The sequence below is a fragment of the Ptychodera flava genome, chromosome 17 (assembly GCF_041260155.1).
Source record: "Ptychodera flava strain L36383 chromosome 17, AS_Pfla_20210202, whole genome shotgun sequence".
NCBI lineage: Eukaryota > Metazoa > Hemichordata > Enteropneusta > Ptychoderidae > Ptychodera > Ptychodera flava.
Window position 1 is genome coordinate 33305901 of NC_091944.1, and position 72089 is coordinate 33377989.

General features: G+C 38.0%; 1 protein-coding gene and 1 long non-coding RNA gene across 2 annotated transcripts; one reads left to right on the forward strand and one right to left on the reverse strand.

Annotated features, from left to right (window-relative positions):
* The first annotated feature begins 32613 nt into the window (after positions 1-32613).
* LOC139116548 (uncharacterized) lies at positions 32614-41574 on the forward strand. Its single transcript, XR_011548340.1, has 3 exons — positions 32614-32720; positions 39319-39829; positions 41308-41574. It is a non-coding gene; the product is annotated as an uncharacterized lncRNA (long non-coding RNA).
* Positions 41575-49104: 7530 nt separating this feature from the next.
* Positions 49105-51488, reverse strand: LOC139116549 (uncharacterized). Its single transcript, XM_070679150.1, has 2 exons — positions 51015-51488; positions 49105-49448 (listed from the first exon to the last, which is right to left on the reverse strand). Exons 1-2 carry the CDS (start codon positions 51384-51386, stop codon positions 49227-49229), a joined length of 594 nt encoding a protein of 197 aa, XP_070535251.1. The 5' UTR covers positions 51387-51488; the 3' UTR covers positions 49105-49226.
* Positions 51489-72089: the final 20601 nt, after the last annotated feature.

The window sequence follows — 72089 nt, forward strand, 5'->3', positions numbered from 1 at the left end:
TGGTCAAGTCAATTCAGATATATATCCCTAATTAGGAAAGTTCATTAAATATGCAAATTAGGAATTGGCTGAAGAGACAATGCTTAATGACTTTCAATAATATTGTATTATAGTGTCTTTAATGTAAATAACAAGTTTCATATATATATCCCTAATTATGAAAATTCATTTAATATGCAAATTAGGAATTGGCCGAAGTAAAATGTCTTTTGACTTTCAATAATGTTATATCACAGTATCTTTGATGTATACAGCAAGTTTCAACCACTACAATCAAGTTAATTCAGATATATATCCCTAATTAGGAAAGTTCATTAAATATGCAAATTCGGAATTGGCTGAAGTAAAACTGCTAAATGACTTTCAATAATGTTGTATCATAGTATCTTCAATACATGTAGCAAGTTTGGTCAATTTTGATCGTGTCAAATCAGATATATATCCCTAATTAGGAAAGTTCATTAAATATGCAAATTAGCAACTATCTTTCATTACACTCTTTAATGGTTCCCACTGCTGATATATCTTGGTGTGATCAACATTTGTAGCAAATCTCATCAAATTGTGTGCAGTTGTTTTTACTGTACATCCGTTTTTTCTAAAATCATTAATTATGCAAATGAGCAAAAGTATGCAAGCCACACCCACCAAAAACTAATCAGTTCTTGCCATTTGCTAACTGAATCTATGTACCAGATTTGATTCTGATCTGATCAGCCGTTTTTGAGATATCGGACCAACAGACAGACAGACAGACAGACAGACAGACAGACAGACATCGCTGTGCTCACATGTGTGAACACGTGAGCAAACCAGATATGAACTGTAAATGCTCACGTGTTTCAGTATATATTGAAGTTATGTGTAAATTTGAACCTTTGCCACATGTTTGCAACTTCATTGAAATTATTATGATCAACATAATGAACAATAATCACCGCCGATTAATTCTAAAAGGTCATGAAGTATACAAATATGTAATTAGCTGAAATAAAATATTAAAGTTATTTGACTGCTCTTATTGTATCACCACTTTATCTAGAAAGTGTAATTACCGTTGGCCAAGTCCTTCAAGCCATATACGCCGAGCTGTGAAAGCTCATCAGATATGCAAATTATAAATTAGCTGACATGAAAATGTGAAATGACTTTCGATATTGTTTTGACCTAGTACCTGGTATAATCATCAATGTACATAGCATGTTTTGCCAACTTTGATCAAGTAAATCCCGGTATATATCCCTAATAAGCAAAGGTCATTAAATATGTAAATTAGGAAGTGGCTTTGGTAAAATGCTTAGTGATTGTCAGTAATGTTGTATCATGGTATCTGCAATATGTGTAGCAAATTTTGTCAACATTGGTCACGTCAATTCAGACATATATCTCTAATTAGGAAAGTTCATTAAATATGCAAATGAGGAATTGGCTGAAGAGAAAATGCTTGATGACTTTCAATAATATTGTATTATAGTGTCTTTAAGTACATAGCAAGTTTCATCAATTTTGATCAAGTCCAATCAGATAAATATCCCTAATTATGAAAATTCATTTAATATTAAAATTAGGTTTTGGCTGAAATAAAAATGTCTTTTGACTTTCAATAATGTTATATCACAGTATCTTTGATGTATATAGTAAGTTTCAATAACTGCAATCAAGTTAATTCAGATATATATCCCTAATTGGGAAAGTTCATTAATATGCAAATTCAGAATTGGCTGAAGTAAAAATGTTTAATGACTTTTAAAAATTGTTGTATCATAGTGGCTTCAATACATGTAGCAAGTTTCATCAACTTTGGTCCAGTCATTTCAAATATATATTCCTAATTAAACAAAGTTCATGAAATATGCAAATTAGGAATTGGCTGAAATTAAAACGCTTAATGACTTTCAAAATGTTAAATAATAGTATCTGTAATATACATACCAAGTTTGGTTAATTTTGATCGAGTCAAATCAGACATATATCCCTAGTTAGGAAAGTTCATTAAATATGCAAATTAGCATTTATCTTTCATGTCACCCCTTAATGGTTCCCACTGCTGATATATCTTGGTGTGATCAACATTGTAGCAAATCTCATCAAATGTGTGTAGTTGTTTTTAATATATATCCATTTTTTCTAAAATCATTAATTATGCAAATGAGCAAAAACTATGCAAGCCACACCCACCAAAAACTAATCAGTTCTTGCCATTTGCTAACTGAATATATGTACCAGATTTAATTCTGATCTGATAAGCCGTTTTTGAGATATCGGACCAACAGACAGACAGACAGACAGACAGACAGACAGACAGACAGACAGACAGACAGACAGACATCGCTGCGACATATGCCCACGTGTGTAAACACGTGAGCAAAAAATGGTTGTAATAACACATGACAGCTAGGGCAAGATCACGATTTTTTGCCTGCCCTCGGGCTGGTGGTCATGATCGAAATACTGATGATGCCCGAGCCGTAGGCGAGGGCATCATCAATATTTCGATCATGACCACCATCCCTTGGGCAGGCAATAAATCGTGATATTGCCCTCGCTCTCATGTGTTATTATTTAATTATCCCATGGAACTGTTCTCTGTTTGACGTCATCGTATACTCGTGTTGTTTGCGAAGCCGTACAACTTCTCGCCTTCGGCTTGAAGTTGTACGGCTCCGTGAAAAAAACACTCGTATACGATGACGTCAAACAGAGAAAAATACCATGATGGGATTATATATTTATCACATGAACAGTCTTCTTATTTTTCTTTTGACGTAGATAGATCAAAATTATTGTAACAAATTGCATGAATTTCGTCGAGATTTGTATTTCACTTACGCGGATTATTTTCATTTAACGGGTAAAGCGGCCCGTCACCCAGGAGAGACTTTCATTCATATATCCCATTAAGTCGAAATTTTGATACATCGAACGGTATCTGTACCATTCAGAAATACTGATTCGGTCACGTGAACGTGTCAATCACTGTCTCAAGCTGTCGATGCTAAGGCAAGTCGGCCAACGGCAGACATAGCTTTCACCGTGCTAGCGACGGATAGCCATAGTTATTTAGAATATTTACGAATAGATTTATGAAGTAAAATGCAACGACATGATCGAAACAGTAATTTTCGTTCTTAGGGATGCCGTGGCTTTTGAAAATATCACACAAGTTTTCGACCTTGGCGAGCGCGAAAGATTCAGTTCGATGACACACATAGTAAGCTTAGGCCACATTGCATGTTCCATTTAGTCAGACATTTTTTTTCTCATTTATATTCTTTTATGTTATGTTTGAAAATATTGTCTGTCTGCAATATCTCTTTTGCTGGTAAAAAGACATTGATATATTTTTTGTACAGTTTTCATTTTCACTCGCTCGTGGTGAGACTAAAAGTACTGCCTACGTTCCTTGTATTGTCAAAAGGTACGCACACTGTCTAAGAAAACTCACACACTGAACCAATATTATATCGATTTTTGTGGATGTAAACTGTATATGTTTAAACACAAACCGCAAAACAAAACACCCTTTTTGGGACCACTAAATTTCCCAAACAGGAGATATATTGCATACAGTATGTCGCTATCTACCCTCTCAATTTTATTGGATAGTGGCTCTTCGTTCCATGTACACGCGATATTACGTAATCACGAAGGTCTAGATTGACTGATACAACATTATTTTACCAATATTCATTTCATTCGATCACAAAAATACTGCTGTGACACACTGATTGAATGAGGTGATAAGTTCATCAAGCAACCGTTTACTGATCTCTTGCAAGTCACGGGACTCATCATCGAAAGTAGCATTAATTGGTAGAGTGTCTTGTTTTAATGGACAATCGGCTAAGCATTCTTAATTTGTCATAATCTTCCAAATTGGTGCAAAACATTAATATTTAACGCTTACCATACATTAGCGTCCTTGGAGGCGAATAATCAAGCTGCAATTACTCTCGATAAAGACTCTAACAATACTGGCGCCACAAATACCAGCACAGTATCGGCAGTATGGTCTAACTCGTTTACACATTTAAAAATTCAAACAACATAGCCAAGATACTTTATAAATGGACAAACCACACACACACACACACACACACACACACACACACACACACACACACACACACACTCTATCTCTCTCTTACAGTTGTAAAACATGCAATTTGGATGCTATCCAGTTGTACAATTCCATAATCATCTTCTTTCAAGGAGTTGTGGTACAATAACTCCGAAAAATGTAAGATATTACAGTCATGATGTTTCTTCGTACATTTCTTCCTTATTTTTACGTGAGATAAGTTTTTGTATGAGCTCTCTCCAAATTAATAGACTGAGGTTGAAAAAAATCATCAGGTTTGAATAATCTTGTAAAATTTACGCTTTCATTCAGGAAAAAATATCTAACTATAGACTCGAAGAAAAGGAACATCTGTTTTGTACAGAAATTTATTCTGATAAAATCACAGCGTCACTATCAAGGATAACTGACCTAACAGTCGTTTACGTTTGTTGGTAACTTGATTGTTGTATGTGTCGAGAAATATAATGTAATCTACATGACTGCCTTTCCATAACAGTCCAGACATAAAATGACAGCGTGACTGCCACGGTGCCGTAACAGGTGAAATCGTTCCTGTTATTTTTAAATTTAATAATTTCAAAACGTGCTCTTTACATGAAGTAGCGTAAGATTTAAACGACGATTTTAATGTTCACAGATAATGATTTGAGTAAAGGAAATACTTCAGAATTACATCGTCTCCCTTGGTTTGATATACAGATGAATGCCGTTTATGGATTTCAACACCAACAGAGACGTACGGCTGGGAGGTTTACTGTCGTCGACGGATAATTCAAATCTATGTATTGTCATGGCAATAGCCACCTTCATCTCATTCATTGCAAAATTCTGGCCAATGCAGTTCCTGCGGACGTAAAAGAAATACTATTGTCAGCATAAAGAAACATCGTAAACAGAGAATGAAATGTAGGCCTATTAATTTATTTGGAAGATGAGTGTCTAAAGTTTATGACAAAATATTTTTATATTTGCAATTTCATCATAATTACATCATTGATAATATATTAATGGCGCAAATACAGAGTTCTGTCGAAGGTCTGGTAAACGATAACCTATTGGTCAACCAGCCTATTACATGTTTTTATACTGGACGGCTGTGACGTTTCATTATTACGGTTGATTAAAAATTAAGATTGTACTAAACATTTTATAAATTCATAAATATGACGGGAAAGACATGGATTATAAATGACATAGATACGATAAAGTTTCTCACCTTGGTCCAGCCGCAAACGGTACAAATGCATGAGGCGGTCTGTCCTTTATGTTTTTAGGGGAGAATCTTTCCGGATCGTAAACCTCTGGATCAGGCCAGATATTAGCATTGTGATGACAAGCAAAGATGTTGACACCGGCTACATGGCCTATTGTAAAAAAAATTATGTTAGGCCAAAGAAAAAAAAACTTGTTTGTTCACCGGATTTTTCAGACCAAGGTTCAGGAGCGGCGAGCGAATTTTTTAAAATTGTTTTTTATATCAAAGGTAACCGCGGTCCCCCGCGAAAACCCGACGAAATGTGGGGCGCCGCTAGCGGGGGTACTAATGTATTTGCAATGCAGAAATATGAATTTGCCGAAGTCAAAATAAATTTCCAAATAGGGCAAAGTAGAAGCATCGATTCCGATGAACAATTTATTTTTCTTTCTGACCTTATTATTAGATTAGTGTGTTAAGCTTTTTTGTCCGAGTGGCGCTGGTATCCGTCTTGGGTGACGAACTGGATTTTGAACATCTTAACAACTTTACAATATAACTGTGCCGCCGTTTTAATTTTTAGGTAAACAATGTACGGTAGTTGCTCCGAAAGTGAAAGACTTTCAAATCAGAATAAAAATTGGGTGTCACCGTGCAAATTTGGTACTAGAGAAACAAATTACCCAGATTTACTGATATTTGAAATTCAAATGGCCGCCATCCCTGTGTTAACTCTAATGGGGGGGGGGGTGGGGGAAATTAAATTTTGGATTTTCGATAAACTAAGACTTGTGAAAGTTTTTCTTGCTGCAACCTTTAAAGTGAGCCCCCACAAATGGTAGATAAAAAAAAATATAGAAATCTGAGAGTCCGAATATCTGTCCCCGAGGCGCGTTCTACCTTAAAGTGGTACTTAAAACAATTCACGAAGATTGCTTCACCCTCCCACCACCACACTGCAGTACATATCTCATTGACGTATGGTCAAATTAAATACCCTCCACCGTTCTGATGGGTCATACCTCTAGTTATCCCAATGATATCTTGACTGAGATCAAAACTTGTATTCATCCCAGATTAATGTAAACGAGCCAACCATAATGCGAAAAAGCCCATGTATGGACAATCGTGACATTCCAAAACTGTCTGATGACATGACAAGTTGCTGTGAGGGCGCCAAAAGCGCTTGTAGCAGTCAGTCTTCCCCTAACAACAATACCCCAGGGAACGATGGAATCCCAGTTGACTTTTACAAAACCTTTTTGCCTTTAATTTCCACGTATGTTTTAAATCCCTACAACACAGCTTTTGAGAAAGGCCATTTCAACCTCACAGCGTCAAGGGGTTTGCTAGCATGCTTGAAAAGGGGGCAGAGACAGAAAGTTGACTAAAACTGGAGGCCTATATTCCTTTTAAATTCAGACACAAAATTGGCACAAAATGCCTTGCCAAAAGACTGGAAAGGGTCTTCCCTCATATTATTCACGAATCTCAGACAGCTTTCGTCAAAACTCACTTCATTGGTGATGTTGTCAGACTTGCTGAAAAATCCTCTATTATACAAAAGATTTCAATCTACCGGTAATATGTTAATCATCGATTTTGAGAAAGCTTTTGACTCAGTTGAATGGCAATTTCTCTTTAAAACATTTTCTGCATTTATTTTGGCCGCTCTTTCCAACAGTGGATAAAAATCTTACACACTGACATCTCAAGTTGTGTGATGAACAAGGGTTTCAGTACAGGCTACTTTTCACTGGGTCATGGAGTGAGACAGGGTGACCCTATCTACCCATGCTGTTTAGTTTAGAGCCTGAAGTTTTTTCTATGCGGTCAGACCAAAGTATTAATGGGATAGAAGTAACAGGTTTTGGTTCATTAAATCATCATCATATGCTGATGATCTGATATGATTCCTCAATGACATTGCCTCCTGTAAAACCATTTTTGAAAAGCTGAATGCATTCAGTGAGATTTCTGGAATCGAAATCATCGCGAAAATGAATTAATGGTCATGACCATTTACTCATTTTCGCGATGGTTTCATTGATCGTGTCTAAAACTGAGGTCGGATATATGCATTGTCACCCATTCATTCAGTATCTACATGTCAAACAATATAAGTAATATCTCGTATCAGACAAAATCATGAAAATGGCCGACTTTGTCCCTTTAACTTTGGAGGTAGGATCCAGATACACAGAATACAGCAACCTCTTACAGAAGAGCTCTATTTCGAAAAACCAAAATACCGCTGCGAGAGGGAGATTTTTAATTTATGAAACAAATATCCTGGATCTCTTGAGAAACCCTTCAAAGTTTCAAACGATAATGCCAAGTAGCCTTGGAATAGAAAGGAATAAATAAACGAGGTCCTCTTCTGCTGGGACAATTGTTATTTGTGGAGGAATCTTGATATCTGTTTTAAGAAAGTATAAAACTTATCTCTAGCATTGTAAACAAGGGGACAGAATGAAAAGTATTTTGGACTTTGTTTTCTTTGTCAGTTAGTATTAATATTGTCCATGATAAGATAAGTTTTAAACACCTATTATTTGAATGACAGTTTCATATCAACAGTATATTAATCGAACTTCACAAAATCATTTTAAGCACACGTCAGAACTTCATTCACCAGCTTTCCCCAGTGTCTTCCCTTACATCCCATACAAATTGTGTCATCTACACAAGAGTACTAAGAGTACCGTGACCCCGCCCCCTCTCCACTATAAAGGAGCTTGACATGAGTGCAATAGTCTTTGGTCAAGGGATTTGATTGCTCTTTGGCTACACCTTTCACCATTTTCATGACCTCATAATCACACCGAACACTTACTGAGTAGCGACCGGGGAAGGTCAATCAGGGATCCAATGAAACTTCTTAGAAATCACCACTCAAAGAGTCCAACCACAAGCTGTAGAAGTTTTAAAAGACACTGACGCATAAAGAAAACTTTTTGAATTTATTTCACAGTCAGCATTGTGCAGATGGCAAGACCATCAGGGATATTGACAATTTTGATTAGTAAGCCAAAAGATGGTGTCCGACTTTCAAGGTGATTCCTCGCGGCCCTCTTTCTTCCACTACCTAACTTAATTCACTTCCCCTTTCTTTGAAAAGTGAACTGGAGATACACCCTAGCTGTTTACTGACTTCATTCATTTTCCCCACAGTCAGTCATTTGATTTGCAACATGTCTTAGACTTCTATTTAGATGAAGAACATGCGTTTCCAGTCGAGTGCAATTGCACTCTTTTAGGTAACCTATATTAATTATTATTGTCTAGTCAAACATTTAATATTAGTAAAAACAGAGATAATGTACATTGATGACATGGGACTATAGTATGGAGGTTACTGTAAAGACAGTAGAAGGACTGAGAGAGTTGATTAATCACAGTCTCGACGTGTTATCTTATTCATTTGGCTAGTTCCGTACAGCGTACTGAAAATTGTCAACTGATTCTTCATCGCCACCTTTCGTTGTTCAGCAGCTAAGCGTCAACAGGATCTAAATTTATACAGCCGACAACTGTGGTGTAACACACCTGGCCATTCACCCATACATACCAATTTTCTGACAATTAAAGAAGATCAATGATCAACCAATGTCATAATGCCATTGCTCTGGTGGCTCTGCTTTTGCGATGGTGATATCGCCCAAGGAATAGTTCATAACATTTTAAATAAATTGGTCAGTATGTGGACATGCCATGTTTTTGGCTTTCATATTCTCAGGCAGTTCTTCCTCACAGTTTACATAAGACTAAAAGATTCCTTCGATCGAGGGCGCTTCTCTACGGCCCCCCAAAGGTGGGAGCGTGGGGGCGCCCTCGAACGACCAATCTTTCAATCTGAATTTCCATTGCGGTATATTTAGTATACTAGTTATACAGTGTATTGCGTCTGAGAGGATTCAAAAAGTTATTCATTATACTTGTTCTGCAGTCGAATTATTGATACGGTATCACCATCACATCAGTCATCATCATCATCATCATCATCATCATCCATCATCATGTAACGATGAACTCGGGCTCTGCTTTGTTACTGCCAGTGTTCTGTATAGTTTCCAGATGATTAAATTTTTCCCTCTGTTTCTCTCCTGTTTTGCTTTTTCTTGAGTACGATTTATTTTATTTTGTTAGTTTCTTCCGTTTGGTCGGCAAATTCCAAATATAACTGCTTCTTTTTGTAATGAACGGCCACTGTGGCCCACTTTTATTGCAAACTTAGCATTTTTCATTAAGACTTGGTTGGGCAGTGCTGCAGTGTCAACACAATTAACATATTTGACGTCATATTAATTAGCTCTGCCCACCAAGTCATAGGCCAATCATGAGAGGGTCATTTTCAGTGATTGACTTTGAAAGGGACGCCAGTGACGTCACGGTCTCAGTTGGTGACCATTGACATTCAAATGAGCAGTTTTTACAACTCCAGCTCGAATACTGCTCACGAGACTAGACGGGAGTGGGTCGGAGGTACGGAGGCAAGCGGACGAATAGAATCTAGGCTAACTCAGTCAGTCTCCACTTAGCATCACTCTATGTACGTAGTTTGAAAACTATAGAAGATGTTGTATATTACAGTATGTCATTTTAAAGCCAATTAAATTGTCTTTCCAATGGCTGCCGCTATATTAAAAGTAAGCTCAGCGGATGACTTACAAGGCGATACATTTAACAAAAGCATATGCGAGTCGGTAATACTCTGACTTCACGGTACTCTTCAAAACATGCAAGTAACAGTCATTCAATCCAAATATTTTGTCTGTTTAAAGTCTAACTCATATTTTTGACATGTCCCTGTACCACATAAAATATATTTTATACAAAGCATTGCCTTTTGTAAAGTGTCTTGGAAAATAATTGGTAGAATTTGAGAGTAGTTTTGACTGTAATTTGCGACATAAAACTTTGGGGTAAGGGTAAATTTTGGTATTATTTCATAAAACTTGTAGCGCATATTGCATATTGCCAACATATTATTTTAAAGAAGAGTAAATTAACTTTTAATACTACCGCATATGCCTCGTTATGTTCAAAATAAGCTCAGCAGAAGAATTACAAGAAGACAGGTTTAAAAAAAAACGAATGTGATTCAGTAATAATGTGATTTTGCGGTACCCTTCAAATATGACTGTTACAGCTACAGGATCCCAATATTTTTTCCGTCAAAGTTTATTTCAAGTTTTTAACATGTACCTGTAGCAAATAACACAAAGTTAATACACAGCATTGCCCTTTGTATTATGTCTAGATAAATAATTGGTAGAATTTAGATTAGTTTTTTACAGTAATTTGCGACATAAACTTTTGGCCCTATTTCATGAAAGCTATAGAAATATTGCATATTGCATATATGGGTGAGAACACCGCCAAAATTATCTTGAAATCTTTATTTAAACTTATCTAATCATTATTATTCCTTTTTTTGGTTATTTGGTGATAATTATGTCAGTATTTTGCCATTATTTGATCATTGTTTGGATTTTATTTTGACATGATTATGAACTTATTATGTTTATTCGGTTCTTGTGCCTTATTTGGCATTGATGTCTTGATTTGGAACTTATTTCATCATTATTATGCCATTATTTGGTCATTTGGTCATTTTTATGTCATTATTTGGTCTTTATTATGCGATTATCTGGTCATGATTACGACATTATCTTGACATTATTATGAAATTATTTGATTCATTCGGTTGTTTTGCTATTATTTAGTATTGATGTCTTGATTTGAAACTTATCTCATCGTTATTATTCCATTATTGGTGATTTGGTCATTTTTATTTCACTATTCGGCCATTATTATGTGATTATTTGATCATGATTGTCACATGATTACGACATTGTGTTGACATTATTATAAACTTATTTGATTAATTCAGTTGTTTTGCCATTATTCAGCATTGATTTCTTGATTCATAACTTATCTCATCATTATTTGGTCATTTGGTCATTTTTATGTCATTATTTGGTCTTTATTATGCGATTATTTGGTCATGATTACGACATTATCTTGATATTATTATGAAATTATTTTGTTTATTCGGTTGTTTTGCTATTATTTAGTATTCATGTCTTGATTTGAAACTTATCTCATCATTATTATTCCATTATTTGGTGATTTGGTCATTTTATTTCACTATTCGGCCATTATTAAGCGATTATTTGATCATGATTGTCACATGATTACGACATTGTGTTGACATTATTATAAACTTATTTGATTAATTCAGTTGTTTTGCCATTATTCAGCATTGATTTCTTGATTCATAACTTATCTCATCATTATTTGGTCATTTGGTCATTTTTATGTCATTATTTGGTCTTTATTATGCGATTATTTGGTCATGATTACGACATTATCTTGATATTATCTTGATATTATTATGAATTTATTATGTTAATTCGGTTCTTGTGCCATTATTTGGCATTGATGTCTTGATTTGGAACTTATTTCATCATTATTATGCATTTATTTGGTCATTTGGTCATTTTTATGTCATTATTTGGTCTTTATTATGCGATTATTTGGTCATGATTACGACATTATCTTGATATTATTATGAAATTATTTTGTTTATTCGGTTGTTTTGCTATTATTTAGTATTCTTGTCTTGATTTGAAACTTATCTCATCATTATTATGCCATTATTTGGTCATTTGGTCATTTTTATGTCATTATTTGGTCTTTATTCTGCGATTATTGGTCATGATTACGACATTATCTTGATATTATCTTGACATTATTATGAATTTATTATGTTAATTCGGTTCTTGTGCCATTATTTGGCATTGATGTCTTGATTTGGAACTTATTTCATCATTATTATGCCATTATTTGGTCATTTGGTCATTTTTATGTCATTATTTGGTCTTTATTATGCGATTATTTGGTCATGATTACGACATTATCTTGATATTATCTTGACATTATTATTATTATGATTTATTATGTTAATTCGGTTCTTGTGCCATTATTTGGCATTGATGTCTTGATTTGAAACTTATCTCATCATTATTAAGCCATTATTATGTGATTTGGTCTTGTTTATGTCACAGTCATGATTACTACATTTCCTCGACATTATTTGACTATATCAATGAACTCAGTTTTTTACCCTGCTTCATGATTTGAACCGTACCCATAAATCATTGCACAATATGGCGACTGCATGCGAAAGAGCAAAGAGCGAGGCGGTAAATCATGTCTGGCAATCGTGCAGCAATTCTGTTGAAGACAGTGATACTGATAGACTCACAGAAACAGTGCGAGCATGCAGAGATGCTATTAACAATGCTGCGTCGCTTCTCCAGAATGTGCACGCCGCTGATCGACCCTCACAATCCAGGGGCCGGGACACGGCAGAATGTCAAGTAGTACAGACATAGTCCGTGAATTTAGGGACAACTTTGCTAGGGGTGCTACCACGTGCACTGGTCGTCGACGAAGCCAGAGCGTGAGACGGGCGAGGTCCCGAGAGCAGCGGGCAGACAATGTTACTGGTCGAAGCACAGCGATGACACCAACTTGGACACATGCATTTGTCTGCCTCGATAGCATAGACTTTGAGCGGTGTCCCATCCCAACGCAACGCACAGACCTGGTCAAACTTGGTCTCGGTGAGAGAAGAGTTAAAGTTCCAGTAGGTAGTACAGCTAGCGAGGTTCATGAGCAGCTGTTAGACGAATATCCAAAACTCAGCGAGGGAGGTGGGTATGAAATATACCGCGCATACCATGGAAGCAGGCGTTTGCATGCAATTAGCTGCCCAAACGAGGGATATTCTCAGAGATATTGATGCGGACAGGCTAAGCTGTATATCAGGCCATTACAAAATAACCTGGAACGTTCACCAGATGTAACAGTTACAGCCCCTCAGATATGGCTGGCACAATCACGGTGAGTATTTTGTGTATCGACCTTGAAATTGTCTGATGCAGATGCCGACCAAGATGCCCACACTGTGTTATCTCCATGTGGTGGTTACAAGCTGCAGTGCTGTAGGTCGGGGTTTTGCCTGGGTACGGGGGTTTAAATGCAAAACCAGAGCCGTCCGACCATGGAGATACCAGAAGATGTCCGACCCACATACTCGGGCAAAACTTTGAGCAACAGTAGTGTAGCTTGGTGATGAGCTAGGTGGTTTTCATTCAGTACCCAAGAAACATACCACCATGGTTGTTTGTTGAAAAGTGTTTTCTCTGCATGTTCATTGAAAGGAGCACTTTGTGCCCCATTAATCAAAATTAGGGAGGAGTCTTGACATTTTAGGGGGTAGCCACTTTTGATGTTGATTTTGCCTTCCTAGGAAGCGCTTCCGATATCATTACGATTGTCACCCAATGCCAGTTCAGTGTCGTCCATGCCGCATGTAGACCCGTACTAACATCGACATCTGAGCCGAGCACCTCAAAGCGTAATTGTGATATGTGCTCGGCTGCTCTCCATGCATCTTCTATCGATTTTGTCACCCACAAAGTTCCCTGACTCAGATTTGACGTATTTGTTCCCTTGGACACGATTGGTCTGAATTAGGGGGTTTAAACCCATGAAAATATACGCCTTTCCCTGAGCGCCGATCTAACGGTTGTGTTGATTGCGATCCGAGATTGATCATCACTGCAGAGCACAGGTGCCTGGAGTTGCCAGTGTAGTATACATAGAGAGAAGGTATACTACACTGGCAACTCAGTCCAGGCACCTGTGCTGCAGAGTACACGTGCCTACACAATTAAAGCTGGGATTTATACCAGTGCAGTGTTTCAAGTTCCGCTTCCAAACTTTACCGCTATCAAAACATCAACATAAAAATTCCACTTGTACCCATGGAGACTGAACTGCAACTACATGTATGTCGTTTGCTGTTCTTTTGGAAGGGTACACCACGTGATGAACGTCACCAAAGCTGAATGACAGGCGATATTTTGTCTTTTCCGAGGGAGTATTATGACTAGAAACAACAGCAAATTCACAGTTATCTACACTATGCGCCCTGGGTCACCCTCATATATCAGTATATGTGGACATCTTTGCCTGATGTGCGCAATTTCCGCGCAGTCAGTAACTTTTTCAGGGCAGAGAGAGGCTGGAATGCGCAATTTGCGTAATTGTGCAGTTGAGAGAAAACCCTGGTTGAGTGGCACTACTGTTTGCAAACTTTAATTTCACCACATTGTGATAACCATAACAATGTCACATTGTTGGCGTTGATAATTTCCTTCTGCTTCACAACTCCTTGTTACTGAGAAGTAAGTACATGTACCACCGTAACTGCTATTGCCATATTTTTGTAACTGATGCTGAACACTTAACCCTTTTCCTGCCAGACAGTAATAACTGTATCACTTCCCCATCAGCCAAGTCAGTAAAAAGCGGTATTGAGCCAAACATGATGTATTTTCACCCACTTGGCTTGGTATGTTATAGCATCTTTTGTCAAAAAAAAATCAACTTTACAGTATTATGTTTTCAACAGCCTTCAAATGTACAGTATTATGTTAAAATACATCATATGGAATATGTTGTGTTTCATTAATTTTAACCATCTTGACCTGGTGGTGAAATATGGACTTGGCAGGAAAAGGGTTACATTTCAGAACTGAATACCTCTTCTTGAAAACCAAATTCTAGACTGCTTCATGTTTTTTATTATTGCTAAAATATGTGCCTTTATTTCATGTAATTTGTCATTCTCACTCATTGAATAATGAAGCCAAACTGCAGAAATTATCTACATTGTCAGTTAACACTTTCTGTTCACTTTGCTTTCGCCATGGAGTGACAGTCTTTTTTGAAAATATGTATATTTGTGGCAATACAATTTTGTCAGTTTTTTCAAAAACATTTATTCTAAACCAAAAGAAAAGTCCTGAAAATTCAGTCTGCATGCTTCTGCCGTTTTTTTACTATGAATTTCATGTATAAAAATATTGGTGAAAATATCAGTATTGGATATAGGAAGTAATTTTTAACATATTTGGCAAACCAGTTTTATTCTCAGAAATGAATTATCCAACTTCATTGACACTGTTTTCAGGGTCTCCCTAGTATTCTCAACTTGACCATTATGACCTGTTAAACTGTGATGAAAATATAAATATTATAGACTAGTTAGGGCAAGTTTTCTCATCTTGCTTCAACAGTATATTTTCTGAAACAGATCAATATTATTTGTTCGTTAAAGTTTTTGACAATTTTAATGAAATAAACTATTTTGCATATTGAATTGCATTGAAGTGTCTGTGCATGTTGTAAGAAATGTCTGTCAGGAGATTTTGTTTATATTTGCATAATGATTGAATCTGTCAATAGAGACTTAGCCTACTGCCAATAGATAACAATTATACATAGGTTTCAAAGTGTTTGAAAGGGATTGTCCTAAAAGCAGGATTCATTTGAACATTTTAAAACATGATTCTGTGTAATATGGTTAACCATAGCTTTGCTAATATGCTACATGTATTTTACTACAAATCTTTGACATGTTATAATGGACTTTTTTGCTGTAATTTTTACTGCTTCATGTGAAAGTTTGCTGGTAAGTTATTGAACAAGCTGTCCTAGTATTGCAGATTTGAAAGTTTTATTTTGGGTATAATATATATTTAAACATTGTTATTGGTGTATACTTACTGATATGTAATGACTTATATTTTATAGGCTATAAATAATGCTCCTAAGGAAGTTTGTGGGAAGTGTAAGGTTGAGATTCCATTTTCATTGCTAAGGAATCATATTGAAACATGTACAGGACTTGAGATCGAAGATATTGAAGACGATGATGAGGACACTGACAGGTGGGCATTTTTATTTTGACATTTCAAGATAGAAACGAAGGTTTACATCTTCAAGCGTCGTTACGAATTTGATGCATCTCTCGTGACTTTAGAATTTCTATTATTACTTACATAAATCATTTGTTTCGAATAGGCCTTCAACAATCACATGACTTTGTATTTGTGAAGCACTATATATATAGCCTCTTGGAGGTGTTTAGGGGTGGGGGAATTGCCTGTCCAATGTTTGTCTTTATCCATTCAGTCGGTAAAACACTCACCCATGCTAGCTATCTACACCTGTTTGAGTTCAATGTCAGATATAATTTAAACTTAGTGTTACGTGCAGAGAAAACGAACAAAAGGGTGAACTCAGCAGTTAACGTTTAAACAAAATTTATTACGAAAAAAAAACTAATTGCTAAGTCAGGGATAGAGTACAAGCTTTAAAAGTGTACAGACTACTTATCTCAGCTGGGACGGCAAAGCTCCAGTCTCAGAGTTGTAACAGTCAGTTGGATGAATGAACAGTCCTTTGGCTTGCAGGCTTGAAGCTGCACAAAGTCCACAGTATAAATCCAGCGTTGGCAGTGAAGGTCTTGAAAAGTCTTGAGAATGACTACTGCTGGAGTTTAGTAACACACAAGAGACACGATCCCAAAAGTCTGACTGGAAGCTGTGCACGTCCCTTTTATAAAGGCATATAAGAACAATCTAGAACTTTTATTGACATGCTAATTACTGTTCTAAAATTATCTCCCTTACACAACTAATCAACTTTCCAGAACATTCCAAACATGACTAATTGAATTCAAGGTTGTGAGGTCATCAAGGGCAGTGACCTTGGGAATGTTCTAGACTAATTGAACTCAGGTCATGATGAGTGTGGGGGAAATGACCTACATAACACACCCCCTCTTCAAAAAAAGAAAATTTTTCAAAGAAAAATCTTTCTTTTACAAATGTAATCTTGAAAAGGATTTAAGTACTCAAATTTTGTTTTACTCTAAAGTAAAATTTCTTGAAAGTGAACAACAATAAACTCTAAATACGAGAGAGACAGTCTGCAATTAAATTGTCTCTGCCTTTGATATGTCTAATGTCAAGATTAAACTCCTGTAACATTAAACTCCATCTTAGCAATCTCTGATTTTTGCCTTTAAATTTCTGCAGAAAAACAAGAGGGTTGTGATCAATATAAACCACTATTGGCCGATTTGAAGAAGTAACATAAACTTCAAAATGCTGTAAAGCTAATATCAAAGATAAACACTCTTTTTCAATTGTAGAGTAGTTTCTCTGGGATTTGTTAAATTTGCGTGAAAAATAGCAAACAGGATGATCTACACCATGACTATCCTCTTGCAATAAAACAGCACCAGCAGCCGTATCACTAGCATCTACAGCTAATTTGAATGGCAAAGTGAAATCTGGTGCAGACAACACTGGGGCACTTTGCAGTATGGCTTAAGTGTATCAAATGCCTGTTGGCATTGCTCTGACCAAACAAACTGTACTTTCTTTTTAAGTAAGTTAGTCAAGGCTCAGTAATTGTGGAGAAATTTGGACAGAATTTTCTGTAGTAACCAGCCATACCGAGAAAGCGCATCAGTTGTCGTTTGCAGTTTGGTATGGGAAAACTTGAAATGGCACTGATTTTGGCATCAACAGGTTTTACCTCACCCTGTCCTACAGTATGTCCGAGGTAAGTTACCCTTGCCCATACAAACTCAGATTTGGCAAGGTTGACAGTCAACATTGCTTTACTCAGTCTCTCAAAGAACTTCCGCATGAGCTTGATGTGTTCCTCCCAGGTGTCACTATACAGAATGACGTCGTCAACGTAAGCTGCACACCGTCTAGCCCGGATATGACGTCGTTGATCATCCGTTGGAACGTTGCCGGAGAGTTCTTCATTCCAAATGGCATCACCTTGTACTGGAACAATCCGTCTGGCGTAACAAAGGCGGATATTTCACGAGCACGATCTGTCAGAGGGACTTGCCAAAATCCCTTCAGTAGGTCAAATTTCGTCACATACTTGGCTTTTCCCACTCGGTCGATGCAGTCATCAATCCTCGGGATTGGGAAAGTGTCTGTCTTTGTTAAAGTGTTGACCTTCCTAAAGTCCGTGCACATACGATAACTGTGATCTGATTTGGGAACAAGTATGCACGGCGAACTCCAGTTACTTTTACTGGGTTCAATAAAGTCATTGTCCAGCAGGTATTTGACTTCTTCCTGGAGATATTTCGCTTTTGTTGGATTCAGTCTGTATGGATGTTGTTTTACAGGCTTACTGTCCCCAACATCAACGTCGTGATAGATGACGTTTGTCCTCGTTGGAACATCTTGAAACAGGTGTTTATATTCGTGGAGCAGTTCTTTCACCTGTTGTTGTTGTTCTGGCTGGAGGTGTGCCAACTTTGTAGACTCCAGCTTCTCCAGGATTTCTGAGTTCTGAAGCTTGACCGAGCCCAGCTTTGAGTTTAGAGTATTTTCACTCAAGTCAGTTTCAGTATCACTATCTTCATAATGGCCAGAACTGACGTACTGACAGGCTGAGTTATAGTAGGATTATCCCTATCCAAATATGGCTTAAGCATATTTATGTGACATAGCTGCTTTTGTTTTCGCCTGTCAGGTGTTATTATGATGTAATTTAAATCACTCAATTTCTTATCGATTAGATATGGCCCAAAGTAACGAGCATGGAGTGGTTTGCCAGGAATTGGAAGTAGAACAAGACTTTTGACCTGTTCAAACTTCCGTTTTGAGGTTTTTTATCGTATTTGGTTTTCATTGACTGCTGAGATGACTCAAGATTTTCTCTGGCTAATTCACATGCTTTAGAGAGTTTTGTACGAAATCTGACACATATTGCAAAATATTCAGACAATCATCATCGTCTGATAGGAATTTCTCTTTAACGAGCTTAAGTGGGCCACGGACTGTATGTCCAAATACAAGCTCAAATGGGCTAAAACGAAGAGACTCTTGAATTGACTCTCTAACAGCAAAGAGCAGAAAATGAATTCCTTCATCCCACTGCTTCTCTGTGTCAAAACAGTAGGTCCTAATCATGTTTTTCAAAGTTTGATGAAATCGCTCAAGAGCACCCTGACTTTCTGGATGATAGGCGGATGACCTATACTGTTTAATGCCTAGCTGATCCATTACTTGTTGAAAAATACCAGACATAAAGTTGGAGCCTTGATCGGACTGGACACATTTAGGGAGGCCGAATAAAGTGAAAAATTTGACTAAAGCTCTCACTATAGTCTTTGTCTTTATATTTCTCAGTGGTATGGCTTCTGGGAACCGAGTTGATGTACACATAATTGTCAGCATGTACTCATTTCCTGATCTTGTTTTTGGTAGGGGCCCAACACAGTCTATTAGTATCCTACTAAATGGTTCTGAAATGCAGGAATTGGCTGTAAAGGGCCTTTGGAATGGTCTGATTTGGCTTTCCTACCATTTGACATGTGTGACAAGTTTTACAGAAATGTGCTACATCCTGCCTGAGATTAGGCCAATAAAAGTGACTGAGAATTTTGTGATAAGTTTTCCTTACTCCCAAATGACCAGCCCAGGGGGTTTCATGGGCTAGGCGCAATATTTCAGCACGATAGGGCTTTGGAACAACAATTTGATGTTTTATAGCCCAATCGTCATCAACCAAGACATCTGGAGGTCTCCATTTACGCATGAGAATACCAGATTTTGTATAATAGGAAACAGAGCTATCTGAAGTTTTACCTTCATCATCTACCCTGTCAAACAAAGACAAAATATCTGGGTCTTTGTGTTGTTCTGCAATGAGATTTGATCTAGAAATGTCTGACTTTGGTCAGCAGAAGTTTTACTGGAAGTTTCAAATCCACGAGGGATAACGGAATGATCCGTGTCAAACACCTGACTGAGAAAGGTGTCATTTAAGTCAACATCTGTGACATTATTTTTGAGAGTATTTTGATTCTCGGAAGTTTTCTTTGACATGGCTCGAGTAATGGCACATGAAGGAAATAAATCGGGTATCTCTTGTTCAATTGGCTCTGGATCCTGATCTAAACTAGGATTATCAGTCACAAGTGGATTAGTATGACCTTGTCCCCAGCAAGGTCGTTTCCAAGAAGAAGGTGAATCCCTTCAAAAGGCAAAAAAGGCCTAATACCTAAAGCCACAGGTCCAGAAACAAAGTCCGAAGACAAATAGACATTATGGAGAGGAACAGGAATGTAGTCATTACAATCTACCCCCTTAATAAGAACTTTAGAACCTGAAAATGACTTTTCAGAAAACGGCAGGGTATCTGCCAACAAAAGAGACTGGGAAGCCCCGGTATCTCTTAAAATTTTGACAGGGGTAGCGGAAGAGAAATCACTAGAAAGTGATATAAAACCATTATGAATAAATGGCTCGAAAATACCCATAATGCTATCTTGAGAAGAATTGACCTTGACCTCATTAATTGGGGATGAGAGGGGTTTAACCTCAGAAAATGTGTTGCACACATTATTAGACTCTAATTGAGTTGATGAAGAAATAAAGCCGGTGGGCTTAGATCCACTTTGACCACTTTGACCTTCACGTTTTCTTTCAATTTGAAACACTCTGACATTAAATGGCCGTCTTTCTTACAATAATTACAAGAAAGTGTACCAAACTGTTTGTCAGAAGGAGATTGAGACTTGGGATCTGATGATGTGGGAGTGTTACTTGAACTCTGTGAACTGTTGTCATTTGATTTTCTACTGTCCTTTGAAAATTCTTGGATGAAAAGGAGGAGTTAAATTTACCTGCATTGTTTCTGTATGAAAAGGACTGGGATGGTTTGCTGAGAAATGAAGATTTGTGGGTCAATGAATAATCATCGGCCAAACGTGCAGCAACCTCCAATGTATCTGCCTTTTGTTCATTGATAAACGTCTTGATGTCACTCCGGATGCACCTTTTAAATTCCTCAATCAAAACAAGCTGTCGTAATTTGTCATAATTCTGACTGACCTTTTCAGAAGAACACCAGCGATCAAACAGTTGTTCTTTTGTTCGAGCAAATTCAACATAAGTTTGATCCTTCACCTTCTCACAATCCCTAAATTTCTGACGGTAAGCTTCAGGCACCAACTCATAGCCCTTGAGAATTAATTCCTTCACAGAATCATAATTTGAAGCCTGCTCTACTGACAACTGAATGTAAATTTCTCTGGCTTTACCCACCAAAGCACTCTGCAAAAGCATAGACCAGGACTCCTTAGGCCAATTCAGACTCTGAGCAATTTTCTCAAAATGAAGGAAATATTTATCAACATCCTTTTCTTGGAAAGGGGGAACTAACCTGAAATGCTTAGTGATGTCAAACTTGTCTGAAGGGAAGAATTTCCTGATTGTCCAAGCTCTAAACGTCTCATTTCTAACTGTAGTCGAGTTGTTCTTCCAATTCTCTCTCCTTTTCTCTCTGTCTTTCTTCCATTTGTAATTCTTTGTCTTTCATTTGTAATTCTTTGTCTTTCATTTGTAATTTTTCCTGCCTTTCCCTTTCTCCATTTGCAATTTTTCCTTTTCTAATTCCAATTTCTTAAGCTCCAAATCTGCCTGTATTTCTAATTCTAATTTTTTGAGTTCGAAGGAAGACTCAGGCTCATAATCTTTTAAGGCAGACTCCTCAAAATGGCCAGAATTAACTAAATGTTTTGCAATCTTGAACTGAATTTCTCGCTTGCGCATAGATCTTTTGACATCTACTTTAAGGAAATTTGCCAGTGCTATGAGGTTGTCTTTTCTGAGGGAATTAAATGTGTCCTGATCAAGGTCATCCATAAATTCGTCTGGCTTGAATTCCGCCATGATTGAATTTCGCTGAGTTCACAGTATACAGTAGTTTTGAAAAGGCTGTCAAAATGTTTCAAACGGCTCAAAATATTCGTATCCCGGACGAGCCCCCAATTTGTTACGTGCAGAGAAAACGAACAAAAGGGTGAACTCAGCAGTTAACGTTTAAACAAATTTATTACGAAAATAAAACTAATTGCTAAGTCAGGGATAGAGTACAAGCTTTAAAAGTGTACAGACTACTTATCTCAGCTGGGACGGCAAAGCTCCAGTCTCAGAGTTGTAACAGTCAGTTGGATGAATGAACAGTCCTTGGCTTGCAGGCTTGAAGCTGCACAAAGTCCACAGTATAAATCCAGCGTTGGCAGTGAAGGTCTTGAAAAGTCTTGAGAATGACTACTGCTGGAGTTTAGTAACACACAAGAGACACGATCCCAAAAGTCTGACTGGAAGCTGTGCACGTCCCTTTTATAAAGGCATATAAGAACAATCTAGAACTTTTATTGACATGCTAATTACTGTTCTAAAATTATCTCCCTTACACAACTAATCAACTTTCCAGAACATTCCAAACATGACTAATTGAATTCAAGGTTGTGAGGTCATCAAGGGCAGTGACCTTGGGAATGTTCTAGACTAATTGAACTCAGGTCATGATGAGTGTGGGGGAAATGACCTACATAACACTTAGGCCCAATCTATCATAAGTATGGCTCAACAGCCACAACCGATGTAAGTTTTACATTAACATGTGATGAATTACAACCATTGACATTTCAGAACACAATTCCAGTTCAGATAAGTAGTCCTGAAAGAAGTACAGCCAGAACGATGCAGACATCAAGTGTAGAGAGAGGGTTAGTTTATTATTGTACTTGGGCCTCACCCAAGTACATTTGTTTTCATTCCGTGGGAAAAAACTCTGTAAGGTATAACCATTTCTGGCTGAGACCAGAGAGGGCAAAATGTCTTGGCTTCATCTTTCTTGGCATAATAAATGGCGTAATGATGTTAACTGAATGGAAGTGCTGCTCTCAGCCAGTCTTGAATAAGTGAGATGTGAATATTAATGCTTCTCTATCTGAGTTTTTGCCACAAAATCTTCTGAATATAATCAAAATGTGCATCGAAATGCAACAATTAATGCACCCTCCGTTTCCTAGGCGATGGCACGACCCTTGCTACACCCACTGGACGAGCCAAAGTGGGAGGGGTAATTTCAGTTTGGTTGAACAGGAGGGCTCGAGACCAGAATTAACATTTAAACTTGAAACATGTTTAATCGCTGACAAGATGTGGACTAGTCTTAATCAAAGTGAAAGAGTGAAAAGAAAGGTTTTATATCCCGGACACAATGAAAAACATTACGACTGGAAACTGTACCCCCAGTTGAGAATAGTAATGCCCACAGCGATGGAGAACACTTATCCTTGAGCTGAGAAAACCAGACCATCATTTCGAAATAGAGCTGCAGATTCGAGAAGCTCGTTCAAAATAGCTAGGTACAACCACAAAACACCCAAAAAGGGGTGGTTTCGAGTTTTGAGGGCAAATTTCGCCTCCTTCATATAGAAATCGTACGTTTGTTTTTCCAGGAGAACACACCATTTGACACAAAATTTGCATGTAAAGGGGTCGCCAGTAAGCACGTGGTCAAATCTGGCATAAGAAACAATATGAAATGTTGGGTAAAGCCAGTCCAAATAAACTGATTTGAACTTTTGTGTTTTGTAATTTATACCACTGCAGTAACATTACCTTTTTCTGACAACATCACACAATGTAATACGTTTTGAAACTGAATACTCCGACGTATTCTGTGTCTCCTTTGCTAAAAATACGGTATGCCGATTACCATGTAAGGAGATGATGACGTCAAGACAGATTTGCAGTGCGTTTGGTCCTGGATGGTGCACGAAGTTTTGTCAAGGTGGCTTGTGTATTTATTTCCTAAATGGGAGAGATTAGGGTCGATCTAAACGAAGGCCGAAGAATGTTATGATACTCTAAGCGAGCTGAACTCTAACGCGAATGTTGGATAATTGGAGGATGTCTAGAATGATCTCGTCTCATTAAGATTATTTGGCGGTCAGTATTGAATTTCAACTGCGTCACAAGTTTGCGAAATGAGTATTCCATCGAACGGTCAACGAACGATATTTTAGAAATCTGGAGACATGGCACATCGCATTTTTATTTTAGTATTTTATATTTTACAAAAGATTTAAGAAGCAATGATTTTGTCGAAAATTCTGAAAAAAATATAGGAAAATTTGATCGCGAACACATTTTCACGTTGGGGTCAACTAGCCCTGCGTACGATGCTGTGTGTTCCGCTACAGCTAATCGCCCTGCTCACCACAGCCCTGCAAAGACCCGTACGTAGGGTCGGTGACTTCAAATCCATTTTAGGACTTGACGTAAAAAGCCAAATTACTGCCGAAATTCAGCGTTCTTGGGCCCAAGTCGTATCCCAGCCTACCTCAGCTACTCGATCGCTTCCAAAAATGACAGTCTTTTATTCACTTCTCGTAAATAACCGTCGATGTCGGCAACTCTCTCGCTAGCCCTGCTGCGTACGATGCTGTGTGTTAGCTGTAGCACACAGCACCGTACGCAGGGCTAGGGTCAACATGGGGTCGCAGCCATGTTGCCTCAAAACTTATTTCTGTCTGCACTCAAAACTCAAAATGTCGGATATGAACCTGAAAAATCGATGCAGTTTTGTCAAACTTCGACGAAATTTCAGCCTATAGACAAAATTTCATCCAGGTAAGGTAAATTTACTGAATTTGGTCGACAAATAATCCTGAGCTTGAACGTGACAGCTCGCCTTCTCCGGGAAGTCAATCATCCAGCTAGCTGCACATACACAGTTGCCCATATGGCCAGGTTTATGAGATTGTTTTCAAGCGACGGTGGCAGACGTACGGGGCTCTGGATATGAACCTACCGCCAGTGTAGCTGTAATAACTGTTGCGTTGTTTTTAGTGCCCACGGACGAAGTCCTGGGGGAGTTATAGTTTGGTCATGTCAGTCCGTCGCCGTCCGTCCGTCCGTTCACGCAGATATCTCAGACATGCCCTGGTCAATGTCTTTCAAACTTTGCACAAGAATAGTACCCAACCCCATACAGATGCACGTCGATTTGTTTCACAATGCGATCGAATTTGGCTGTGTTAGAGGACTTTTTAGTTTACACCTCCATAGACTCCCATGTATAAGGCCAAGAAAATAAAAATTTAGTTTCTCATCGTATTCATATCGCCTAAAGGATGCAGTGACAGAGTTTTTTGTCCCCACGGATAAAGTCCAGGGGGCTTATAGATGGGTCATATCCGTCCGTGAGTCCATCAGTGAGTCCATCGTTCACGCAGATATCTCAGACATTTGACAAAATATCATGTGACCTTGGTGACCTTTGACCTCAAATATACATTATTGTCCATAACTCAGTAACCACAAGTGCTAAACCTTTCATATTTGGTATGATGGGACACCTTATGACGCCACATATAGTATCCATTAATTATGCACATATCTAATTTTGAGCGAGCCAATAGAGCTAGAGGTCTGATTTTTGTATATAGGGATAACTTGGCAATATAATTTGTTTGACAAAACGTCACGTGACCTCAATGACCTTTGACCTCAAATATACATATTTGTCCACAACTCAGTAACCACAAGTGCTACACCCTTCATATTTGGTATGATAGGACACCTTATGACACCATATATTGTACCTCATTAATTATGCGCATATCTTATTTTGAGCGAGCCAATAGAGCTAGAGGTCTGATTTTTGGTATATAGGAATAACTTAGCAATACAATTATTATGACAAAATCTGACGTGACCTCAATGACCTTTGACCTCAAATATATATTTTGTCCACAACTCAGTAACCACAAGTGCTACATCCTTCATATTTGGTATGACCACAGGCGACCCAATAGTTCTGAGTTTTTCACACTGTTTTCTCTATCTTTTCTCTTCTTTCTTCATGCTCTGAATGATCGGAATAAATAAAATAAATGGTTTATATAACCTAACCTAGCCTTAAGATGGGTTTTCAAATTGTGCTTAAAACTATTTACACTTCTGGCAGTCTTAGTTTATTACTTTGCTTTTGGAGAAAACTATTTGCTTGAAATAAGAAAAAGAAGTAAATTCTTGTCACAGTTGCTTACAGCACTTCTTGCATTTTGCAAATACTTCAGTTTTCATGTTTACATGTGTATTATTTCCTATATTGAAGTAACTTTTGTTATCCACGGACTTAACAAAGCATTGTGTTGTCTCGTACATTGTAGCTTACATTCTCAATGTGCAGGAAGTCATAATGTCAAGAAGTCCTGTTACATGAATCACAACTTAGGAAATATCATGGCTTATTGAAGTACTGTGGCTTACAGTATATCTTAAACATGTGCACATGACTCTCCTCCAGTCTCTCACTTAGAATGAGGAGTAAATCTACTTTTTGGCACATACTTGTATAATTGATAATCATCAGAAATTATTTGAAAAGCTGATGGTCAAAAATGGACATATGAGTTTGAGATCGTGTCACTGTCTCTAATCATGAAAGGCAGACAGTGGAAATTCTTTTATACTCACCTTTTCCCCAACATCGTGTAATCTAAGATATTATCTTTAAGTATGGTAAAATTATTCAGATCACCTTAAAGCATATTACCCTGTCTTATCCAAAATGACAAAATTGGTTTTTACAGTGCAAAACTATAAATCTGATCTTCTTTGCCCTGAGGGAAAATAAAACAAAAGGTGTACATAAATAGTAATAACCCTTTCAATTAACCCTTTTCCTGCCAGACAGTATCACTTCCCCATCAGCCAAGTCAAGTAAAAAGCGGTATTGAACCAAAACATGATGGATTTTCACCCACTTGGCTTGGTCTGTTATAGCATTATAGTACATAAAATCAATTTTACAGTATTTATGCTTTCAACAGCTTTCAAATGTTCAATATTTATCTTAATTAACTGTTGGCTACTCTAGCACTAACAACAACAATAACAAAGTAAAATAACAATAATAAGAGACAGACACACAGTGTTGGGGATCAAGGTCAACTACTTTAATACAAGTTGACAGGCTGCAAGCCAAAGTCCGCCACTCGGGTCGGACGAATTACAGAGCAAGGTAGAAGTATAAGAAGGTAGTGTATTGGATGGGAGGGTGGGGGAACGCTCGAGGGTCAAAGCTAACAATGAATACTCAAGGGTAGCCTCGTTCCCACGATATCCAGCACAGCCTCGAACCCGCCCCATTTAAATTACAATAAAACAAGTATTATTGCACACTTAACTGTTGGCTACTCTAGCACTAAACAACAACAATAACAAAGTAATAATAACAATAATAAGAGACAGACACACAGTGTTGGGGGATCAAGGTCAACTACTTTAATACAAGTTGACAGGCTGCAAGCCAAAGTCCGCCAAGATTACCCCAACACTGGTGGTGGGCGCTAGCCCTCCTCCTGAGTACATAATGCGAGGGCCATGGATTTTGTGACTTTGCACTTTGTTTCATGGGACAGAACTGTGTAGCGTTCGAACGCATTGGATTTCCAATCGCCTTGTAGCTTGATTAATAGGGGGGAATTCCCAATTAAGGGCAAACGTGGCTCCGCCACGGCGGAATGAGTGACCGGAGTAGTCGGCCGGCTTAAAGCCGCAGTCAGTAAGAATGAGTTTGAGTGTTCTAGTGAATTTCGCATGCGTTAGGACCAGGGGGGTGGTTGCAGTGGTTTTCGACGGCATATAGTTGAACAGATGGTCTCTGGCTTGGTGTGTAGGGGAGAGCCGTATCATGTTAACGAGTGCTCGAATTGGACAAAGAGGAGAGTTCTCGATGAGAGGGAGAGGTAGTTCGAGTAAGCGCTGACCGCACTGGATTGTTTTGGTGTGTCTGATCGTGAGGATCGCGGACGTTCCGAGTATGGCAATGTCGTCTCTACGTAGGTATTTGTTGGAATCCGGCAACGTTTGTGTTTGGAGGAGCAACGTCGATTTCCTGGCAAATGTGAAGAATGCGAGGAGGCAGGCGCACCAAAATGTAGCGTTGAATGGTATGGAGAGGTCGAGCTTGGCGTAGATTGCCTGAAGTATGCACGGTGTGATGGGCAGCTTTTGCGCGGGTGGTTTCCCGTGGGTCCGGGTGATGCCTCGTCGAAGAACAGTTAGTAGCCAGTTGTTTTCTAGGGGTTGGGGTAGCCCGCCTCGGCGTGGAGGAGTCGAATGATATTTAGGTAGCCTGGGATGCTCGAAGGTTTGAGTGTTCTCGCGAGAAAAACTGCGTACCGGCAGACTGTAAGCTGAGTGCACGGCACTGGCGGAGACCGAAGTAGAGGCAGAACCGGAAGTAGGCCATGCGTTGGGAGTTGTATGTGCGTTTCGTTGACTCTGCATACGCTGCTTGTTTGTATTTTGAGAGGTCGCCGTCCAGTTCCAGGAGTTGGCGTTGGTGTAGAGGCCCTGTAGTAACAGAGAGTAGGAATCATTGGTCATATGATAATGCCAGTTGCGTAATGGGTGCAGTGCACGAGTGTGGAGAATGTCCACGGCCTTGAAGTAATGTTTAACTTCGTGTAAGCGCGATAGTGAGTCCGCAAGATTATCTCTCGTGTTGACGTATCTTGCTGTAATATAGAAATTCGAAAGGGCCGAAAGCCAGAAAAGTTCGCGCAGCCAGGTCATGGCTGTAGTATTGCGGGACGTGCCGGAGTTGATCATATACATCGTGGTAGTATTGTCCGTATATACTACGATGTGGCGCTGGTCCCAGAAGTGATGCCACCGCTTGCAAGCGAGTAGTATTGTGTAGAGTTCTTGCAAGTTGATATGTGCGTCTGCAATTGTGGGGTGGTCCGTGGACCATCGCGTATAAAACCAGTCGTTCGCGTAAATGCCCGCTCCTGCCGTAGAGCACGCGTCGGTGGTGAAGATCTGTTGGGGCAACGGTGTTTCCTCGATGAAGAATGCCGTACCATTGAACGTTTTGCTCAGATTTGCCCACCAGCTGATGTCGGCTCGCGCTTGCTTGTTTAGGCGTATGTGGTGTGATTGACGTGAAACAGAGTTGGTCAAATCGATGAGACGTCGCAGAAATGTGCGACCGCCGCGGATAACTCGTGCTGCCCAGTTGAGTTTGCCGACTAGTTGTTGAAGCTCGCGTTTGGTTGCCCGCCGTTTGGGCAGCCAGCATGTAAGGAGATTGCTGAGGTCCTGCAGTTTGCTGCTGTCTAAGGACAATGTCCGGTTGTGCGTATTTATTTCAATGCCGAGGAACGTGAGGCATTGGGTGGGTGCGATCACTTTCTCCCAGTTAATAGTGAAGCCGAGTTGTTGTAGCAGTTGTAGTAACGCTTGGAATGTTTGCTCGCATTCCAGTTTGGAGTCCGCAATTATTAGGAAATCGTCGAGGTACACTATCACCACGTGGTACCCTTTTCTGCGCATCATTCTAGTGATACTCCTGGTAATGCGAGTGAAAATTTCAGGGCTTTTTGCTGCCCCGAAGGGCAGTCTCGTGTCAACCATGTAGGTCCATGATTGATTCCCTGCGAAGCGGTAACGGAGACCGGTAGCACGCTGAGAGTCTGCGCTTATGGGTACATGGCGGTAAGCGGATTTTAAGTCAACTTTGGCTAGAAAGGCGCCCGGTTTGCACGCTGAGACGGCGTTATCTATCGTTTCGTATTTGAAGGGAGTGGTCGACGCGTATGAGTTCACGCTTTTATATCGACGGGCTGGCTGCAGTCGTGGATGAGTCGAACTTTATTTGAGTCTTTCTTAGGTATGGCGCCTAAGCTGCTAACGATTCGCGGTTGATTATGGTAATTCTGTAGTTACCGGCGGCGATTTCGTGGGCGATCTGGCGCTCGACCGCGTCGCGATAAGCCGGATTGGTGCAGGAGGCGATAGTTGGACCTTTCGACTTTATGGAGGGGTGTGCCAGGGTCGATGATATTGAAGCCATAGGTAATGCCGTGCAGAAGGAAGTCGCGGTCAATATCGTTCTGTAGTTCATTTTCCCATGTCGTCAGGCAGTCAGTCAGAGGGCTAGCCACCTTATGCTATGTTTGGCTGATGGAGTTGTTGTTCCGGAATGCTTTGTGGCGATACTGTGGGTGGTCTTTGTGACAGCCCTCCTCGATGCACACATGCGCGTAGCGACAGGATGACCGTTGGCAGCCGGTTTGATTTTGGAAGTCGAAACAGATCTCCTTGCCATTGGAGTCGTAATGCCGGCCTTTTGTTGGTTTCTTGGAAACGTTTCCTTTTGTCTGAGTAGTGTCTCTTTTATCGAGATGATATAATGAGAGGTGCAGGTCGACAGAGCCCCATGCGAGTGAGTCCGCCGCTTGCTTTTTTCGATACTCGTGGTCATATCGCAGAACTGATGCGGATGTGAAGGATTGCGCGTAATCGCCGATGTTGATTGTATGGTCGAGGTAGGCTAATGTGTCCTTCGGAGACATACCGCGGTTAATTAATGTCTTTAAGATGCGGGCGTTGGCCGATATCCACTGAGGGAGGGAAACTTGGCCCGGTTTTGGTCTCTGCTTGGATGTTCGCATTATTAGTTTCATGTCCCCGTCGGCCGCGAGTTCGGCCTCGTCAGTTGCATCGAGCGAACCGTTTTTGGTGGTAATAAAGTCCGGAATGAGTAACGGTTTACGCTCACCTTTCACAGAACTCTGGTCGTTGGTACGCTTGATGTGCTGGTCTGATATGATGTCCTTGAGCGCGCGCTGTCGCCTAGCTCTTCGAGAAGGGCGTTCAAGTCGCTATTTTTGGCCAGGGACTTCGTAGTCACCTCTGCTGTCGCCGCCGCACCTGCAGGTTGGTCTGGAATTGCCTGTTGCTGGGGATCCAGAGGAGCTTGGTTTTCGCGTAAGTTGGTCCGTGCGTGGCGGAGCATACTGCGTTGACCGATAGGCAATTCAAGAGCGATGATGTCTTCGTCGCTGAGGCGTTTGAGTACGTCCTTCGATGGGATGGCCTGTGCCGTTAGTATCCTGAATGTGTCTTCCGTAAGGCCTGCTGCCTCGCACCATGCTTGGAAAGTTTGTTCGGTGCTCCCATTGTTGTAAGTTATCGCATACAATACACCATATGGAATATGTTGTGTTTCATTTATTTTTAACCATCTTGACCTGTGATGATAAATATAGACTTGGCAGGAAATGGGTTAAAGGCCCATGAGCTGCAACTCTGCGAAATTTGTCCAAACTCAAGGTACCTCCAATTTCCTCAGATATTCATTGCAATCTACAAATTGAACGATATAGTCATTAACTACGCCTCAACGTTTGCTTGTGGCAGGATAGGCAAAACAAAAACAGATTTTTATTATTTAAATTTCATGTTGTTTTCAAAAGTTTGCTTGTTATGTGAAAAACAGAATGAATCCCTTTCCTGTCTTTCAGTGGGTTGCACCATGTTGTATTTGCATTCAAATGTGTACATGTACATGCACCATTTATGCTGGTTATCATGTAGTTGTATGGAGGCACCTATATTTGGGTGCAGCACCCATTTATTATTTTTCTCACTGAAACCTCCCCATGCAGTCCCACTCAGTGGATAATTATACTTGAGTAAACATCTCTGAGTAAGAACATTTCTATGAACTATTTAATCTAAATAAAAAATTATGAAAAATAATGTTGAAAGTTGCAGCTCATGTGCCTTTAATAATCCTTCATAGGAAGATATGTATCTATAATAATTAAACTCTTCATTTTCATGCTTTTTTTACAATTCCAGAAATCAATCTGATCAAAGCCAAGACTTGATTTCTGCAAGAAATTGCAACCCTGACAATAGAAGTACTAATACACTGTCAATGGCTCTTGACAGGTCAGTATTTTTTGTATCACTGATATATGTTATATAAATCAAAGTCAACTTTATCATTTCACCTGTTTAACCCCCTCGACAAAGTTGCATAATAAACTCTATGCAACCAGACCATTGCAAGATGGTGTCTGTACAATTCTGGCAAGCACCAGCAATGACCATAGGTTATACGTACCTAATCAAACAAGCCAGTGACAAGAGGGCTGTTTCATCTACTGTTATATGTTTGAATTGTCTCTTCATCTCTAGGACAACTTCTTAGTACAGCTATCATATCACTGTTTGTCCATTGTTACTGTTTAAAATGGTACAGCCAAAGTGTGTTGCATTTATTTTTGTAATGATAACTTCAATATATTTTTTTTTTTTTGGGGGGGGGGCAGTTTCATACATTCTCTCTACAAATGTGTCAGGAGTATGTCTTTCTTTGATGGGTTTGGTTGTCGCAACCATGCTCATATATATATATATATATATATATATATATATATATATATATATATATATATATATATATATATATATATATCTGTGTGTGTGTGTGTGTGTGTCTGTGTGTGAATGGTGTAGAATATGGCATTTCCACACTTATTACATATGATAGCAATGTATTTGATAGTGCAACTGTCCAGAAGTACTCATTAATCAAAATTAAGATTTTTTGGTACCTTCACTCATTGAACAGATTCTTTACATGACATGTTTATAGACCCACACCTGTCATTATGTATGTGCATTGACTATTAATGTAGTAAATATATTAATCATATGCCATTGTACTCCACTCTATGATGTGACTTTGTTATACTTTCAATATGATAGGAGTTACCAAAGCTGTTGGATAGTCTTGGTAGTGTTGATACTCAAGAAGAAATGAAGAAGAAACCACATTGACTGACAACGGTCCACTCTAACCAAGGTATTATGTTAATGAGATGCGCTGAGGCTGCACTCAATGTTTTGTCTGTCCTATGTTCCTTGGATTTTGTCATGTTCAGTGCAATATTGGATTTCTTTTGGGGTGGATACCTGCTCGTGAATGTTTGGTGACCGGCACTGTTCATTCAGGAGGTTCTCTGCTGGTGTCGTCTTCTGGTATCTTGGATTTTGTTTTTGTGTTCCGTTGTCTCTTCAACAGGGCCGCCATTGCTTGAGTCTGCCGTCATTAGCATACACTGTTTCCACCTTGATGAATATTGGAAGGTATGTTGTCAACAATGCCTCGTTATCGAGAGTGAATTCTACCACATGGAAGAGATTGAAGGAGTTTAATATATGCAAGACTCCGAATACTAAGAGGGGTTGCACAGCTGGCAGATTAAAGCAACGGCTAATCAAAACTATTCTTACACCTCACCATCTGTTCAATCATCATAGACTTGCCAATCATCATAGACTTGCCCATTGTCAGCGTGGCAAGAAAACTGACAACCTTATGTTAACTGCTGGTGTCAACAATGGTAATTTAGTAATTGCTGATAGGACCGACTCCATTAAATCCATCACAGGGTATCGTCCGAAACCAGCATCACACGGTCATCGTCAGGTAAATCCGGATAACCTGATCAAAATAATTAGATCGTCATCTTATGATCAATGTAAAAATCTTTCTATTGGTTGTGGAATGCAAGATCTATCAACAACAAAGTTGCCACTGTGTGTGGACACATCCTTGAAAGCCAGATTGATGTATTTGTGGTGACTGAAACTTGGATAGCCAAGTCCAATCAATGTGCTGTGCCTCAAATCCGCTCAGGCCTCCCTGGATATAAAGTTCATCAAAATCCAAGGTCAGGTAGGAGAGGAGGTGGTGTAGCAGCTATCATGGGTAAACATCTCACAGTCAATCCAGATAAAGCCATTGCGGCTACGTTCCGATCTTTTGAACACTTGAGTATTTACATAACTCTTCCACGTGATCTTGTACACCTTGTTATCATCTACCGCCCACCACCATCCCGGAAAAATGGCGTAAATGTGACGACCTTTATGACCGAGTTTGCAACATTTATGGAGAGTATTGTAATTTCACCTGGTCGCCTGATTTTATTAGGTGACTTCAACTTTCACGTAGAAGATAAAAACCGGAAGGATACTCAGCAATTCATGGACTTGATAGAAAGTCTTGGTCTTAAACAACACGTGCATGGCCCTACTCATGAACGGGGGCACACACTGGATTTAGTTATTACTCGTATAAATGAACCGTGCGTCATGGAATTTCAGCTCAGTGACATTCTTCCATCGGACCATAGTTTAATCAGTTTTGTTACTGATCTATCACGTCCGCGTGTACCCCGTATTAAGCGCATTTCACGGAACATCTCATCGGTGACCTCTGATGACCTCAGTCAGGCCATTCACACTATTCAAAAACTCAAACTGACGGACTGTGTTACAGTTGATGAATCAATTGGCTGAGCGCTTCCATGAGGACATGTCATATGTATTGGATATTGTTGCTCCGGCCAAGGTGAAAATTGTCCGTGACAAACCACACACCCCTTGGTATGACACGACCCTGCGTGAAGCCAAATGTGATCTTCGGCAAGTTGAAAGGCAATGGAGGAAAAATCCGCTTGAAGTAAACAGATTGATCTTTACGGCAAAACGTGCGAACTATAATAGACTCTGTACTGAAGCACTTGCATCTTATCACAGGAATCGTATTGAAACAGCTGATCAGACTAAACTATTTAGCATCGTTGACGATTTAATAGGTGAAAAGAAATCCTCTGCTTCAGTTTTACCAATTCATGATGATAAAACTCAATTGGCTCAGTCTTTTTCAGACTTCTTTTCAAACAAAATTTCTAAGCTCAGGGACCAATTTCCAAAGTCCTTGGCCTTAGAAAGGTTAATGAGTCACTACCGTATTCTTTTAACGAGTTCACTCCTGTTACTAAAGCCAGTCTTATTAAAATCATTGATGCCATGAATTCTAAGTCTTGTGCACTAGACCCTATTCCGACTAAACTGTTGAAACTGTGTCTTCCTAATGTAATACATGATTTAGTCAAAATAGTGAATGCCTCATTTCATTCGAGTACAGTTCCTAAAATGTACAAGCAAGCTCTAGTTCGCCCTTTATTGAAAAAGCCCAGTCTTGACTCAAATGTTTTATCCAATTATAGGCCTGTTTCTAATCTGTTATTTGAGCATAAATTTCTGGAGAGAGTTGTTTTAATCCAACTTGATGTGTATTTTAGTCAGTTTTCTTTGTATTCTAAATACCAGTCGGCCTACAGACATAATCATAGCACAGAAAGTGCCTTACTGAGAGTTCAAAATGACATTTTACGTGCACTTGACAGTCATAAAGAAGTTATTCTTTCACTACTTGATTTGACCGCTGCGTTCGACACTATCAATCACAAGGTATTGTTGTATCGCTTAGAGCACAGGTTTGGCATTAAGGGCAAGGCACTTGCTTGGTTTCAGTCCTACCTATGTGATAGAACTCAGACTGTGTGTATTGATGGTATATTGTCAACCCCAAGTGATCTTGATTGTGGTGTCCCTCAGGGAAGTGGGCTGGGCCCAATACTTTTCACGCTGTACGCGGCACCATTAGAAGACATAATTATCAAACATGCACTGGATTTGATGTTATTTGTAGATGATACTCAGTTGTATCTGATATGTGAGCGTGCTGTCGACTCAGCATTCATAGTTGAACATTGTATTGATGATATTCGTCAATGGATGATTGAAAATCGGTTGGTTTTGAATGATGCTAAGACAGAAGTGATCCACTTCTGTTCAAAGTTTAAGAAATCAGTTGATCTGTCATCTCTTCGAGTAGGGACCACTGATGTTACTATGTCTAAATCTGTTCGTGATCTGGTGTTTATTTAATTGCTGTGCAGATATGAGTACTCAAATTTTGAAATTATGTCAGTGTGCATCGTTCGCTCTACATAGAATTGGTCGTATTAGAAATGTTTTAGATCGTTCAAACACTGAAAGACTCGTGCATGCTTTTGTAACATCACGTCTCGATTACTGCAACAGCTTGCTGTTCGGTATTGAAGACAAATACCTCTGTAAACTTCATTACTTCAAAATTCTGCTGCTCGTCTAGTTACACGCACAAAAATGCATGAACACATCACACCAGTGAGACGTGAGCTGCACTGGTTGCCTATCCATGCTAGAATTAATTTCAAAATTCTTCTTTTTGTGTATAAAATTTTGCATGATCAAGCACCTGCTTATCTTTCTGATCTTATCACAGTTCACGTTCCTAAACGGTTTACACGCTCAGCGTTCACACCAATTTTGGAGCCGGTGAACTGGGAACAGAAACATTTTGGTTACCGTTCTTTTTCTAATGCTGCTCCCACTTTATGGAATGCCTTACCAAGAGAAATTAGATTGTCACCATCTGTTGCCTCTTTTAAAACATCTCTGAAAACATATCTCTTCAGAAAGTACTATAATGATTAAGTCATCGTTTTGATGTTCGTATCATGTTGCATTGTAGAGTTTGTATTTTTAACGGAGTATTTTAATGTACTTGTTGTATTTTAACCAGAGCATTTTTATGGTACTTTTATTATTATTGTATTTTCATCTTGTATTTTATTGTAAAGCGGTTTGATATTTTATTGATGGAAATCGCTTTAGAAAAATAAATTATTATTATTATTATTATTATTATTATTATTATTATTATAGTTGCACTCATGCTGCATACTTCTCTCTGTGTTGTGTTTTTGTTGCTCATTTTTGGACACCATGGCGCAAAGAGCCAAAGTTATCCTATGTCACCCTAATCTATGTTGTGTATGTGTGTGTGTCCCTTGGTCTGCCTGTTGGTCGACAGATTTTTTTGCACTCATACATACATGTACCCTAAAGGAGAAGTTCACCAAGGATGATTTTTACATGTTTGCTGGCTTTGGGGTCACTTACCCCGGAAAAGCTATTTTTGCCATATATAACTCACGCGATTTTTTACAAAACCCATAAAAATACTACAGGAAGTTGCCATGTAATTTGAATCATGGGAAAAAAGCGCCGGGCTTGGCGCTTGCATCATGTGATGTGGAAGGGACCATGTTCCTATGAGTATGGCATTGTCAACTCACCCATGCTCAAACCAGGCTGTGCATATTTACATAACTTTTGTTTATACTGAGTATCCTTGCATAAATAATGAATCACTTACTTGTAGGATAAACTGTTCACTGTCAGATTTTGTGTTGCTGTTTACTACTAATCTACCGTATCCACCACAAGCTTCAGGAATACATGGTTATAGGAATATAGTCAGAACTATCAGTCCACTTCATTGTTACACAGCTGAGAAAGCTTGTGGTAGATTCGGTGGTTAGTAGTAAACAGCAACATAAAATCTAACTGTGGACAGTTTATTATAAGTGATTCATTGTTTATGAAGGATACTGAGTATAAACAATAGTTATGTAACTACACACAGCCTGGTTTGAGCATGGGTGAGTTAACAATGTCATGACCATCAGAAGATGGTACCTTCCACATCACATGATGCAAGTACCAAGGCTGTTGCTTTTTTCCCATGATTCAAATAACATGGCAACTTCCTGTACTATTTTTATCAGCTTTTGTAAAATATAATGTGAGTTATAAATGGCGAAAATAGCTTTTCCGGGGTAAATGACCACAAAGCTAGCACATATGTAAAAATCATCTTTGGTGAACTTCCCCTTTAAGAACCATTACGTCCAATGTCATATAATTTGGTATTTAGCATTATCGTGATAAGGTCTAGATCTCATTATACCTTATCATATACCTACATTCACGTGCCTGTGTAAGCTATGGGAGAAAGCGCCCTCAGATCTGTGCATTTTTTACGTATCACGCCCCGGCCCGGTGCCCAAATAAGGCAATCGCGTGCATTTCTGAACTATTTCGATTCTGGTTACTACGCGCGTTGCAATGCTATCCGCCAACGTTCCAATCGTACACAAAGCCAGCGCGAGATTAGGAAAACGTCTGCTCGCTCAGATCGTAGTTGCGCGTGGCGACAGTGGAGCCGCGCAGGTGACATCGGCTTTTATTTCTAAATTCTTTTGAAATCCTTTGTATACTAAGTGCGTGCCTGTTCAGTATAAATTACCAAAACTGACAACACGCTTTTGTCCTTCTAACACCTCGATTTCAGCCTTGATCTCTGTTGGTCACGTACAGTACGAATGTTGTTTTGCGCGTTCTAGAATTCTGCATGTAACAAATGACGTCATTATGTATGTCAATCCGCGACGGGAAGCGGCCATCGTCATTTCTGAAAAACTGACACAAATGGCGATGAATTTTTGATATCGCACGCATTTTGATCTCCCAAACAATGTTCAATATTATGTAAACTACATATTTACCATTTCATAAGGTATATGATAAAACCTTTACTGCCCTGATACGGCTTTTGCGGCCCTTGGTCGTACGGCGTAAGGGCCCTCGCACGCTCAGGCCCTTCCGCGTACGACCTCGGGCCGCAAAAGCCGTATCAGGGCCGTAAAGATTATTATTGGGGTAGCTTGTTAACTAATTGCTGATTGCATATATAATTAATTTCAATAATTAGGCTATTTTCATATGGCACAATATGGAGCTTTTCACGTGCACTATGAAGACCTTATAAACTATGTGCGTACCTAAATCTACGCTACCTTATAATGCCACAGAAATAGTTTTTGGTAGATAAGAGCAAATATTGGACCAGAAATGTTTACCATAATTTCGGTTGACCTCTGACCTACTTTTGCCGATCTCTTTGTGCATAACATGGTCATGTAGAGACATGGTATTTGGTGACATGTGACACCGTATGGGGCTATCAACGTTAGGCCTACTTTGTTGATTGTTTGGGCTCCACCAATGGCTGCTTACAGCTTTTTCTTATTGTTTTCTGCCATATATTTCTTTACAAATTTACACGGTTACCCATATTCCATTCAGTGTCAATTCCAATAAGTCTTCTGTTGTTAATTTACATATACATAAAGATCTCATTTTCTTGGCTGCTGCAATGTCTTCCTAAGTCAGGCCCCTCGGCTATGGTATCCACATGTCTCATTTGATTATTTATGCAAACCAATCTATTGTTTTTAAATTATTTGAATATTGGTTGATATCATTTTTTATAAACATATTTGAAACTTAGTCATTTTACCATATTTAAAATTGTTTTCTTTTGCCTTTTTTGTAATTGTTGTAACAGCATTTTTATCATTTGTTGACATTTTTATATTCAATTATTGCTGTCAGTGAAAAGCCAACCAAGGTCTGTCAGTGTGTTGTTCATTAAGTCATCTCAATGATAGCATTTAGAATTCTTAAAGCATATCATATTCTTCATATTTTGCTCAACTGAATATCAAAGTGAAGGAACGTAGCTCTCATATCAGTAATTTAGAAAACAAATGGTGAAAGTACAGCTTACTGCTCTGTACATTTAAAAACAGAAGAAAAATAGACCACTATAAATTATCACATTGACATCATACTGTTATGCATTTGTATTTATGTAGATGTAGTCTGGAATATGCTGTCCAAGTACTAACTTACCATGTGGAACAAATGCAGTTGGAGTACATCACAAGAAGTGTTGACGACGATGATGATAGCTGCTATCAACACCTGAACATTTTAAGGTCAAATTTTTGGCAAACAGCTGTGAGGGCCATAAATCGGTCTGATTTCCATCCAAACAAACTTATGAAAGTGACATTTATTGGTGAAAGTGCAGTTGATGATGGGGGACCCAGAAGAGAATTTTGCAGTCTATTGATGAATGCTGTAAAAACATGTGGTATTCTTGAAGGAAAGGAGAACAATCTCAGCTTTTCTCATGATCTGCATCCTGGCTGAGAGAAGGTATTTCATCGCAGGCAAGATGGCTGCTATATCTATTTGCCATGGTGGTCCAGGCCTACAATGCTTGAGCCAAGCAACCTTCCAGTATATGGCAAGAAGCTGTGTGGTAGACAAGATAGACATTGATGAAATTCCTGACTATGAATACAGCTTCTAGCCAAACAGGTGAAATTTTTAACTTTAATCTGCCATGTGTTTATATGGTTACAATAAATATCTGTTGTCTGTATGTCCATCTGTCTGCCCATCCTGCTGATGCCAAACTTGAGAAATGCTGCACTGATCATCCCAGTGTTTGGTGTGTAGATGTATCAGAGGTTGAAGATAGGCTTTTGTTTCAAAATGATCAGTCTACTTCAAAATTCATGCAAATAATGATCAAATTGCCTTTGTATTTATTTGTTGCTGTTAGTTGTTTGCCCATCTGTCTGTTTGTTTGGTGTCCATGGCCCATTCTGTTCCACTGATAATTAAAATTTGTTTGTCCAAGCATCATAGAATTTGACGCATGGCATGTTATTAGAAAAATACAATTTACTGCTCATTGGCATTGAAAATAAATTCAGGAATTTAGTTATATCTAATTTACTTCAATCTATAAGGGCATAGCTGAAGAATAACAGACCTTAATTGAGATTTAAGATGTTGATTTGTTCATACACACAAGTTGGTGGACAAAATGTTAATTGTAGGGTGACCTTTGACCTCCCTTTGCTCAGCGCTTTCTCTATAATACTGGTAAATGTAGTCCTTTGTACTGGCCTGTCAGGGAGCATAATGTTTTCAGCTACCATAGACAATAGTCAATAGATGCTCTTGGGAAGGGTATCCATCCGGCATCAGTATGTATGTATGTATGTATGTATGTATGTATGTATGTATATGTATGTATGTATGTATGTATGTATGTATGTGTGTGTGTGTGTGTGTGTGTGTGTGTGTGTGTGTGTGTGTGTGTGTGTGTGTGTATGTATGTATGTAAGTAAGTATGTATGTATGTATGTCGACTCAAGTATTTTTAGAACGACAGTACTTACAGACTTGATATTTGTTGTGTACACGCAAACTACAACCTATGTGGTTTTCATTTTCTGATTTTGTTGATAATATGAAAATTAGCTCAATTAAGCTGTTTTTGATAAAAAATCTTCTCATAACCACTGGTCAGACAGCTTTGATATTTGTTATACAGGTCCCCAGAAAGGTCCGAACTTATTTGTTCAAATTGTTATAAAATATGCAAATTTGTATTTTTAAGGCAATTATTGTCATTTTTGGTCAAAAACATTGTTTCTCAAAAGTTACTCATCTGATAACATTTGTTGTCAAACCGCTTGTGCAAGTGTCCACCTAGTGTCAGAGACAGATGGCAAAGACACTGTAGGCATAGATGGCAGTTTTCAATGCCTTCTATTGAAGAATGTCTATGTACATAAGGGTCTGTAAGTATGAGCCATACTGAAAAAATTCTTCTGCTACAATAATGCAATGTATTGCCAAAGGACCTCTGCACTTATTATACATCTAGATATGCTATGTACATCCTCTAAACTGTCCATGTCTATAGTAACTTCAGCGAGGATTGGCCCTATGTCTAAAACTTTGGATTACCTTTACTAGATTGCAATATCCTTTCAATACAGATTCAGTCCAGTAATACTGATGAGGAACTCAGAACTGCTGTATCACGTATTGGAGCAGAAAGTGTTGCCAATATCACAGGTTGTACCGACCCCATCAATACGATCACATTAGATGTGAAGGATGCAATTATCCAAAATCTAACCACACATCACTGCGTATATAAAGCAATATCTGGGATAAACCAATTCTTAGATGGGTTGAATGTCTTGAATGTAAAGGATTTGGTGAGGAGAGAGCCTGGTATGTATACAGTCACTGCTAATTTTGCAAACAATTTTTTGAACAGGGACAAAACTAGACTGAAAGATCAGTCGCTAGACGAAGCTCCCTACGCTCCTGGGGAGCGTAGAGAGCACTCTTGAGTGACAGATCTTCCAGTCTTTGACAAAACGTTTTGAAAAGAACTACTGCCATGTGACAAGTGACCACTGTTATGAAGGTGATGGTAGCTTTTTGGTGCAATTGATAAAATTATAAGTTTTCAAAGTCTTCTTGTACCATTAACTATCTTTATTTAAATGAAACTTGATATGTACATGTGAAATAATGAACCATTGTCTTAAATACTAGCTTGTCTTACAAAATAGCTTTGTATTTCTTTAAAATCCAAAATGGCCAACTACAATAGTAGTTTTTTTTGCAAGAATGTAGTTCTTTGTTGGTATTTTCCTTGATTTAGGATCCATTGAACACTGTATGTGTTTCAGTAAGAAATTATAGCCATCAGCTGACTACTTCAAATCTATGTCTGTGGAATATAGTCCAAGTGGGTCAAGTAACAGATTGGAAGAAGAAAAAACAATCTACTACTGGTTCGAATTCATTGATGAATGTGCTAAAGGTCAGTAAAAGAAAAGTTTAAACCAGAAAATGTGGTGCTTTACGTATGTCATGTGATGTTTGGCAGTCGTTTATACTACTACAATTAAACTCTATTCTGCTGTCATTGTCATAAGATATTGCATCAATTTTCAGCTCCGCTGTCAGCAAAATGAAGCTTATCAAATAGGCTAATTTTCCAGCAGCATCTGGTGGCGTCTGTCAGTCCGTCATCGGTCAACAATTGCCTTCTCAAACTGCACCTCTGATTGCTTGGAAGTTATATGCAGTTCACTTGGGGTGACCTCAGTTAGGTTTCTTCAAATTGTGGAGAAATGAGGGTATTTGTATTTTTAAGGCAATCTTTGTAATTTTTGGTCAAAAAATCTTTAAAAATAATCAAAACTGCAGGTTAGATAGCTTTTACATTTGGGATATATGTGCAAAGGGATGACCATTTTCGTATTTATTCACATTGTGCTAAACTATGCAAATTTTTATTTTAAGGCAATTTTGTCATTTTTGTACAAACCTTTTCTTTATCAAAATCACCTGTCTGACTGCTTTGAAATTTGGTATAGAGGTTCATAGGGTTAACCAAATTATGCTGAATTCCACAATTTTAAGGCAATTTTTAGCTCATATTTGGTATTTATATAAATACAAAAAAGAGCTTATATGATGAGTCGGTGGCATCTGTATGTCTATCTGTCTGTATGTATGTATGTGGGTATGTATGTGCGGATGTATGTCCTTCACACACAAAGGCTTCCATACCGCCAAAGCTACCATCTCAGTATTTGGTGTACAGGTAGATGCAGGGGTTGAGATGTGACGTTGTTCAAATGAACGCGTCAGTGTCAAAAATATGCAAATGAGGTAAGAAAATGGGAAATCCTGTAAATGTGCAGGAGTAGTGACTGAAACAGGCACTTCACTGACTTTGAGTCATTTCCTGTCATTGTTTATGAACAGCTAGTGTCGGGAAAATCTGAAGCGTCACGGCATTGTAGCAAGCGTCACGGCGATCAACGCAAGCGTCACGGAGACGTGATGCTTGAAGGGCCTAGGGAGAACACTGGCTACATATTAACAGACCTGCTCAAACCATAGACAGTAGGGGGGGGAAGACTGTATATGCAAGAACTAAGACGGGTCTAGCTGTTTCTGGCTATGCATGTTGCTAAAGTTGAACCTCCAGTACCTAAGTTTCAGACCTTATTAGTCCCCACGGACACCGTCCGGGGGGACTTATAGGTTTGGTCATGTCCGTGCGTGCGTCCGTCCGTGCGTGCGTGCGTGCGTGCGTGGTGTGGTGCGTCCGTCTGTTCACACAGATATCTCAGAGATGCAAGAAGCGATTTCATTCAAACTTGGTACAAGGATTACTCATATGTCATACAGATGCACGTCTATTTGTTTTGTGATACGATCCAATATGGCCGCCAGGCGGCCATTTTATTACGATTTTTTCATGTACAGAGCCATAACTCAGACATGTTTCAACGATTTTATTCAAAGTTGGTACAAGGACATTGACCAATGTCATTGATATGCACGTCAATTTGTTTTGTGATACGATCCAATATGGCCGCCAGGCGGCCATTTTATTACGATTTTTTCATGTACAGAGCCATAACTCAGACATGTTTCAACCGATTTTATTCAAAGTTGGTACAAGGACATTGACCAATGTCATAGATATGCACGTCAATTTGTTTTGTGATACGATCCAATATGGCTCGCCAGGCGGCCATTTTATTACGATTTTTTCATGTACAGAGCCATATCTCAGACATGTTTCAACCGATTTTATTCAAAGTTGGTACAAGGACATTGACTAATGTCATAGATATGCACGTCAATTTGTTTTGTGATACGATCCAATATGGCCGCCAGGCGGCCATTTTATTACGATTTTTTCATGTACAGAGCCATAACTCAGACATGTTTCAACCGATTTTATTCAACGTTGGTACAAGGACATTGACCAATGTCATAGATATGCACGTCAATTTGTTATACATATATACGTCAATTTGTTATGTGATACGATCCAATATGGCCGCTAGGCAGCCATTTTATTACGATGTTTTCATGTACAGAGCCATAACTCAGATATGTTTCGACCGATTTTATTCAAAGTTGGTACAAGGAGATTGACTAATGTCATACATATGCATGTCAATTGTTATGTGATACGATCCAATATGGCTGCCTTGCGGCCATTTTGTTACGACTTTTTCATGTACAGAGCCATAATACTCTCAGGCATATCTCAACCGATTTTATTCAAAGTTGGTGCAAGGACATTAACCTATGTCATACATATGTATGTCAATTTGTTTCATGATATGATCCAATATGGCTGCATGGCAGCCATTTTGTTACAATTTTTTCGTGTCCTTAGCCAAAACTTGGGCATGTCTCAACTTATTTTATTCACCAATTTTAATCATTGTACAAGGACAGTGACCTATGTCATACATATGCACATTGATTTGTTTTGTGATACAATCATTTTTGCCGATTTTGTCATTTTTGGACCTATTTCATGTCCAGCATAACTCAGACATGTATCAAGCAAATTTATTCAAAGTTGGTACAAGGACATTGACTTATTTATACATATGTATGTCGATTGGTTTCACGAGATGGTCCAATATGCCACATGGTAGCAATTTTGTTATGGTTGTTTCATGTCGAGAGCCATACTCTGGCAAGTCTCAACTGATCTTATTCAAAGTTGGTACATGTACATTGACTTACGTCATACATATACGTGTTGAGTTTTGAAACAGTAAGATCAAATATTGCTGCATGGCGGTGATTTTGTTACAATTTTCAAATGTACAGAGCCATATCAGACATATTTCCACCAGTATCATTCGAAGTTGGTACAAGGACATTGACGTACGAGTATTTCATACATATGCTCGTCAATTTGTTTCACGTCATGTAGCAGTAATATGTCAATTAATGAAGTTTTGTAAGTAGGCTGATATGTCAAGAAATATGTACTGCATCAATTCATGCAACTTTATACAGATGATAACTGATGTTAAGCTCACATTGCTTTAAAATTGAAAAAGACATTTTTCAGTGTCATTTTAATTAATTTGTAATTGCATAAGTAATGAACTTTCCTAATTAGGGTGATATAGCCATAATTAATACAACGTCAAATGTGATGAAACTTGATACAGATGTTGATCTCATAGTGTTGTAAATACTGCATCAAACTTTATGAAATATGGTACCAGTGATAATCTGTCAAGTGTTAGAATTGTGTGCACAAATGTTTTGCACATCCTGTTGATTAATTCCTAGTTGACTCATTTTCTGAACTTTAGGATGGTGGCCTACATTGGTTTTATGTTTTCATCACCATGGAACTCATTCTTGGCCATTGAGCGTCATCTGTATCAAAGTATTTTATCACAGACCTAATTAATGAAGAGGACTCTATCCTCTCTGAGGACATGTAATCAAAGTACCCATTAACAAGTGGGGACTGTGTCATCAACGATGACTTGTTTACCGTACTTTTGTCATTCTTATTTTTCTGGTTTAAATATTTCTTGTTGTTTTTCTGGATGTACTGTGCAGAAATCATTATCATAACATAAACGTAGGATTTTCCTGCACTGAACAGATAAAAACAACATTTATTGTTGATCTTTGGTACCCATACTGGTATGTACCAATTCTTATCCAATTTGAGCGACACCATATAATTACAGTATTCTTTGCAATTTTCGGTCAAAAAATTTGTTTCTTAAAAACTACCAGGCCACTGGAATAAGGTATCACTTTCTTCATCAACACATGTCACAAATAGTATTTCTGTACATAACACAGCAGAGGTGTATCAGCCGTTCGGTCGTTTTGTTTATTCTAGCATTAGAGGTACAAAAAGGAGATAATTACTTCGTTCACATTTACAATCCAACTGAAATTCGGGGCAACCCAAAATAATTGTCCTTTTGGGAATAGATTTGGGCAGCGTTCGCACTTATCCACACTTACCGGTACCAGAATACGTAAATTTACTGTCCTTTGTGACCTCTGACCCGTCAAAGTTCAAAATGGCACATATGAATAATGGCGGGCTGTTTCTACTGTTCATGATTTTTCCTGTGTGTTTTACGCACAAGTAGGGTAAATATGACCACCACTTGCCCTTTTGATCATCAGAGAGATCTTCACTATTTATTTGATGAGCATAGGGTATATGTACGACAGTGGTGAAGAAATAACCAGTGCACAGCATTGCGTCTCTTACTTGCACAGTGAATCACATGACGTGGTCTCGCTTGCAGAGCAAAAGTTGGCGGGAAGATAATAGCTCTGAGTATAGGGATGATAAAGACTGGATTTAAGATTTCAATAAGTGTAAACTTTAGTTTCATACGCTGCTTGTTTTGTGTGAATAGTGTGACTAGTTCAACTTCGATCCATGGCGGAGGCCAGGTCAACTGGGACCAGGGCCGACGCAACGTGTCCACACACGTGAATTTGTGTTAGCCCTGAACCTAACGTCTTGCCTGGACCAAATTACGTCGGCTCTAGGTTGACGCAGCGTGTCCACATTGGTTATTTTACGGCCTACCACTGGTGTCACACCGACACAAAGTGGTCAATCTGAACGACACAAATGTTATAATGATATCTGTCTCTCTCTGTGGCAGTCAGTTGATCAGTACATGTAATTTTTGTATGGGTATTTGTGTGATTTTTTGCTTTGAGCATGAATGTGTCTTATCTTGTTCCACCAATACCTTGAGAACCATCTCTGTATGCCATCTTAATGACCCCTACTTGACCTGGTATTTTTGTTGTTTTGAATATGCCAGTTTGACATAAAATACAGCAAGTCTGTCATGCTGTTCAACTGGCCTACTGCGCTTTGTTAAACACATGAGAAAAATACAAGGACGCAAGGTCATGCAATAGCATGAAAGTGATGAATTGGCATTTAGTTTGGTGGACAGATTGGGATGAGTAATTTGTCATGATTAGTTTAAGATCTGCATATTAATTTCATGATATGACGAAAACTTTGCAAAATTGTGTATTTCATTAACTGCAGAAAAGGGTCTTGCAAGTCTGATGCCGTATGTTGTGGGTTCAAACCCGATTGAAAACTAGCCGTATCATATACCAATTGTAATTTATGTTGACTCTGAAATTTGTGCTATTTATGTCTTGCAGGGAACCAGAAAGCAAAACTGAATAATAGGAGTAATGAAACCATTGAAGTGGTCATCACACTGGGTGACATTCTGTCATTCTTCACTGGCACACATACTATCCCCCACTAGGTTTTAAAGAAAGGCCATCCATAGAATTTACTACACTCTCTACTGTTCCGAATTCCAATACCTGTGCCAATACTCTGCGATTGCCAAGACATTTCGATTGTGCAGAAGAATTCACTGACAGAATGACATTTGCTCTAGCAAATAGTCGTGATTTTGGTAATGTCTAGTTAAAACAGTGTAATATGAAGGATTTAGGAAACAGTGTAGTGACATTTAGGTATGATATATGAAATCTTATCGCACGTCAGGCCCATCCATTAACCAGGGACCAGTATTGCTGTGCATTTCAAGCAATATATTACCCGCTCTTCAAGAGGAGAGTTGGTTATGGCTTGTATTCTACTGCCATACTGGTCTCTGATTGGTGGACGGGGCCAGACAGTGTGATGTTGAGATAATAATCTCCTGGGGGAAGGGGTGGCTATGCCCATTTGTGTTATAACACAATTGACCAAAGGGGTTCATCACCTATCATCTACTGTCATGGATGAGTACCAGTTTTCACTACCAAAGTAATAAGTTGTTTTCATGAAACTCAACCTCCGTATATTCTCTGTGTTGGTTGACGGTGTAGTATTTGCACTGTAGTTACATTGTAACTGATGTGGACAAAAAATATGTTGAGTGTTTTGCTGTATACAACTATTTTATACTCTGAATTTCAAAATGGGATTCTCTGATCATGTAAAGTGTTGAATTGATATAGACGAATTGTACAAAATGGTACAAAATTTCTCTTTTATATTCCACCAAATGTGTTTTCTATTCTGTCTGCTTTGTAATTTTCTCTTGTATGACCCCCAATAGACATCGTCCAGTACGGTTACTGATGGTTTGGTTCTAATCAGTCATCTGTTTTCAGGCATAACCATTGATAATTTTTTCAAATTTAAAATATGGACAGTGTATAATGTGTTACTCAAAACACATGTGCATTATTTTGCAATCCCACCCAAAAAGGTTTACTGGTGGTCAGTTTGTTTGCACTATATCATGTCAAGAGCTAGACTGAAAGATCTATCACTTATGGGGGCACTGCACCCTGCTCCACTCCCGCAGCAACCCCCTTAAGTGACGAATCTTTCAGTCTAAATTCAGAGCCATTACTTGCAGATGTCCAAACTGGAATCTTTCTTACTTATTTCCTAGGTTTCATACTTTTACTGAAAGTTTATAGTCTGCAACTGATTTTCAAGAAATGACAGGTTATTGTACATTGAGTGTTGAACTTCATATACTTTAGTTTATTACTTTCTTAAACTTAAACGTTTAGTCAGTCTGGAACTGACTTTGTTGAAGAAAATACAGGTTATTGTTAATTGAATGTTTTACTTCATCGAACTTCTCTCACATTTATATTGTTCGATTTTGTTGCTGTTGGTGTTATTTACATAAATAAAATAGCATTTTGAGCCACAAGAGTATATGGTGTCAGCTGTAATCTGTTAACATACATAGCTGCCAGTTTGTCAAAAAATTCCAATTCAAAACTTACGTCTCTATATACCCTGAAAGTGTATGACATACATTGGACGTGCAACTGTCTCAACCAATAACAAGGGCAAGTCAATGAACCTTTTACATGTTACATTTTTTAAGTGTGTGCGCAATTACCAAAACACATCAAAATATGTGAGATTGATGCAGTGCTGGTTTACAACTTCCTGAGATATACAAGAGCATTAACCAATTCCATACTGATACAACCATAGTGGTTTGACATTCTCATTAAAAACCCAGACAAGTGATTTGTTTTTCACTGTCTGTTTTGTTTTTCACTGTCTGTTTTCAAACACTGTATTGACAAAGTCTATAACATCTTGGTACACTGAAATACCATAGATGTCATCCTCCTGTAATGGGTCAATGGCACTGATCAGATCTTCCAATTCGTCATCTTCTAAAGGGCAACGAACTTGGGGAACCTCAACTGTGTCCTCTGTTGTATCCTCAGGAAGAGGTCCATCCCAGTCAACACCAAAGTGAAGAATCTCGTCCTTTGTATAGAATAAAGAGTATTCCATAAATGTTTAGAAATACAATGTTCTCATACAGTTCACGTATGGTTTAATTTGGTGAGGTGCATTTTATTATCTCCCCTGTACAAATCACAGGCAATAATGTAGCAGGCGTAACTGTCTATCTGGTATCTCAAGAATGTCTGACTTGATTATGTTCAAATTTGACAGATTTAGTCTCAAAGTGGTCAAGGCTAATAATTTTTTTTTGCTCAGTGTGAGGAATGTTATCAATACAAATTTGTATATTTAATGTTACACAAAGGACTATGGGCAAGATCATCTGCATGAAATTTGATGCTTTAAGATGATCATATTGGTATTCAGGCAAGAATACATTCATATTAAACTTTATTTTGCAGTGACTTGCACATTAATAGCTAATTTGCATAATTAATTAAATTTACAACTTCAGTAATTAGGGTTAGTCTGAAGAATTGCAGAATAGAATTTGATGTTTGCAGAAGATAAGAGCCTAACTAGTGTGAGGTTTTACAGAAAGTCATTTTACAATGTCTCCGTTCCATACTACTACTTTGCATATTTAATGAACTCAAGTGATTAGGATTATGTATGCAGATTTACTTTATGGAAGGTATGAGACTTCAGAAGAAAATTATCTGACAAATGTAAGATTTTGCTACTGTGATCGAGCAGTGTCTTGTGCGTTAATATCTATTGTGCATATTTAATGAAAGTTTGCAATTTTACTGTTATGTGTACGGAATGACAACACAGGTTTAATGACAAGTACATGAGATAAATGAGCGAAAGCACATGTAGCAGTAAAAGTAGCGTAAAACCTGAGACATTTGGTAGATCCTTATAGCTAGGTGATACATACATGACTGAATATTTACACAAGTTGGTACAAATACTAGGACAACAAATATGTTATTTCACTAATAATTAATGTACACTCTCACTTCTACTAATTGATTATTTGCTCACATAAACTTTTTATTTCAAGACACAGGTGAATATTCAGTTTATATCTGGTTGCTGATAGAAGCATCACGTCAGGCAGATACAGATTCAGTGTGATAATTAGGTTAATTTAAGGTCTACTGTGATTTGCACATTAAACCTTTGAGTGGCGTAATGTTTGCCACCAAAATTTTAATGCAACATTTTACCATTATTTATGAATTTTCCTGTAATTTTTCGATAATTTTGAACAAAGTGGACATCACATTTCATTGGCTAAAGTTTTTTTATCAAAATTTTGGCAAAAATCGGAAAAAAAATTGACTGGGGTATATTTTGTAAAGGTGACAAAAATTGACTTTGGCGCTCAAAGGGTTAAAACATAGTTCATAGTATCTGGGACTCCCAGTGTTGTATATATAAATGTTACCATTTAAACAGCAAAATTAAATTTCAAAAAAGTCATATGGCATAGTCTGACGTATAATCAATTGCAATTTTTTCCATCATTTTTACCTTCAAATGTGCCATATTTCCAAATGTCCCTTGGGAGATATTTTCATGCAAAAGTTGTGAGAAATATACAGGCTGAGCAAGGAACTCTCAACAAATACAAACCTCAGTTCTTGGTTCAAACAGTTCCCTCATTGCTCTGTAACTTGAGTGTGCCATTTCCATAGAGCCTTGAATCCATAGCTGTCTTGGCGAACTGCTATTTGCAGTGCTAAGTTTGTGATGATTCCAACCTTCTTGCCAGTGACGTAGGTCTTGATTTATTCTTGGTAAGTATGTAAAGTGCAGACAAAATATATCAATGTCATTGTCTATATCAAGTAGCAATTTCTCTTCAAGAAAGTTAAACAGGTCATAGTATTTCCATAAAATACCACAAAATACATCACGCCACAAACGCTCTATCCTTTGGTTGTGCACACTCTTTCCGGCGATGAAACTACCCCTTCCTGGTCCTCTAGCTGGATGATTGAGCATGAATAGTGAAACATCTACATTTTCACCACCCTTGTCAGCCCTTACTCGAGATGGAACTCCAAACCTTCGAGTGGCATCTTCAAAACTTTCAAGGACTGTGTCAGATCGGTTTGTCACTGCACACCAAATAGACCACCATTCTTGAAAAACCATCTATTCCACCATGTACTACCATCTTCCATCTATGTAAAATTGAAAGAAATGACATGTCAAGAAACACTGATACAGGTCCAACAATAAACTCTAAATTTCATACAAAGCAATGGACCCACATGCACTCTGTTTTTACTGATTGGAACTAATTTTGGAGAATTGGATCTTCATATTGTTCAAATTTTTCAAAAGTGGGAAGTGCCTACAGCTGAATGTTACAATATTACACATTACACAATAAAACAAGTGTATAACTACAAAATAAAAGCAGATGAGCTTAAATCCAATTATCCCAAAAGTATTTACACTCGTGTTAAAAAATAAATAAAAAATTATATAATACGTTCAATTTTTGTGCAAACTTAAATTGCTCTCAGTCAGTTGTCTTGAATTCAACAGGCATGTAGAAATGTGTGACATTTACCTCTAATGCGTAATATACAGACTTCGCTTGGGTTACAATGCGCTTACCTTATGAGTTTATGATTTCCATCTATGTGCCACAATGCGTTGGGGCATGGAACGTTGTACTGCCTTCTACGTATTGCAGTTCTTCGTCTACTGACAACTCCATCATGATCTACACGCCGAAGGCTTTCCCTCACTCGAAAAATTGGCACACGTTTACCTTCAGCAAGTAACAGTCCGTGTAGTCTTTTCATTCCCGTGTGTGGTAAACGAGCGATTGTGTCAGTCACCAACTCATCAAGTTCTTGATCAGTCAACTTGGCGTATGATTCCGCAATTGAAATGCCATACTCAGACATACGTCTTTGTATTGTTCGTACTGAAACGCCAAGCATTTTTGCTATTGTTGGCACACTAAATCTTTCTGCTACAAAGAACTGCAGCTGCTCCTTGGGAATATCGAAGAATGGTCTACCTGGCTCTCTGGAACGTAATTTGTATGAACGATACGGCCACGAAATACTCTGAATAGCAGTCGTATGCGTAGCTTGAGGCTGGTTGTCAAGAAAGTCTATCAAAGTTGTTATAGCAATGCCGAGCTGTGAAAACACGAAGTCTGGCACATCGTTATGAATACTTAACTGAACAAGTTCTTCCTCTTGGAAAACTAAATCGTCGAACACAACTTCCAAATCACTTGGTACAGTAACTGAATCAAGTGCGGAAGCAATATCATATAAGTGTCCCTGCAATCGTTTGTGCATTCGCCATGTTGTGCAATGATTTCTGGGTTATAGGTTCAATCATGGAGCAGGGTCAGAAAACGAGTTGAAATAATAAAGTGGGTCAAATAATGTCAAGATAATGTCATAATCATGATTATTTTGTTAATTCGTTTATTGTGTCCTTATTCAGCATCGATGTCTTGATTTGGAACTTATCTCACTATTATTATGCCATTGCTTGGTAATTCGGTCATTTTTGTGTCATTATTTGGCCATTATGCGATTATTTGGTCATGATCACGATATGATCTTGACTTTATTTGACCTACTTTATTATCTGAACTCATTGTTTTACCTGTTTCATGAACCTACCCAGAAATCATTGCACATGGAGCGTCACAATGGCGGAATAGGCCTACAGTCGGTCCCCTCGCAAAGAGAGACAAAAGCTGGTTTTGTGTAAGTTTTAATGCGCGGCTTAGCACATCAAGTATCAAGACAAGTTATGCGTGCTCGAAAACAGACATAAGTCACGATTTTGGATTAAATTTCTGTTGTTTACGGCGGAGAAACTGCGCGCCCCAATCGTAGGCCAGCCGTGTGTATGCAGTGTGGCCGGAGGCCGTGGCCACAGGCGTTCTGTTGAGTGGCTAGTTTGTAAAAGTGTAGTTTCTGCTACGTTCCGACGTTCTCTTCCGTAGATTAAAGGCTACGGAAGAGAACGTCGGCACGTAGCAGAAACTACACTTTACAAACTAACCACTCAACAGAACGCCTGTGGCTGTGGCCTATAGCCGGAGGGGGTAACACACACGGAGGGGGTAACACACACGGTTCCACCCAATGTTCCTACAGGCTACAGCCCTATTTTCGAAATCCTGTATTTTCCGACATCCCTTTGTTCCGACACTCCTATGTTCCGACACATGGAGCCGTCCTCTTAAATGTGCCAAAAGCATAGCGGTTAGAAAACTTTAGTGTGATTTGGAACAAAATCTTTTCTGAAGAAAACGTCGAAACCATAATTGAAATTTAAACTATGATTTAGGCCTATCCGTGTGGAAAATATCATGCTGAATAATGGCATTACCGTAATTAGGCCTATTTATTGGTGATATCGCTGATCACAGAAATCAACTGTGAAAGATGTAAACAGGGCGAAACTTATTTCCGATTTCCACTTTACCCGATTATCAGAACTTACTTTTAATTTTTGATATACTTCTGAACGTTTTGAAAGAAATCCGTTTCACATGACTGCAGCTGGTTTCTCCAAATGTAGGAATTAGGCCCCTATTGCGGTTTTTCGATGTGATTTGAGTTGGGCTGGTTATCTTTCATTTTTTATATGATTACACTAGTGTATGTGGATAGCCGAAATAATATTGCGATATTTGAAATTCAGTGTCTTGACGATAAGCTTATTATATATAAAATTAAACAAATTTAACAAATAGGAACCATACAATATTTGACAAACTATTTATAAGGACAGAATCGGGTGGTTTAATTTGCACAAATGTCAACAATGAGCAGGAAGGAAATTTAAATTCCCGTTATGTGGCCTAACATTTCATTATAAAACTTCCAAAATGCATATGAAATATTTGTACATTTCCAAGAATTGTTCATGACAGATGCATCTTTGAAGTAACGGTTACAGGTGATATTGAATTTCTTCCTATATGCGTATGGTGAAAAGATAGAGCGTATTTCAGTGCAAGTCCTCGCATACTCCCGACATTTTACTTTCAGAAATAGTCCGTCCATTAAATGCTTATTTGTTTTAATAATTGCCCAATCTGGTATTGTACAAAATACGGAACAACAAAACTCGTACAACTGTGTGTATGGAAATGCTCCAAACAGAACATCCAGTGTACAGAATATTTTCATTTGCGTCACTAACACATCAAAAAATATGTCAAACTTGCAACTTTAAGAAACAGCGAATGCATTTTCGGGCGTGTAGATTTTAACAATAAAAAAAATAGTTTTCGCCATTAATACCGCGCTCTGCTAAATAACAGCGCAATCTAAAGCGAAAACAACAGTAAGAAACAAAAGCGTGGGAGACGATCACTGCTTTACGGATGGAGTCCTATCAGTCAGTCAGTAACTAAGATCGTTCGGAACGTAGCATGAACTCCGACCGAAGTTTATTGTCAGCCCACATCCACAATGCGCCTGTGGGTTCCGGCTGTGGGTCGCGCGATCTCCGTCAGATTGGGAGCGCACACTTTCTCCGTCGAAAACAACATATTTTTAATCCAAAACCGCAATTATTTTAGCACTGCCAACTTGTCTTGATACGCGATGTGCTAAGCCGCGCTTTTAAAATTACGCAAACCCCGCTTTTCTCTCTCAATGCGAGGGGACCGCACCGACCGCATCCGCTGCTATTGTGAAGCTCGGTCCGTGTGCAATGATTTCTGGGTAGGGTACAAATCATGAAGCAGGTCAAATAATGAGTTCAGAAAATAAACAGAGTAGATCAAATGATATCAAGATAATGTCGTAATCATGACCAAATAATCGAATAAGAATGGCAAATAATGACAAAAAATGACAAAATCACTAAATAATGGCGTAATTATGATGAAATAAGTCCCAAATCAAGACATCAATGCTGAATAATGGCAAACAACCGAATTAACCAAATAAGTTCATAATAATGTCAAGACAATATCGTAATAATGTTGTAATCATGACCACATAATCACAAAATAAAGACCAAATAATCACAAAATATTGACTAAATCACCAAATAATGGCATAATAATGATGAGATAAGTTGTGAATCAAGACATCAACGCAAAACAAGCGAATTAACCAAATAAGTTTATAATAATGTCAACACAATGTCGTAATCATGTGACAATCATGATCAAATAATCACACAATAATGGCCGAATAGTGAAATAAAAATGACCAAATCACCAAATAATGGAATAATAATGATGAGATAAGTTTCAAATCAAGACATGAAAACTAAATAATAGCAAAACAACCGAATAAACAAAATAATTTCATAATAATATCAAGATAATGTCGTAATCATGACCAAATAATCGCATAATAAAGACCAAATAATGACATAAAAATGACCAAATCACCAAATAATGGAATAATAATGATGAGATAAGTTTCAAATCAAGACATGAATACTAAATAATAGCAAAACAACCGAATAAACAAAATAATTTCATAATAATATCAAGATAATGTCGTAATCATGACCAAATAATCGCATAATAAAGACCAAATAATGACATAAAAATGACCAAATGACCAAATAAATGCATAATAATGATGAAATAAGTTCCAAATCAAGACATGAATACTAAATAATAGCAAAACAACCGAATAAACAAAATAATTTCATAATAATATCAAGATAATGTCGTAATCATGACCAAATAATCGGACAATAAAGACCAAATAATGACATAAAAATGACCAAATCACCAAATAATGGCATAATAATGATGAGATAAGTTTCAAATCAAGACATGCAAACTAAATAATAGCAAAACAACGAATAAACAAAATAATTCAAGATAATATCAAGATAATGTCGTAATCATGACCAAATAATCGCATAATAAAGACCAAATAATGACATAAAAATGACCAAATGACCAAATAAATGCATAATAATGATGAAATAAGTTCCAAATCAAGACATCAATGCCAAATAATGGCACAAGAACCGAATTAACATTATAATTCATAATAATGTCAAGATAATATCAAGATAATGTCGTAATCATGACCAAATAATCGCATAATAAAGACCAAATAATGACATAAAAATGACAAAATGACCAAATAATGGCATAATAATGATGAAATAAGTTCCAAATCAAGACATCAATGCCAAATAATGGCACAAAGAACCGAATTGACATAACAAGTTCATAATCATGTCAAAATAATATCGAAATAATGATCGAATAATGGCAAAATACTGACATAATTATCACCGAATCACCCAAAAAATGGAATGATAATGAATAGATAAGTTTAAATAAAGATTTCAAGATAATTTTGGCAGTGTTCTCACCCCATAGCTATATACCATTTTTAGCTCACGTGTGTGAACACGTGGGCTAATGTCATATCGATGTCTGTCTGTGTGTCCGTGTGTGTGTGTATGTTAGTGTGTGTGGTGACTGTCTATCTGTTTACACGATAACTCAAAAACGCCTGAACAGATTCAAGTCGCATTGGTATACAGGTACCATATGCTACTTGCAAGAACTGATTAGATTTTGGTTAGTGTTGCATATTAATGAAGTTATGCAATATCATTTTTTCCGTACAATGGTTTCCCTATGGAGACGGTAATGACAGTGTAGACATATATCAAGAAATACTGCACAAAATTTCATGAAACTTTTCACAGATGACAATCTCAGAACATTATGATGATACTGTGAGTGTCATGTCAATTATCTGCTCATTTGCATATTTAATGAACTTTTGTTATTAGTGACATAACTCTGAAATTCCTGCACCAAACTTGATGATACGTGCAACAAATATTGATCTGATATATATCTAATTATACTTAGAAGCATTGGGCAGTGTCAAGTTAATAAATAGCTCATTTGCATATTTTATGAAGTTTTGTAATTAGTCATATAACTCCGAAAGAACTGCACCAAATGTGATGAAATCTGCTGCAGATACTGATCCGACAGATATCTAATTGTGGTGTAAAGCACTTAGTAGTGTCAAATTAATTTAGGGTGTATGTCCATATTTAATAAACTAGTAATTAGGTATATAACTCTGAAATTACGGCACCCAAGCAGTCAAATCTGGCACAGATATTGATCTGATAAATATCTAATTGTATTGACAAGCATTGGCAGTGTCAAGTTAACAAATAGCTTATTTACATATTTTATGAAGTTTTGTAATTAGTCATATAACTCAGAAATATAAATTTTACTATAACCCAAACGGGATTCGAACCCCCACACACTCACGGCAACATCGCCTAGCTGCTAGGCCTCACACAAAACCAGTCGGCCACTGCTTCCAACCCAAAAGAGTTGGTCACAGTAACCGACTTAGATGTTTCAATTCTGTGCGCGACCGAACAACACGGTATGCATGGAGCAGACGACACACAGACACAGTACACACACACAGTACACACATATATAGTAATCGGAAAAGCACGAAGCTTTTTACTGAGCTATCAGACAGACTCGGGGACAAGTAAAGAAAGAACTGCACCAAATGTGATGAAATCTGTTGCAGATACTGATCCGACAGATATCTAATTGTGGTGTAAAGCATATAGTTGTGTGGAGTTAATTAAGGGTTTATTTGCATATTTAATGAACTTTGAAATTAGTGATATTACTCAAAAATTACAGCATTACATTTGATGAAATCTGCTACAGATATTGATCTGATAAATATTTAATTGTACTGAGCATTGGGCGTGTCAAGTTAATAAATAGCTCATTTACATATTAAATACAGTTTTGTAATTAGTGATTTAACTCTGAGAGTACTGTTCGAAAGCTGATGAAAAATAATCGCAATCATACCAATCCATACTCCAAAGACATTAGGTCAGAATTCGTAAGACAATAGTTGTAAACATAGACACAAAACAGCACAGAACAGACAGTAAATAGACGGTACACAAACAAAGTCATATTCATGAAAGAAAGATATATGGACTTCTGGCCAGAAGACCAAGAAGTGATGTCAGGTGTTTCGAAAATAGTAAGCGCATCCTGCCCCACATGTGGCCCCGCCATATATCAATCTGTAAGTCAGATAGGTAGTGGTCACTAACTAAGGCCCAATGTCACCGATGCCATCAGCAATCATTTGTCGAAGAGAGATATTGTATTTATCTACCAGCTTGCAATACCTGCCAAAAAACCTACTACATATAATGATATAACAGATATCTGATTGTTCTTATTACACGCCTCACAAGAATGTCAATTATATTGGTATGAATTGGGTTTATTGACAGAAATATTGAAAAACATAATCAATAAATCCTCATCAGAGATAGTTACTTTGGCAGTAGACCGTACACACGTCTAGTCTTATCAGAAGTCTGTCTTCCACTCTGCATTGTGCGTTCAATTGAACTGCTATCAGAATATAAAATGTCTGTCTTTGTTCTTGTGTTTTGGTTAGTGATTATCCTGAGGTCTGTAGATGTTGTGTAACATCTCCTTGCCCGCTGTTTTGTCTCAGGTCTTTTGAGATAGGTCAAAGGTGCAATTGTTTTATACAACTCCATAACAGTAAAAAAGTATGCAGTAATTCATGTCATACTGTATTATTTCATGCGTCCAGTAGTGTCTGATAAATGTCAATACATGTCGAGTCGTCAGCAGCCAATTTGAATGCTTGATAACTAAGTTTGTAATTTTATCAAACTCAAAGTCTTCCATTCAGGGGTCACATTAGCATGTCAAGTTGTTCTGTTGCGTAAATGCTAAAGTCTACTAGTCTGTTTACTGGCTAGAAAACTTTCTGTGAAGCGTGCTAATATTAATGAACCTGTTGTAAAACACGTGAGCACATTCAGTTCATATCTGGTAAAGAAGAATAAATCACCCTTCTAATGATACCCCATAAGCTAGGTCATGTTTAATGGTAAGCTCAGCAGATGATGTACAAGAAGACAGGTTGATGAAAATACATGTGGGTCACATAATCGTGATTTTACGGTACCGTTCAAAACATGACCGTAACAGCTATTGAGTCCCTATATTTTATCTGTTAAAATCCTATTTCTTATTCTAGGGATGCCAAAGGCTTTCTGAAAAAAGTTTTGTTATCAATGTCTTATCAAAATTATTTTATAAAAAATATTTAAAAAGTAAATGATAAAAATAGACAGTCATCAACAATCTTTTTACTTTAAGGAGAAATGGCAATATGACTATGTGTGCGCGTTTTAAAGTCTTCTTTCTAAGGCTGTGCATTAGTTCATTGCATAACAATAAAATGTCCATTCACGATATACCAATGTAGCAAAACTTGCATTTTAGTGACTAGACACAATAATGCATTGTAAATACCCAATTTTGACATTTATGTTCTTCTTCAGCACATTGTAATTAGCAAATAACATCCATAAATCTGTTTGATTTGCTTCGTTGGGAGAAAACAATTGTTATCGTATTTTCTTCCGCTTAAAAATACTGAATTACCAGAAAAAATTATTTAAAGTTATCCAATTCTATGACGTCATATTTTTTTACTAAAACCTTATGCATTTTATAAAGACCAGTACCTAAGCTTTCTAAACTATAAGGTATATGGCATTTCAAGCCAGTTTACTTCATCAAGGAAAGAATGTTGTACCCTTCCCCTAGCTTTTGCACACCCGGTACAGATACACGCAATTCAAAATTGACTCCGGAGAAATAGTGTATAGTTAAATATCTAATGTTAAAACATTTTTTCTTGTTTAATATGTCAGAATAAATAATTTAAACACAAAAGCTGCCACAATTTTGCTTAATAAAAGTAAATCACAATTGTTACATGGTATTTCGGGTAAAAAATTCAAAATTGTCAAAAAAATTCATTTCAAAGTCGTCCTATTCTATGTACACAAATTAATTTTGCTAAAGTTGGTGTTTCTTAGAAAGAGCGGTGTCTGAGCTTTCCAAAAATGTAAGGTTTGTGCTATTTCATGCTTGTTTACTTAATTTAGGGAAGGATATAGTACCCCCTACCCCTACCCATTTTTCGCCATTTTTTGCGGTACATAAAAACCAAAAACCAGTGCAGACAGGTAGTGCATCCCAAAATATCCAATGTTAACATCTTTTTTCTAGTTTAGCAGATCACAAAGCACAAAAAAATACCCATGTTATAGGTTTAGGGGGGGGGGGGCACGGTGGGCCCCTCCAGCCCACGGACTAATTTACACTAGCTGGGCGGGGTCAACACAACAGGTGGTTGATACGATTGCATTCTAGGGGTGACCAGGTAAGTATATATCATTTACTACATCTGTGTACGAGGGGTGCTATCGAGTGAGTGATCTTATGTCTGATAGTGAGACTTGTTATGCAGGTCATTTTCCCCCACACTCATCATGAACTGAGTTTAATTAGTCTAGAACATTCTCAACGTCACTGCCCTTAACTACCTCACAACCTTGAATTCAATTTGTGGTGTTTTGAATGTTCTGGAAATTTTATTGGTTGTGTAAGAGAGATCATTTTAGAACAGTTATAGCATGTCAATAAAAGTTCTAGATTGTTCTTATATGCTCTTATGTAAGCACATGAGTATAAATAGGGACGTGCACAGCTTGCAGTCAGACATTTGGGATTGTGTCTCTTGCGTGTTACTTCACGTCTTTGGAAACTCCAGCAGTATTAATTTCAAAACTTTTCATGAGCTTCACTGCCACGCTGGATTTACACTTTGGACTTTGTGCAACTTCAAGCCTGCAAGCCAAAGAACTGTTCATTCATTGGACTGACTGTTACAACTCTGAGACTGGAGCTTTGCCGTTCAAGCTGAGATAAGTAGCCTGTACACTTCAACAGTTTGTATTCTATCTCTTGACTTGGCGATTAGTTTTATTTTTTGTAATCAATTTCATTTTATACGGAAACTGCTGAGTTCACCCTTTTGTTCGTTTTCTTTCACGTAACAGACTGAAGTAAGTTTTCCCAGTATGACAGAAAGCCAAGGCCCAACAGTTAAGACAGAGCCTAATGATGATTATGGCGCAACAAGTGGTTTAAGTGGAAAAGAATTAACTGAAAACCTCTTGCATCAAAAAGAAATTCTTAAGCTCAAATTGGATTTGTATAGACAAGAGAAGGCAAATCACGCAGAGCATTTAGAATTGGAACGGATGTGCATAAATGAAGACAAAGAAAAGCGCGAAAGAGAACTGCAGGCAGAAAAGGAACATGATTTGAAAATGATTTGAAAATGAAAGAACTTGAGTTAAAACACAAAAAATTCTCATGACCAAGATCGTGAGTCCAATAATTGGACTGCTAAGCTCCCTCACTTCAAAGAAGATGACAATGTTGACACACATTTGCGTACATTCGAGAGTCTAGCTCGAACGTACAGATGGCCTAAGAGGATTTGGCCAAAGAAATTAGCTCTGACTCTCTTTGGTAAGGCCAAGGAGGCATATTCTAGGTTGAAAGAGGACATCGCTTTGGATTATGATAAGGTCAAGGTGGCCATACTTAGGAAATATGAGCCTACCAGAAAGTCATACAAAGTTAAATTCAGAGCTTGCAAACATACAAATGAAGAGACATTCTGTATGTGGGGTGATATTGCTGCCGATACTTTTGATCGCTAGATGGAAGCGAGTAGGACTCCGTCCTTAGTTTTGACGAAAATATGAACGTGTATGTAAACTATTTATAATGGAGCAATTGGCTGAGGGCGTGCCCAAACAAATGCAAACATGGCTGAGGGAAAGGGATCATGAAAACTAAAGAATTAATAAAACTTGGTGAGACATATAAATCTGCTCATTCTGGCGTTGATAGCGATCAGACTGAGCGGAAGGTTTTAACAATAAAAATAAGCAGCAAAAGAGTGAGGGAAAGAAATGTGATAATCCATCCCAGAGGGATGAGAAGTTAAAGCTCTCAGCTGCATGTTACACTTGTGGGAAAACTGGTCATTTGGCAAGAAATTGTCCTGAACAAAAGTCTGATGCAGGTTAAGAAAAGACAAAGTCGTGGGCCATGTCAGAAGTCAGAACGACAAAGGCTATAAATTTGGGCTAAATTTGGTGATGAATATCTATTTGGGAGAAATACTTACATCGGGTGTTTAGATGATAAACCAGTGAGTATTCAGAGGGACACGGGTTTGTTGTCAAACCTAGTAAAGCCAGAGGTTGTACAACAATCTAACTTTTTACCTGGAGAGACTTGCAATATTAGTTTTGCACATAAAATAGTGCACAAGGCGCCTGTTGTCAAAGCCCACATCGAAAGTGAAATTTTCACTGGACCTTTATGTATGGCGGTATGGAAAGGTATACCAAAGACGTTCTGCTAGGTGAGGACGTGCTTGCCTTGCAGGATTGCCGTGCGTTATAGTGGTCACAAGATGTCAAAAGAAAGTGCAGGGCGAGTGCTAGGCTATAGTTAAGCGAAATGAAATGGCGTCTGGCGTGAGAGCAATACCTGTTGAGGAATTGCCGACTCTCAGTGAAGCAGAAGAAAGTGATGATGACTTGGAGGAATTAGAATCATCTGAGGAAAGTAACAGTGCTTCAGAACACATTGACAAGGTCTATGAAATCCAGGAGGTTAATGTGTCACGTGACGAACACGATGATTCGCTGGGTATCTCTATATTATTCGATTAGGACAATTCAAACGATTGTGAAGTGGATGATGTAAACAGTGGAAATGAGTGTAATGATACCTCCCATGATGCATCAGCTCTTGACGAGCCGTTTGATGAGACTTCATCAGATCTGAGTAACATCAGTGATGATGAAGAAAGTGATGACGTCACTTGTAAAATGTCCGAGAATATTTCCACTGGATTAACATGTCAGCAGGAATACGCTAAAATATTACGGTTTAATAGATCGGGATAAGTAAAGAGAACTTTCATCGGCCGATCCTACTCTTGCAAAGGTGCGAAAGCATGCAGATGCAAATCAATCGTTGGAAAATCAAACTGGACTTTTCTGACATGGAAATTATTGTATCACAAGTGGATTTCTTCACATAAGGCGGAACGTCAAAATGCATTGCTAACAGTGTCACATGTCATACCTCTGTCAGGACACCTTGACATTGAAAAGACTAAACAAAGGCTGCTAAAATAATATTACTGGCCCGGTATTTTCAAGGATGTTGCAGAATACTGCTGGACTTGTGGTTCAAGTCAAAAATCTACAAGACGGAGAGCATCTGAGAAAGTTCCTTGTTTCGATGCCTATTATAAATATACCGTTTGAGTCAATCACAATGGATATTGTGGGTCCCTTGAAAAGAACTCGACGCAGAAATGTTTATTTTAATCATTGTGTATATGCAACTCGGTATGCCGAGGCCTTGGGTATGCCAGACCACGGCATTGATTGAAGTTTTTAGTTGTATGTGACTACCTGGTAAAATTTTGACAGACCAGGGTACATAGTTCATGTCGCATCTTATGACTGATATGTGTGCTAAGGGAGGGTTCAGTTATATTGGCCAGGGGTGGGCCGGCAAATTCGAAATTCTTCCTTCGCATTAGTCAAAATAAGTGAACCCCCACCCATTGCACCAAAAAATTGATGATCCCCTTTTAAGATTACAAAAATTTCATGACACCCCCTCACACTGCTTCAATAAAGCTGAACACACAAACACCTCAGGGGAGGGGGCACGATAGAATTGTATGCTGACGATTCCAAGTTATTTATGGCCATTACTGATATGTCCGATTGCATCAAACTACAACAAGATATCAACCAGGTTGTGAAGAGGACGAGCAAATGGAAGTTGTCATTAAATGTTAAAAAATGTTCATGTATTTCATTCACTTTGAAAAAAAAACCGTCAAAATATTTCCTTACAGATGTGCTAAGCAAACTATCTTGACTCGCATCAACTTTGTAAAAGACCTTGGTGTATTTTTAACAAGTAAACTTAACTGGAGTATGCATATTAACCATGTTGTTTCAAAGGCTTTTTAAATGGTGGGAATTATCAAGTGTTCTTGTAAATATTTTAATAGTATCAAACATTGTACATGTCCTACGTCAGAAGCCACGTTGAATAATGCTAACCCATCTGGTCCCCTCATCAATTATATTTAATAAAGAAATTAGAAAGAGTCCAAATAAAATTTATCAAGTATCTTTGTTTCCGTTCATCGATGGCTTACTCAAGGGCTCTGTATAGTAACCTATGTTATGAATTTCGCCTTCCCACATTGGAGAACAGGCGAAAATTTTAGACACTCTTTTTCTTTATAAAATCCTTCACTCAGTTTATAGTGTACCAGATGTTCTTGCACAGATTCATTTTAACGTTCCTGCTTTTACCTTGCGTCGTGCTGTTCTTTTTAGACCAGTGTCAGCGCGTACGAATATCTTGAAACACTCATTTTTATCACGATCGCAGACATATTTTAATTCTATCTGTAACAAGCAAAATTTAGATATTTTTAAAAACTTCAGTAGTTTTCGTCATGGATTATGTAAGATCCTTTTTTCTGAATAATTACTTTTATCTGGATGTATTTCTGTTTATCTTTCGCTGTGTTGCTGTTTTTTTATGTGATTTCTCCTGTCTGTTTGTTTACGTTGTAAGTGTTACATATTTTTCGTTTTTGTATCATATTTTTATTTTCAAACGAACCTGTTATTGGGGCAACTGTTGGTTCGAGATTAAATAAAAAAAATAAAAATAAAAATAAAATCCCAAAAAAGATTTTCAGATTTTTTCAAATGACCCTCCATACAAACTCACAAGGTGTTTGTGTTCAAATTTCAAGCATGTTTCTACAAATTTTTGATATTTGGATTTAATTGATAATCAGCTATTGACAATGTTGATTCACTATACTTGGTAGTCTATGAGAAACTTTTTCCATACAAAACTATATCTATGCATTCGTAGATATTTGATAATTGACATAAATTTGAATAGGGTTGTTACAACTTGTATGTGACAAATAAATTGACTTTAGAATTTCACCAACAATTGTTAATCCAATATATGTGGGAGTCTATGATAAAATTGTGAATATTTTTTTTCCACTGAAAAAATTGCTATACTTGCGCATATAATTAACATAGTTATACTTGATTAGAATTTGATGGTTAAAGGTGCATATAATATGTACAAGAAATCTGATTTTGGAATTTCACTGAAAAGTTCACCCACTATACACTATAGTCTATGAGGAAACTATGAATAATTTTTTTTCAATACAAAAATAGGTAAACCTGTGCATTTATGTACTCTTTATTATTAATATTCATGTACTTGATTAGACTAGGGTGGTAGCAAATGGATTGTTCGCCAGAAATTGAATTTTGGAATATCACCGAAATGTACATTCACTATATATGGGAGTCTATGAGGAAACTATGAATAATTTTTTGCCATACAAAAATTGGTAAACCTGTGTAGTTATGTACTCTCGATTATTAATATTAATATACTTGATTAAACTAGGGTGGTTACAAATGGATATGTGTGCAAGAAATTGGATTTTAGAATTTCACCGAAATGTTGATTCACTATACATGGTAGTCTATGCGGAAACTATTAATAGTTTTTTCCAATACAAAACTATTTAAATTCGTGTATTTATAGACGTTTAATAATTCATTTTAAAGTACTTAGTTAGACTATGATGGTTAAAGGTTGATATTTGTGCACGAAACTGGATTTTAGAATATCACCAAAATGTTGATTCAATATACATTTGAGTCTGTGAGAAAACAATGAATAATTTTTTACAATGCTAAACTAAATTAATTTTTGCTTTTGTAGGTGCTTGATAATTGATACAAATGTACTTGATTCAAATAGGGTATTTGAAAGTTCAGATATGGACAACAAGTATGATATTGGAATTTCACCTAAAAGTATAATTTCACTTTTCAATCATGGTACTAGTAGTCTACAGATAACTGTCAAATAATTTCCCAGACAAAACTTGCTAAATCTCTAATATGTGAGTAATAGAATTGTTCATTGCCTTCAGTGAGCTCGATTTACAATAAGACAAGCCTCAGAATTGCTAAGTCAAGATGTTCATGTGACAGACACTCACACTTTTGTTCAGATTTACAGTTAAATGACCTCAGAGAAAGAAATCATGCTCCAAATCATTTTTATCTCCCAGACTATTTCTGACACTGAAACTGCGTTTTGACGGGACGGATACTTATGAAAATTAAGTGACCCCCTCTGAGCTGTCTGAAAAATACATGACCCTCCTTTCCAGTTTTCAAATTTAGGTGACCCCCCTGGATTTCGCCGGCCCACCCCCTGCCGTAATAACTGAATGCTCCCTAATTTGAAAAGCTCAAAGAATAAAACTAGCCCATATCACTTTGAAGGAAATGGCACTCTCAAGGCCGTGCTACAATATTTGTAGCAGAAGACCCGAAGGAGTGGGACCGATATTAGCCGGACCTTCTTTTTGCGTACAGAGAAGTACCACAAGTGAGTATCACCTTTAGAGCTAATGTATGGTTGAAGTATAAGGGGACCACTCGCTGTGATCAAGGATCAGTGGACTGAGAAAAATTCACAAGAGGAAAACTTGGTGCAAAACGTAATAACGATGCTAGACAGGCTTGCCGACGCGAGAAAAATTGTCAAGAAGAACATGGAAAAAAGCCTAGGCATGACAAAAAGGTGGTATGATCGGGAGGAAGGAAACGTTCCTTTAAGAATAGTAATAAAGTACTTGTACTCTTACCTTCCTCCACGCATATATTGAGTGCTAAGTGGCAAGGACCATTGACTGTGGTGAGGAAAATCTCAAACGTTGATGCGAAATTGAGCGAGGTGGCCATAGAAAACCTAAGCGGGTTTGTCATATCAACATGCTCAGAGCATGGAAAGAGAGAAATAAACCGGTGTATTTTGTTGACACTGTTGATGCTGTATGTAACAAAGCCATAGAAAACTCTTTGTACTATACAATGAAAGATCAGAGCAACGAGACTTGGACAGATGTAGTAATTGCAGATTAGGTAACTATGGATCTGTGTGCAGAACTGTTACACATATTGCAAGAGTACAGTGATGTTTTAACTGATGTAACTGGTTGTACAGATCAGGTAGAACACGAAGTGATAACTACTGAGAAAACTCCAATTTGTCAGAAGCCATATTGTCTACCGCAGGCAGCTAAACAGACAAGACCGTTAGAGGGGAACTGTAGAAAATGCTGAAAGCTGGAATTATTACTGAATCAAAGAGTCCCTATGCCTCGCCGATCGTCTTAGTGAAGGAAAAAACTAGTGGAGTTAGATTTTGTGTAAACTTTAGGAAACTGAATCAGGTTACAGTATCTGACGCATATCCTATGCCTAGACAAGATGAATTGATTGAGGAAATCGGCGGATCGAATTATATATTGACTATTGATCTCACAAAGGGATATTGACAAAGTCCCCTGAGCAAACGTGCTCGGGAGAAGTCCGCCTTTATCACTCCTTTTGGACTGTACGAGTTTACTGTTACGCCATTTGGGATGAAAAATGTGCCAGCCACTTTTCACAGGCTAATGGATAAGACATAATCAGCCCAGAGAAAGAGCGTACATGGATGACTTGGGTCCACATGATCATTCATGGGAAGATCATGTTAAACATCTGTGTAGCATATTTGAGAGGTATACGTAGTTAATAACTAATCTGCTAGACCAACTAAATGCTATCTCGGTAGCAGTGAGGTTTCTTTCATTGGTTTCCGTGCTGGAAGTTGAAAAATAAACCTATGGCAGATAAGGTTAATGCTGTTGTCAATTATCCAACACCAGTGACAAAGCGTGATGTCAGATCATTTTTAGGATTAGCAGGATACTGCAGGAAGTTTACCCAAATTTCTTTGCATTGCGACCCCATTGACTGAACTGGTGTGAAAAATAGCCCAGTCAATGTTCAATGGACTCAGAGCTGTGAGGATGCTTTCCAGAAGCTGAAAGATGCTTTAGCATCATCACCAGTTCTGTCAGCTTCCTGACGCGTCCGACCATGGTACTGGTGCGGTTTTTGTCAGTATAATGACAGGGAGAAGAACATCCAGGTCAGTACCTACAGAAAGAGAGTGTTTAGCCGTTGTTTGGGCTGTGGAAGACTTGAATCCTTACTTGTACGAGAGTTTACAGTTCAAACAGATCACAATACGTTGGTTTGGTTAGACAAAATGTGTAGTAAAAATCGTAGGTTGTTGCGATGGAGTTTAATACTGCAAGAGCATTAATTTATGAATGAGTACAAGAAGGGCAGCAAATATACAAATGCAGACGCATTGTCGCGGATGTAGAGCTCGGACGTACGGTAGTGTTTGAAGGTGAATGAATGATGTGTGAAGGGCTGTAGTGACCTGATATACACTCTTTTCAAAAGTGCATGTTGAATTATCATCACTTATAATAATGGTGTTTGCCCAGGTAGCTGTACCCAACTGAAACAATAGTTTTTTGGTCATGTACTCTCTTTTAGATTCAGTTGTACTAGCATTGTATTGCTTCATTTTAAGTTTTGTTGATTTTCTGAATAATTTGCCATAGTAGTGATGTAGACTCCCTGTCTCCATCAAAATAAGGAGGGAGGAATGTGACATAGTGTCATGTCATTATTATTCATGAGCTGTCATTACTATTCATGAGGGCATGTATATCTGTCTTGGCCCGCGTGTACTCAAGTCAGTCTCCAGCTTAGCATCACTCTATGTACGTAGCTTAGTGCTTAGTGTAATAAAGTAGCATCTTAGATTATAGTACTTGCTGCCTCAAGTCGTCTTTACATCCTTCAACATTGGAATACCAGCCTTGCCGGCCCAGACACGCTACCACGTAACCGACAATACCATCATAACCTCACAAATTGCTATCAATCCATGCATATAAATCGCATACGTAAGTGTCACGGCGTCACATAGATTAAAAGTTCTTTATACTACTATACATACAAACACTGACAAAGAGAAACAGTGTTTCTCTTTGTCTGTGATACAAAGCACTCGGGGCATTTGCACCAACTCACATAACTTACCTCATCCAGGAAAGCAAACTAAAATGACTTCGTTCATCTGCTAAATGTCTATTGAAGGAACAAAGCTATACTTTGAATCATATGGTGGACGAGCATTCTCATGCACAGCGCCTCAATGGTGAAGTAAACTTCATCAAACTTAGACAAAAACCCTCAGCCACTAGCAAACGATTTTGTAAAAGCTACACTCTCCCTTGTTCTTCCTGGCAGCATCTTAAGGGGGCGCTGCATTTAACATGGCGTATTTTGCTCAAAAATCATTCTTTCGCAAATATTCATTCAATTTTAATTAATTTGTTAACCCAAGATTAAAATATTGGTAGGGTTCACCTTTTAGCTTGTCAAGCAGTTGTAAGTTGCATGAGACAGAAGTGTTTATTTATGTAAATGTATGCAAATTACCCGATTTCCAAAGAATTTAACTCCACTCTGGCTGGTTCAAATTTTCTGAAATTTTCACATTATGTTCTTTAAATGCTACATAACAAAACGACTATTTTGTTTGGCAATAAAGTTCTTACATTTTGAATAAGAGGCATTTTAATTTTGCTAATCATGATTTTAATCACTTTTTTCAGTGTCAGTCTTTCAACCCTTACCATTTTAGAATGAGGATAGATAATGCAAAACAAAATAGTCATTTTTTTCTACATATACTCTTCTTTCTAATGAAATATTACATTTCAGAAAATAGCGTCAAGTTTTTTACTTAAATTTATTTTTATCATTAATACCAAAATGAGGTTTTTTACCCCAAATATACACCCACTTCATCCTACGTGTTAAGTACTGCTACCATACTAAACTTTAGAGTCTCTGCTTTTGAAAATATATAGTATAAGGGTATTTCCTTATCATCTTTGATGAGAAATATTGCTTTGAAAAAAACTGTGTTGGCAACATGTAGCTCCACCCGAATTTTTATTTAAAGATTAGGAAAGAATTCTTAATACCTGTAGATATCCGATGGCTGATCGGATACTTGGTGGTTGTCTTTGGGAGAATGCACAACGACAGACTGCTTCCTTATGCCAATACTTTTGTTATTTCGTCACATGAATGGTAAAGACCTTTTCCTTTGTACCCTGCAATCTTGGGGTTCATTGAGATATGGAGGACTCCTGGCGTTATGACGCGCATGATGTTGACTTCTTGATATAGTTTATGAATGAAACCTGTTCACACAAATATTCGATATTTATGCAGAAGGCATGATAAAGTAAAACCTTGATATTTAAGGTTTTTCGTAAGTATTGGTGAAAAGTCTAGGCATGGTATATGAAGAATTGGGTACTACCAAATATCGTCTGTTCCTTATGTGGTATCAGCATGCTGGTACGACACAGGAACAGGCGATATTGGATAATAATCTCTAAATATCACTCAACAATTGTCTCCTTCAAGACACAGATCTCACTAATTGCCTGGTAGGAGTCTTGAGCTGATTGAGGGAAGAAGAAGTATCTGTAACGGCAGACAGGGAACTGCTGAGATTCCTATGGTGGGACGATATGGCAATTTGGACAAAGACTCGTGTGAGTATATAATGACAGTACACCTGTTTGGTGCGGCCAGCGCACCATAATGTGCCAATTTCAGTTTTAAAAGAGCAGCAGATGATGGAGAGAAGGAGTCTAGTGAAGAAGTAGGCAGATTCATCCATTCATCCACGTCGATTATTTGCTTAAGTCTCTGCCCAGGTTAGCAAGGCTATTGACCTGGTCAATGAAAGCACAGCTATGTGTGTCAAGGTTGGTTCGCAACTGCACAAGTGGATCTCCAACTAGAGAGAAGTACCAAGTACCAAGTCTCACAAAGGTCAACACTCTGACTGATCATTAGGCATGACATGGTGCGTTGAAAGAGATGTTTCAAGTTCAGAATAGAATTACATGATCTACTATTTACGCATAGAGGAGTTCTTGCAACTATTAGTTTTGTGTATGAGCTACTGCATTTTGTGGCACCGGTCATCTTAACAGGGGGAACTTATTCTGCAAGAACTGTGCAGAAGTAATGCAGACTGGGATGACCCTATCCCTGAATATCTTAGGATAAGAATGCGGTGGAGAGTTAGTGTTATAGATTTGGAACGTCTGAATACTTAGCAAGTCAAAGAACTGTCAAGAACCTGGCTGTTGAAAAGCACTTACCTTAGAAAGGTCAACAAGGATTGCAATGTACATTGCTCCTTGTAATTGGTAAGGCCAGGGTAACACCATTAAATAAACAGTTCACCATCACACGTCTCAAGCTGACAACTGCGGTGCTATCAGCCATAATAAGTGGTTACATCGAGATTGAGCTGCAGTTTAAAGATTTGGAACAGTATTTTTGGGTTATCAGCAAAGTGGCTCTTGGATACATAAATAATGAGTCTGAGTGTTTCCACACCTATGTTGCAAATATGGTTCAGCAAATAAGAGAGCTGATTGTGCCGGATCAATGGAGGTATGTCAGTACAGATGTAAACCCAAGTGACAATGCTAGCCAAGGTATTACAGCTAGCAAACTGGTTCAAGAGTCGAGATGGCTGACAGGGCCACATTTCTTGTGGGAGAGTGGTTTCCAACAAACATCAGTGTCTCTGTTTGACTGCAATGATGAAACTGCAGTAGAAGTGAGCACAGAAATGAAGGGTGTCAACCACAATGTGCTGAAGACTAGTTC

Excerpts from the sequence above, each read along its gene's own strand:
- LOC139116549 (XM_070679150.1), bottom strand. The coding sequence starts at position 51,386 with ATGCTCAATCATCCAGCTAGAGGACCAGGAAGGGGTAGTTTCATCGCC. Across the intron at positions 49,449-51,014 it reads TGTTTGAACCAAGAACTGAG|GACGAGATTCTTCACTTTGG; the intron begins GTTTGTATTTGT and ends TTCTATACAAAG.